General features: G+C 53.9%; 1 protein-coding gene across 2 annotated transcripts; it reads right to left on the bottom strand.

Moving 5' to 3' along the window:
- Positions 1-10,100: 10,100 nt before the first annotated feature.
- Positions 10,101-44,636, bottom strand: LOC140410145 (beta-1,3-galactosyltransferase 5-like). Of its 2 annotated transcripts, XM_072498105.1 has the most exons (3): positions 44,496-44,567; positions 24,895-24,913; positions 10,101-12,423 (listed from the first exon to the last, which is right to left on the bottom strand). In XM_072498105.1, the coding sequence occupies exon 3, from the start codon at positions 12,409-12,411 to the stop codon at positions 11,455-11,457; it is 957 nt and encodes a 318-aa protein (XP_072354206.1). In that variant the 5' UTR covers positions 12,412-12,423; positions 24,895-24,913; positions 44,496-44,567; the 3' UTR covers positions 10,101-11,454. The 2 variants fall into 2 exon arrangements, with proteins under 2 accessions (XP_072354206.1, XP_072354207.1); XM_072498106.1 differs by lacking the exon at positions 24,895-24,913 and having other exon boundaries at positions 44,496-44,636.
- Between the last annotated feature and the right edge of the window lie 25,356 nt (positions 44,637-69,992).

Here is a 69,992-nt window from a genome sequence, read left to right as displayed (position 1 = left end):
TCCTCCCGCGCTGTTTTCACTGTCCCGGCTCACTCTCCTCCCGCGCTGTTTTCAATGTCCCGGCTCTCTCTCCACTCGCGCTGTTTTCAATGTCCCGGCTCTCTCTCCTCTCGCGCTGTTTTCAATGTCCCGGCTCTCTCTCCTCCCGCACTGTTTTCACTGTCCCGGCTCACTCACCTCCCGCGCTGTTTTCACTGTCCCGGCTCACTCTCCTCCCGCGCTGTTTTCACTGTCCCGGCTCACTCACCTCCCGCGCTGTTTTCACTGTCCCGGCTCACTCTCCTCCCGCGCTGTTTTCACTGTCCCGGCTCACTCTCCTCCCGCGCTGTTTTCACTGTCCCGGCTCTCTCTCCTCCCGCGCTGTTTTCACTGTCCCGGCTCACTCTCCTCCCGCGCTGTTTTCACTGTCCCGGCTCTCTCTCCACTCGCGCTGTTTTCACTCTCCGGGCTCACTCTCCTCCCGCGCTGTTTTCACTGTCCCGGTTCGCTCACCTCCCGCGCTGTTTTCACTGTCCCGGTTCACTCTCCTCCCGCGCTGTTTTCACTGTCCCGGCTCACTCTCCTCCCGCGCTGTTTTCACTGTCCCGGCTCTCTCTCCTCCCGCGCTGTTTTCACTGTCCCGGCTCACTCTCCTCCCGCGCTGTTTTCAATGTCCCGGCTCTCTCTCCACTCGCGCTGTTTTCAATGTCCCGGCTCTCTCTCCTCTCGCGCTGTTTTCAATGTCCCGGCTCTCTCTCCTCTCGCGCTGTTTTCAGAGTCCCGGCTCACTCACCTCCCGCGCTGTTTTCAATGTCCCGGCTCACTCTCCTCCCGCGCTGTTTTCAATGTCCTGGCTCTCTCTCCTCCCGCGCTGTTTTCAATGTCCCGGCTCTCTCTCCTCTCGCGCTGTTTTCACTGTCCCGGCTCTCTCTCCACTCGCGCTGTTTTCAATGTCCCGGCTCTCTCTCCACTCGCGCTGTTTTCAATGTCCCGGCTCTCTCTCCTCTCGCGCTGTTTTCACTCTCCGGGCTCTCTCTCCTCCCGCGCTGTTTTCAATGTCCCGGCTCACTCAGCTCCCGCGCTGTTTTCAATGTCCCGGCTCACTCAGCTCCCGCGCTGTTTTCACTGTCCCGGCTCACTCACCTCCCGCGCTGTTTTCACTGTCCCGGCTCTCTCTCCTCCCGCGCTGTTTTCACTCTCCGGGCTCACTCTCCTCCCGCGCTGTTTTCACTGTCCCGGCTCTCTCTCCACTCGCGCTGTTTTCAATGTCCCGGCTCTCTCTCCTCCCGCGCTGTTTTCAATGTCCCGGCTCTCTCTCCACTCGCGCTGTTTTCAATGTCCCGGCTCTCTCTCCTCCCGCGCTGTTTTCACTGTCCCGGCTCTCTCTCGTCCCGCGCTGTTTTCACTCTCCGGGCTCTCTCTCCTCTCGCGCTGTTTTCAATGTCCCGGCTCTCTCTCCACTCGCGCTGTTTTCAATGTCCCGGCTCTCTCTCCTCCCGCGCTGTTTTCAATGTCCCGGCTCACTCACCTCCCGCGCTGTTTTCACTGTCCCGGCTCTCTCTCCTCCCGCGCTGTTTTCAATGTCCCGGCTCTCTCTCCTCCCGCGCTGTTTTCAATGTCCCGGTTCACTCACCTCCCGCGCTGTTTTCAATGTCCCGGCTCACTCTCCTCCCGCGCTGTTTTCAATGTCCCGGCTCTCTCTCCTCCCGCGTTGTTTTCACTGTCCCGGCTCACTCAGCTCCCGCGCTGTTTTCAATGTCCCGGCTCACTCTCCTCCCGCGCTGTTTTCACTGTCCCGGCTCACTCACCTCCCGCGCTGTTTTCACTGTCCCGGCTCTCTCTCCTCCCGCGCTGTTTTCAATGTCCCGGCTCTCCCTCCTCCCGCGCTGTTTTCACTGTCCCGGCTCTCTCTCCACTCGCGCTGTTTTCAATGTCCCGGCTCTCTCTCCTCTCGCGCTGTTTTCACTGTCCCGGCTCACTCACCTCCCGCGCTGTTTTCACTGTCCCGGCTCACTCACCTCCCGCGCTGTTTTCACTGTCCCGGCTCACTCACCTCCCGCGCTGTTTTCACTGTCCCGGCTCTCTCTCCACTCGCGCTGTTTTCACTGTCCCGGCTCTCTCTCCACTCGCGCTGTTTTCAAAGTCCCGCTCTCTCTCCTCCCGCGCTCTTTTCACTGTCCCGGCTCTCTCTCCTCCCGCGCTGTTTTCACTGTCCCGGCTCACTCTCCTCCCGCGCTGTTTTCAATGTCCCGGCTCACTCAGCTCTCGCGCTGTATTCACTGTCCCGGCTCTCTCTCCTCCCGCGCTGTTTTCACTGTCCCGGCTCTCTCTCCACTCGCGCTGTTTTCAATGTCCCGGCTCTCTCTCCACTCGCGCTGTTTTCAATGTCCCGGCTCTCTCTCCTCTCGCGCTGTTTTCACTGTCCCGGCTCTCTCTCCACTCGCGCTGTTTTCAAAGTCCCGGCTCTCTCTCCTCTCGCGCTGTTTTCACTGTCCCGGCTCACTCTCCTCCCGCGCTGTTTTCACTGTCCCGGCTCACTATCCTCCCGTGCTGTTTTCACTGTCCCGGCTCACTCTCCTCCCGCGCTGTTTTCACTGTCCCGGCACACTCTCCTCCCGCGCTGTTTTCACTGTCCCGGCTCACTCTCCTCCCGCGCTGTTTTCAGAGTCCCGGCTCACTCTCCTCCCGCGCTGTTTTCACTGTCCCGGCTCTCTCTCCTCCCGCGCTGTTTTCACTGTCGCGGCTCACTCACCTCCCGCGCTGTTTTCAATGTCCCGGCTCACTCAGCTCCCGCACTGTTTTCACTGTCCCGGCTCACTCAGCTCCCGCGCTGTTTTCAATGTCCCGGCTCTCTCTCCTCCCGCGCTGTTTTCACTGTCCCGGCTCACTCTCCTCCCGCGCTGTTTTCAATGTCCCGGCTCACTCAGCTCTCGCGCTGTATTCACTGTCCCGGCTCTCTCTCCTCCCGCGCTGTTTTCACTGACCCGGCTCTCTCTCCACTCGCGCTGTTTTCAATGTCCCGGCTCTCTCTCCACTCGCGCTGTTTTCACTGTCCCGGCTCACTATCCTCCCGCGCTAATTTCACTGTCCCGGCTCACTCTCCTCCCGCGCTGTTTTCACTGTCCCGGCACACTCTCCTCCCGCGCTGTTTTCAATGTCCCGGCTCACTATCCTCCCGCGCTGTTTTCACTGTCCCGGCTCACTCTCCTCCCGCGCTGTTTTCACTGTCCCGGCTCACTCTCCTCCCGCGCTGTTTTCAGAGTCCCGGCTCACTCTCCTCCCGCGCTGTTTTCACTGTCCCGGCTCTCTCTCCTCCCGCGCTGTTTTCACTGTCGCGGCTCACTCACCTCCCGCGCTGTTTTCACTGTCCCGGCTCACTCTCCTCCCGCGCTGTTTTCAGAGTCCCGGCTCACTCTCCTCCCGCCCTGTTTTCACTGTCCCGGCTCTCTCTCCTCCCGCGCTGTTTTCACTGTCGCGGCTCACTCACCTCCCGCGCTGTTTTCACTGTCCCGGCTCACTCTCCTCCCGCGCTGTTTTCAGAGTCCCGGCTCACTCTCCTCCCGCGCTATTTTCACTGTCCCGGCTCTCTCTCCTCCCGCGCTGTTTTCAATGTCCCGGCTCTCTCTCCTCCCGCGCTGTTTTCACTGTCCCGGCTCTCTCTCCTCTCGCGCTGTTTTCAATGTCCCGGCTCACTCACCTCCCGCTCTGTTTTCAGAGTCCCGGCTCACTCTCCTTCCGCGCTGTTTTCAATGTCCCGGCTCACTCTCCTCCCGCGCTGTTTTCAATGTCCCGGCTCTCTCTCCACTCGCCCTGTTTTCACTGTCCCGGCTCTCTCAGCTCCCGCGCTGTTTTCACTGTCCCGGCTCTCTCTCCTCTCGCGCTGTTTTCACTGTCCCGGCTCTCTCTCCTCCCGCGCTGTTTTCACTGTCCCGGCTCTCTCTCCTCCCGCGCTGTTTTCACTGTCCCGGCTCACTCACCTCCCGCGCTGTTTTCAATGTCCCGGCTCTCTCTCCTCCCGCGCTGTTTTCACTGTCCCGGCTCTCTCTCCTCTCGCGCTGTTTTCACTGTCCCGGCTCTCTCTCCTCCCGCGCTGTTTTCACTGTCCCGGCTCTCTCTCCTCCCGCGCTGTTTTCACTGTCCCGGCTCACTCACCTCCCGCGCTGTTTTCAATGTCCCGGCTCACTCTCCTCTCGCGCTGTTTTCACTGTCCCGGCTCTCTCTCCTCTCGCGCTGTTTTCAATGTCCCGGCTCACTCTCCTCCCGCGGTGTTTTCACTGTCCCGGCTCTCTCTCCTCCCGCGCTGTTTTCACTGTCCCGGCTCACTCACCTCCCGCGCTGTTTTCACTGTCCCGGCTCTCTCTCCTCCCGCGCTGTTTTCACTGTCCCGGCTCACTCAGCTCTCGCGCTGTTTTCAATGTCCCGGCTCACTCAGCTCCCGCGCTGTTTTCACTGTCCCGGCTCACTCTCCTCCCGCGCTGTTTTCACTGTCCCGGCTCACTCAGCTCCCGCGCTGTTTTCACTGTCCCGGCTCACTCAGCTCCCGCGCTGTTTTCACTGTCCCGGCTCTCTCTCCTCTCGCGCTGTTTTCACTGTCCCGGCTCTCTCAGCTCCCGCGCTGTTTTCACTGTCCCGGCTCTCTCTCCTCCCGCGCTGTTTTCACTGTCCCGTCTCTCTCTCCTCCCGCGCTGTTTTCACAGTCCCGGCTCTCTCTCCTCCCGCGCTGTTTTCAATGTCCCGGCTCTCTCTCCTCCCGCACTGTTTTCAATGTCCCGGCTCACTCACCTCCCGCTCTGTTTTCAGAGTCCCGGCTCACTCTCCTCCCGCGCTGTTTTCAATGTCCTGGCTCTCTCTCCTCCCGCGCTGTTTTCACTGTCCCAGCTCTCTCAGTTCCCGCGCTGTTTTCACTGTCCCGGCTCACTCTCCTTCCGCGCTGTTTTCAATGTCCCGGCTCACTCTCCTCCCGCGCTGTTTTCAATGTCCCGGCTCTCTCTCCACTCGCCCTGTTTTCACTGTCCCGGCTCTCTCAGCTCCCGCGCTGTTTTCACTGTCCCGGCTCTCTCTCCTCTCGCGCTGTTTTCACTGTCCCGGCTCTCTCTCCTCCCGCGCTGTTTTCACTGTCCCGGCTCTCTCTCCTCCCGCGCTGTTTTCAATGTCCCGGCTCACTCTCCTCCCGCGCTGTTTTCAATGTCCTGGCTCTCTCTCCTCCCGCGCTGTTTTCACTGTCCCGGCTCTCTCTCCTCTCGCGCTGTTTTCAATGTCCCGGCTCACTCAGCTCCCGCGCTGTTTTCAATGTCCCGGCTCTCTCTCCTCCCGCGCTGTTTTCACTGTCCCGGCTCACTCACCTCCCGCGCTGTTTTCACTGTCCCGGCTCACTCTCCTCCCGCTCTGTTTTCAATGACACTGCTCTCTCTCCTCCCGCGCTGTTTTCACTGTCCCGGCTCTCTCTCCTCCCGCTCTGTTTTCAATGACACTGCTCTCTCTCCTCCCGCGCTGTTTTCACTGTCCCGGCTCACTCACCTCCCGCGCTGTTTTCACTGTCCCGGCTCTCTCTCCTCCCGCGCTGTTTTCACTGTCCCGGCTCACTCTCCTCCCGCGCTGTTTTCAATGTCCCGGTTCGCTCACCTCCCGCGCTGTTTTCACTGTCCCGGCTCTCTCTCCTCCCGCGCTGTTTTCAATGTCCCGGCTCACTCAGCTCCCGCGCTGTTTTCACTGTCCCGGCTCTCTCTCCTCCCGCGCTGTTTTCACTGTCCCGGCTCACTCTCCTCCCGCGCTGTTTTCACTGTCCCGGCTCTCTCTCCTCCCGCGCTGTTTTCACTGTCCCGGCTCTCTCTCCTCCCGCGCTGTTTTCACTGTCCCGGCTCACTCACCTCCCGCGCTGTTTTCACTGTCCCGGCTCTCTCTCCTCCTGCGCTGTTTTCACTGTCCCGGCTCACTCTCCTCCCGCGCTGTTTTCAATGTCCCGGTTCGCTCACCTCCCGCGCTGTTTTCACTGTCCCGGCTCTCTCTCCTCTCGCGCTGTTTTCACTGTCCCGGCTCTCTCTCCTCTCGCGCTGTTTTCACTGTCCCGGCTCACTCACCTCCCGCGCTGTTTTCACTGTCCCGGCTCACTCACCTCTCGCGCTGTTTTCACTGTACCGGCTCACTCACCTCCCGCACTGTTTTCACTGTCCCGGTTCGCTCAACTCCCGCGCTGTTTTCACTGACCCGGCTCTCTCTCCTCCCGCGCTGTTTTCACTGTCCCGGCTCTCTCTCCTCTCGCGCTGTTTTCAATGTCCCGACTCTCTCTCCTCCCGCGCTGTTTTCACTGTCCCGGCTCTCTCTCCTCCCGCGCTGTTTTCACTGTCCCGGCTCACTCACCTCCCGCCCTGTTTTCAGAGTCCCGGCTCACTCTCCTCCCGCGCTGTTTTCAATGTCCCGGCTCACTCTCCTCCCGCGCTGTTTTCACTGTCCCGGCTCACTCACCTCCCGCCCTGTTTTCAGAGTCCCGGCTCTCCCTCCTCCCGCGCTGTTTTCACTGTCCCGGCTCTCTCTCCACTCGCGCTGTTTTCACTGTCCCGGCTCTCTCTCCTCTCGCGCTGTTTTCAATGTCCCGGCTCTCTCTCCTCCCGCGCTGTTTTCACTGTCCCGGCTCTCTCTCCTCCCGCGCTGTTTTCACTGTCCCGGCTCACTCACCTCCCGCCCTGTTTTCAGAGTCCCGGCTCACTCTCCTCCCGCGCTGTTTTCAGAGTCCCGGCTCACTCTCTTCCTGCGCTTCATTCACTTTGAAATTCCCCACTCAGTCCCCTATATCCCTCTGTCAGGATCTCTCTCATTCCCCACTCAGTCCCCTATAATCCCTCTGTCAGGATCGCTCTCATTCCCCACTCAGTCCCCTATATCCTTCTGCCAGGATCACTCTCATTCCCCACTCAGTCCCCTATATCCCTCTGTCAGGATCTCCCTCATTCCCCACTCTGTCCCCTATATCCCTCTGTCAGGATCTCCCCCATTTCCCACTCAGTCCCCTATATCCCTCTGTCAGAATCTCTCTCATTCCCCACACAGTCCCCTATATCCCTCTGTCAGGATCTCTCTCATTCCCCACTCAGTCCCCTATATCCCTCTGTCAGGATCACTCTCATTCCCCACTCAGTCCCCTATATCCCTCTGTCAGGATCGCCCTCATTCCCCACTCTGTCCCCTATATCCCTCTGTCAGGATCTCCCTCATTTCCCACTCAGTCCCCTATATCCCTCTGTCAGAATCTCTCTCATTCCCCACACAGTCCCCTATATCCCTCTGTCAGGATCGCTCTCATTCCCCACTCTGGCCCCTATATACCTCTGTCAGGATCTCTCTCGTTCCCCACTCAGTCCCCTATATCCCTCTGTAAGGTCTCTCTCATTCCCCACTCAGTCCCCTATATCCCTCTGTCAGGATCTCCCTCATCCCCACTCAGTCCCCTATATCCCTGTGTCAGGACCTCTCTCATTCCCCACTCAGTCCCCTATATCCCTCTGTCAAGATCTCTCTCATTCCCCACTCAGTCCCCTATATCCCTCTGTCAGGATCTCCCTCATTCCCTACTCAGTCCCCTATATCCCTCTGTCAGGATCTCCCTCATTCCCCACTCAGTCCCCTATACACCTCTGTCAGAATCTCTCTCATTCCCCACTCAGTCCCCTATATACCTCTGTCAGGATCTCTCTCATTCCCCACTCAGTCCCCTATATCCCTCTGTCAGGATCTCCCTCATTCCCCACTCAGTCCCCTATATCCCTCTGTCATGATCTCTCTCATTCGCCACTCAGTCCCCTATATCCCTCTGTCAGGATCTCTCTCATTCCCCACTCAGTCCCCTATATCCCTCTGTCAGGATCACTCTCATTCGCCACTCAGTCCCCTATATCCCTCTGTCAGGATCTCCCTCATTCCCCACTCAGTCCCCTATATCCCTCTGTCATGATCTCTCTCATTCGCCACTCAGTCCCCTATATCCCTCTGTCTGGATCTCCCTCATTCCCCACACAGTCCCCTATATCCCTCTGTCAGGATCTCTCTCATTCCCCACTCAGTCCCCTATATCCCTCTGTCAGGATCACTCTCATTCCCCACTCAGTCCCCTATATCCCTCTGTCAGGATCGCTCTCATTCCCCACTCAGTCCCCTATATCCCTCTGTCAGGATCACTCTCATTCCCCACTCAGTCCCCTATATCCCTCTGCCAGGATCTCTCTCATTCCCCACTCAGTCCCCTATATCCCTCTGTCAGGATCTCCCTCATCCCCACTCAGTCCCCTATATCCCTGTGTCAGGACCTCTCTCATTCCCCACTCAGTCCCCTATATCCCTCTGTCAAGATCTCTCTCATTCCCCACTCAGTCCCCTATATCCCTCTGTCAGGATCTCCCTCATTCCCTACTCAGTCCCCTATATCCCTCTGTCAGTATCTCTCTTATTCCCCACTCAGTCCCCTATATACCTCTGTCAGAATCTCTCTCATTCCCCACTCAGTCCCCTATATACCTCTGTCAGGATATCTCTCATTCCCCACTCAGCCCCCTATATCCCTCTGTCAGGATCTCCCTCATTCCCCACTCAGTCCCCTATATCCCTCTGTCATGATCTCTCTCATTCGCCACTCAGTCCCCTATATCCCTCTGTCAGGATCTCTCTCATTCCCCACTCAGTCCCCTATATCCCTCTGTCAGGATCACTCTCATTCGCCACTCAGTCCCCTATATCCCTCTGTCAGGATCTCCCTCATTCCCCACTCAGTCCCCTATATCCCTCTGTCATGATCTCTCTCATTCGCCACTCAGTCCCCTATATCCCTCTGTCTGGATCTCCCTCATTCCCCACTCAGTCCCCTATATCCCTCTGTCAGGATCTCTCTCATTCCCCACTCAGTCCCCTATATCCCTCTGTCAGGATCACTCTCATTCCCCACTCAGTCCCCTATATCCCTCTGTCAGGATCGCTCTCATTCCCCACTCAGTCCCCTATATCCCTCTGTCAGGATCTCCCTCATTCCCCACTCTGTCCCCTATATCCCTCTGTCAGGATCTCCCTCATTCCCCACTCAGTCCCCTATATCCCTCTGTCAGGATCTCTCTCATTACCCACTCAGTCCCCTATATCCCTCTGTCAGGATATCTCTCATTCCCCACTCTGTCCCCTATATCCCTCTGCCAGGATCTCTCTCATTCCCCACTCAGTCCCCTATATCCCTCTGTCTGGATCTCTCTCATTCCCCGCTCAGTCCCCTATATCCCTCTGCCAGGATCTCTCTCATTCCCCACTCAGTCCCCTATATCCCTCTGTCTGGATCTCCCTCATTCCCCACTCAGTCCCCTATATCCCTCTGTCAGGATTTGTCTCATTCCCCACTCAGTCCCCTATATCCCTCTGTCAGGATCTCTCTCATTCCCCACTCAGTCCCCTATATACCTCTGTCGGGATTGCCCTCATTCCCCACTCAGTCCCCTATATCCCTCTGTCAGGATCTCTCTCATTCCCCACTCAGTCCCCTATATCCCTCTGTCAGGATTGCCCTCATTCCCCACTCTTTCCCCTATATCCCTCTGCCAGGATCTCTCTCATTCCCCACTCAGTCCCCTATATACCTCTGTCAGAATCTCCCTCATTCCCCACTCAGTCCCCTATATCCCTCTGTCAGGATCTCTCTCATTCCCCACTCAGTCCCCTATATCCCTCTGTCAGGATCTCCCTCATTCCCCACTCAGTCCCCTATATCCCTCTGTCAGGATCTCCCTCATTCCCCACTCAGTCCCCTATATCCCTCTGTCAGGATCTCCCTCATTCCCCACACAGTTTTCTCTATTCGTCTGTCATGGGAGTTGTGAATTTGGTTTGCGAGAAGTGAGGGAGAGTCTTGGAGTTTGGTGGCTGTGGATATTTGAAAGGTGAATGATGGAGATCCAGAAATCCAAGGAACTGAGAATGTACAAATCTCATAGAAAAAAAACTTCAACCACACCGACTCTCAAGTGTATTAAGTGAAAACATATGTTTTCGAGACGTGCTGTAGGTTCGAAATAAAACTTTTTGAACAGCAATAATGAAAATAATAGCAGTGCTCTGATTAATCACGTTAATGTAAAATATTTTTATTTGGAAGAACATTTTATACATTGGAATTTTCAATTACTGAAAGAAATGGCTGACTTTTTCTTGAAAGCAAAAGCCACACATTCCTTCCACCTCCCCAACCCACCGCAGCTCTTTCCCCACAATCTCACTCTCTTCCCGTTCAAGGATTTATCGAGTTCCTTATTTGAAAATTCTTCTGGGATCTTTGTTACACCCCCACTTCCCTTTCAGGCAGCGCTTTCAGGGATGGGTTCTCCTGTCCCCCATGTGTGTGTTTCTCCGCACAGTTCACTGGTGACGGGATCATGATAATAATCTTTACTGTGACAAGTAGGCTTACATCAACACTGCAATCATAGAATCATAGAATTTACAGTTCAGAAGGAGGCCATTCGGCCCATCGAGTCTGCACCGGCTCTTGGAAAGAGCACCCTACCCAAGGTCAACATCTCCACCCTATCCCCATAACCCAGTAACCCCACCCAACACTAAGGGCAATTTTGGACACTAAGGGCAATTTAGCATGGCCAATCCACCCAACCTGCACATCTTTGGACTGTGGGAGGAAACCGGAGCACCCGGGGGAAACCCACGCACACACGGGGAGGACGCACAGACTCCGCACAGACAGTGACCCAAGCCGGGAATCGAACCTGGGACCCTGGAGCTGTGAAGCAATTGGGCTAACCACAATGCTACTGTGCCGCCCACAATGGAGTTACTGTGAAAAGCCCCTAGTCGCCACATTCCGGCGCCTGTTCGGGTACACTGAGGGCAAATGCAGAATGCCCAATTCACCTAACAAGTACGTCTTTCGGGACTTGTGGGAGGAAACCGGAGCACCCGGAGGAAACCCACGCAGACACAGGGAGGAGGTGCAATTACAGCAGCTCCCCTTAACCCAGGCTGTTTCCGCAATAAATGTGAAGAGAGGGGAGGCGATGGGTGCAGATGGTCAATTTCCTGCAGGGGTGAGAGCAATGGAACAGCTTGCCACCTCACCCAGGCTTAACAAATTGTAACAGGTTTGGAAGTGCAGTGAGCATCTCAACAACAGACTGTGCTGATATCGGACCTCGAACAAGGTGAAATGTCTCAAGGTGTACTGCAAATCCAAACTTCACACCAACGCACTTGAGTAATTGTTGGGGCAGTTACCTGGTCAGTAATTGGGGAGGGAATTTGCAAAGCACAGTTTGCAAAGTTGGGGATGCTGGAAGAATGAGGAACGCTTGAGGCCATGTAAGGACTCGAGAGATTGGAAAACTATTAACTCGGCAGTGAACTCATTGCAAGTTTGCAATGATGTTGAACAGCAGGGGAATTAGGGGAAGTGTATTTGATGGGGTCAGCCTGAAGCCTCTTCCAGGTGGCCTCCCTCCTTCACCCGTCTCCAGGGCAGTGCTCACCTGCTGCCTCTCCCAGTGCTTTCCAGTAGCTCAGCAGCTCGGAGGGATTCACCCCGTGAGAGGTGATGAGTTTCCGAAACTCGCAAACAGAAAACGTCACCTTCCAATTGTGGAACTTCTCCTCCGAGTGGATTTGCACTGGTTCAATCTTCAACTCCGCCAAGCACAGCCCGATGTAAACATCCTCCAGTTTAAAGTGGGGGATGATCCCGGAAATATTCCAGACTCGATTGGCAACATCGGCCGACAGCACGTACCCAGTGCCGGAGCAGAATGGTGGGTATTTTTCCTGAGGATATTCCTGTTGGCTGATGTACCATTTACTGGATATATCCCTGACAGGCCCGAAATTCCTCATGACGAAGCCGGTGAAGATGTTTGTGCGGTTCATTCCCAACAAGAGCTCGGCCAGATAATCCACGTTAACAAACATGTCGGAATCGGTTTTCATCACGAAGGATGTGGACGGACAGAATCGGTCCACCCATTCCAGGCCCATCAGCACCTTGAGGGTCAGGTTGTAATAACTGTCGGTGAAATCTTTCTGGATGATGTCCTTGTGCAGTGAACTCTCTTTCTGCAGCTGTTCCTGATGCTCTCGGCTGTACCCCAGCAGGAAGTAGGTCACCACCCTCTTGCCATGGGTGGTCCTCGCTCTCCCCCAGGTCTGGCGAACGGCCGAGCGAGCTTCCAACTGGTCCTGGGCACTGGTGACCAGAAGGACCAGGAATGGGGGCCGGGTCTCACAGCTGCTATTCGGCAACATGAGGAAGGAGTGGTCACTTAACTTTGCAACATGCAAATAGTCAACCCTGTACTGGCTGAGATATCCAAGTACAATAAATATCAGCAACGAGGGCACTAAAAACAAAATAGATTTCTTTATTTGAAGCAATTTGAAGCAGTAACTTGCACCAACAACTGTCGCCATTCTCCGAGTCACCTGTCAAATAAAACAAATAAAACAAGTTGATTTTAGTGGCGTCCAGAAAATTCAAAGGGACAAATTCAGTTTAAGATTCTTTGGTCAACTGGGAACACAGGAATACAAGGCTCAGCCCAGTTAACCTACTGTACAGGAACAACACAGGCCATTCAGCTCATTCAACCTCTTGGGCACAAGTATAGACCATTCAGCCCCTTGAACCTCTTCCACGGGGATAGGAATGGCCAATTGAACCTCTTCAACAGGAGCCAGGAGACGGCCATTCAGCCCGTTGAACCTCTTACACAGGAAAAGGAGGAGGCCCATTCAGACCCCGCCCCCTCATTGGGGCAGCTCATACTCGCTCAGGATTTCGAAGTGGGTGCAGCCACTCTCTCTGTCTCTGTTGCTGCTCCTGTTTCCAGTGTGGAGCTGCATGGAAGAAGGAGAGAGAGGAAGGAGGAGAGCTGGAGCGGAGATGTTGCTGGAAATGGCAATCCGGGGTCGGATTCGGGCCAGGGATGGAGGGCCTACTTGGCGCTGTTTTGTTAAAGATCCTGCACCGCAGCTCATATTATGGTCGCTCATCCCCAAAGTGCCTTGCACAACTAGATTGCCAATCATTCCTTTCTCATTACACATCACCCAGTCGAGGATGACCTGCTCCGTGGTTGGTTCCTCAGTCCAGAAAACCATCCCATATACATTCCAGGAGTTCCTCCTCTGCGATATTGCTACAATTTTGATTTGCCCAGTCAATATGCAGATTAAAATTCTCCATAATTGCATGCAGCAGAAGACATTTGATAAAGTGGCACACAACAGACTTGCATGCATCTCTAATTTCCTGTTTAATGGCATTCCCAGTATCATCCCACAGTTTGGACATCTTTATACAATCACCACTGATATTATTTCCCCTAAGTGTTTCCCAGCTCTCCCCGTAAGGATTTGTGTTAATATCCTCTTTAATCAGCAATGCAACACCCCCGCCTTTTCATTTTTTTCTGTCCTTCTTAATAAACTGAATACTCCTGGATGTTCAGTTCCCAGACCTGAGGCGGGATTCTCCGATATCGGCGCGATGTCCGCCGACCAGCACCAAAAACGGCGTGAATCAGTCCGGCATCACGCCGCCCCAAAGGTGCGGAAGTCTCCGCACCTTGAGCGGCCGAGCCCTCACCTTGAGGGGCTAGGCCCGAGCCGGACTGATTTCCGCCCCGCCAGCCGGCGGGAAGGGCCTTTGGTGCCCCGCCAGCTGTCGCGAAACTGACTTTGCCGGGCGGCGCATGCGCGGGAGCGCCAGCGGCCGCTCACGGCATCCCCGCGAATGCGCAGTGGAGGGGGTCTCTTCCGCCTCCGCCATGGCGGAGACCATGGTGAAGGCGGAAGGAAAAGAGTGCCCCTACGGCACAGATTATTGAAATGGGCCATTAGAATGCAAACGAGCGGGGGTTTCGATCACGTCTAGCTTCTCTGGGTTGGAAATACACACACAAGCTCTGAGTCTGTCTGAGTCCTGGGTTGGCCAATATTCCCATGGTCCTTTGAGGTGGCTATCTGAGATGGCTACATCCCGTCCTCTTGATCCTGAACACAAAGCGTGGTGGATCACACTGTTGATCCCTTATCCATCCCAGGTGTGCCGGTTACCCTTGGTCAAGGACAGGTTCGACACTACCCTGTCCTATGTTTTTGGAGCATTTACCTAACATTTTTATCAACACATCATACATTCACAATTTCTAACGGGTCATTATAAAACATTCCACTGTTCCGCCCAATTGAATATCTAACTAACACTATCTAAGCCATCTCATGCTGCTGGCAAATATCAAAAAGAACTTATGTACAATACAAGATTTCAAAACAGCAGCATCACATTTCGACTTAATCTATCAAAGTTACAGCGGTATATGGTCTTTATTTGTATCAGCGATTACAGTGCTTGTTGATTTGGGTGAATTCCAAAGAAGGGGTCTCGGAGGGTATATATCGGGGAGCGGGCGGCTCTTTTTCACCATATGCGGATGTCTAAGTCTCTGGATGACACTGCAGATTATTGAAATTACCAGAAGAGCCTCTACAGTGTCTGTGTTTTCACACCAAGTGGGGGGTTTCAGTGCCTATCTCTATGTGTGGTGTGGTGTCCGGGCTAGGGGTGTCATGTTGTGTGGTCATGTTCGGGGCTGGTGTGGTGTGGGGTACAGAGGCTTGTAACGCGTGCAGTTGTAGGAGTCCAGCGATGATCACAATGTAGGTCATCGGTCCTCTCTTCACCTTGTCTTCTGTCTCCCGTTTTCCTTATATTCCTGGGGGCGCGAGCATAATATTTGTTATTATCTTCGGTTAATATCTCGTTTATTTGTCTTTCTCTCCTTAACTTCAATTGCCCATTAGAATCGTCACCTCCCTCATTTTTTTTTTGAAATAACATTTTGAGAGACAAGACATTGCCAAAAACAATGTCATTGTAAGTGCAGAGATCCTCGCAGCTGGAGGTCGATGCGGGGAGTGGGGCGGACAATTTATCCGTCCAGTCTTTCCTTTACTGCAACCAGTGATGGCTGAGGCTCATCTTAACTAGCCGAGTTTTAGGTCGGCCAGTTTTATAGAGTTTCGTCGTCCCTCGGTCCAGAGGTAGTTCGCGTATTGCAGCATATATGTGGCAACCAAGTGTGTCAAATGTGTAAATAGCAGGTGGGGAACGACCGGAGGGGCGCGGAAGGTAAAGGGATGAGTGTACAGACTGTGGCAAAGGGCATTCTTTAAACCACAATGAAAGAGCAGAGATGGGAAAATTAAAACCTGCCAAAGACAGTGAAAAGTGTAAAGAACCATTGCAGAGTACTCAAAGTGACAGGAACATGAGGTGAGTGTGGGCTGCGGCAGGGCAAGAATGGGTGGAATCCAAGGGTAGGGCGGTGATCAGTGCCGTTGCTCCACTTCCCAAGCATAACTGACCGGATGCATTTGGGGTCCTCAGGCAGGGCGGGGATTAGTGCCGTTATTCCCTACCTGGGTGACCTAAACGAGCGGAAAGAATTTGTGACACACGTGAGATCCAACAATTGTTCCTTTAACGGCCATTGCTCAGTAAATGGCGTCGGAAGAGTAACTATGACTGTATCAAGAAATTGGGTGTCAGACCGACATTAATTAAAACCATGTAATGAGAAGAAAGAAAGAAGGAAAATAAAAAGGCGGGCAGGCTCCAAAGTAGGACACCGTAATTCTTATGCGGTGTCTTTTTCTCATCATCTGGACACCTCAGGGTTCTGTATCAAAAAGCGTTGCAAAAGGATTACCATAACCAGAGTCAGAATCCGAATTACCGCCATCTCCTGGTTGCCAGACCCGTGACTGCCGTTTTTGTGTCGTAGCCGCGTGGGGCGTCATGGAACCCGAATCGTCATGTCTAACCATTTACTGTTGTCGGGCGGTGGCGGTGGTTCTGGAAGGGGGTCTAGGGGACCAAACATGCCTTGGCCGTGGTACCGGGGCCGGGGAGGTTGATCGTGGTCAATTGGGGAGGCTGGTGCTGTCGTCGGAGTCAAGCTCAAGGTGGAAGGTCGTACCTGTGGGCGGAGAGAAGGTCGGGTCTGTGGGCGTGGACCTTCTGGCATGGCTGGGGGAGGGTTGGACTAGGTTGTCGATGGGCGGGGCGGGATCGTCTGCTATTGCTAGGGAGATGTGGTGGGAGTGGCTACATTGGGTTCCATAGACTTTGAGCTGGTTGATGTGGAACCAACCAGTTTTACCATTTGGGTACGTTATCTTGTACACAGAGGGGCTCACTTTGTCTGAAATGGAGTAGGGTCCTGCAAATTTGGGGGAGAGGAAAGAACTGGGGTTGTAAAGGGAAACCATTACTTGCTGACCGACTGTGTACTCTACGGGGTGGACGGTTTTGTCAAAGCAGGCTTTACTCTGTTTTCTTCTCGCGCCTAGTCGGTCGCCTGCAGCGGGCTGTGTTGCTTGAAGATTGTCTGTGACTTGTTGGCCCGCTTTTCCATGGGTGAGGGCGGTGACAGTGGGGCTTGCCAAATCGAGACCTAACAAATATTCAATTCCTTTCATGGGCCGTCCGGTCAGGAGAGCGTGGGGGGTGAAACCTGTGGAACTGGAAACGGTGTTCTAATAAACATGAAAGCTAATGGGAGAACTGTGTATTATTCTGTTGCACCATCTTTCTAATGGTCGCTTTCAAGGTGCGATTCATTCGTTCAACCATGCCGCTGGATTGGGGGTGATACGCTATGTGGAATTTTCTGCCTGATTCCAAAAACCGTCAGGCCATTTTGCCTGACTCTGCTGGTGAAGTGGGAACCTTGGTCGGACTCAATGCTGCGGGGGAATCCCCAGCGTGTGAATATCTGTTGGGTCAAAATCTTAGCTGTGGCCTTTGCCGTGCTTGTCCCTGAGGGAAATGCTTCTACCCATTTTGTAAAGGTATCGATTACCACTAATACGTATTTGAAACCATTTCTGCAAGGGGGGAGGGGGCCAATGTAGTCGAGTTGCAAATTTGTCCAAGGACCATTAACAGGTCGGGTGTGTCTCAATTGTCCCTTCTTGGAGTACCGTTCAGGATTGTTCTGTGCACAGATTAAACAATTCTCAACGTAATGTGTTGCATCGGATTTTAAATCTGGCCACCAGCACAAAGGTTTTAAATGGGCAATGGTATTGTCTATCCCCTGATGTCCGTGTCCGTCATGAAACTGGTAAATTATTTGGTTTCTGTCCTGGGTGGGGACCACATAAATTCTATTTTTCAAAACTATACCGTCCTGTACCGTCAGTGTGTCCTTGCATTTGTCGTAGGGGGCTGGGAAGTTACCGTCTAAAACCTGTTTTGAAAATGTCGTCTGCCTTTTGGGCCTGGGCTAAATCCTCGATACTGGCCTGTGAAACCTGGACTGCGTGTATCGGTTCACTTTCAGGGGGGGGTTGCGTGATCCTGACTTAGCTAAGACGTCTGCCTTTACGTTACCGGGTGGGGAGGAACGATGATGGCTTCTCACTTTAATAATACCGTACGTGCGGCCTTTAGCTGTCCTAAGAATGTGTTTCAACAATGGGGCTGAGGGTAGGGCTTTACCATCAGCGGATACGAATCCTCGAGGTTCCCACAGGGGCAGGAATTCTGTCAAGCTATTGCACACATATAAACTGTCCGAATGTATGTCTGCGGGGGTTGGAAAGGAATCGGGGTGCTGCACTACATATGCTGTGGCTGCTAGTTCCGCTGCTTGTGATCCTAGGTGGCCGGGCAATTTGAAAGATATTTCTTCTAATGCGCGTCCCTGTGCAACCAATTATTCTCTTTCCATTTTCTATCGTGGAGGCACCGTCTACATAAATCTTTAGTGCATTGTCTATGGTGTGTGGATTCTGCATTTTACTGCCTGCTCGTATGTGCAGTGACTTCGGAATAAAGGGTCCTGTCTGGTGTTGGGCTGCTATGATCTGGCACTCATGTGGGGTCCCTGCATACTGAAGGTTATCTGCTAGAAATGTGTGGGGCTTTGTCCCTTCCTTGTAACTGGCTGACTGAACTGTCCTTTAACCTACCATCTAACAACAGCTGCGTTGGGGCGTGCTCGGTTAAAATCGTGACTGGGTTAAGACCTGTGATGTGTGCAAAATACTGCACTGCCCAAAATACTGCAAGCAAGTGCCGTTCGCTGGCTGTAAATCCTTGCTCTACGAGATCCTGAAAATTTGGAAAGTCCGTTGGCCAATTGTCGGTGGAAAATGGAGGGGGAGTTGTGGAATCCTTGCGGGAGGCATGTCCACGTATACTGCTGCCCTTGAAATGTGGACGCAAACTTATATTGACAGGTCTTGTCTAGCGGGATGGACCAAAAGCCATTGCTGATGTCCAGCACTGTGAAGTACTTTGCCTGTACTCCCTGCTTGAGCATGGTCTCGGGACTCGTGGCAATGGTGGGGCTGCTAAAGCGGTGACCTTGCTAAGTTCTCGGTTGTCGATTGTCAGTCGCCAAGAACCATTGGTTTTTTTCACGGGCCAAATTGGGGCATTATTTGTTGAGGCTACCGGCCGAATTACTCCTTGATCGAATAAGTTATTGATGGCTTCTGAAATCTCGCCCGCGGCTTGCTGTGGGAAACCGTATTGCCTCTGCGGCTTAGGATCGGGACCTGAAATTGTGACCATTCCTGGGATCGTCCCACAATCGTGTTTGTGTTGGGCGAAGGAAGCTTTATGCTTTCTGAGGACCTCTCGAATTGTCTGGTCTGTACTAATTGTTTGCGGATCAAACCAATAGTCTGCTACTGAGCAAATCCTATGTTCATAGTCCCCTGCTGTGAGCGTGGCAGGGGCTCTCGCTGTTTTGGCAATTTTCCATACACATCTATCCACGGCATCAAAAGAAAGGTTGTGGGAGCTCATAAAATCGATTCCTAGAATGTGCTCGGCTTTTTGGGGCAAGTCAACTAAAATAACGGGGTGTCTGCTGCTTCTGGTTCCTGTCTGAATATCTACGGGGGCTGCAATGTATCCCTGCTGTACGTGTCCGGTAAATCCACTAAGGGTGATGGTGTCTGTGGTGGGCCATTTGTCATGCTAGAATAGTGTGGAGGAGTTTAAAGTGGTGCGGGACCCTCCTATGTCCCAACGAAATTCTACTGGATGTCCCCGGACTGTGACTACTGGTCTGCCTGATTTGTCCCAGAGTGTGTCACAGACCCATGTTGGGGAGTCCGAACACTGTCAATCTGTGGGGTTGATGGCTGAATTATCTGAACGGGCGCTAACACTATGTATGGGCCTAACATTGTTCCTAGGCGGGGGGGGGGGGGGGGGGGCGTGGTTGTTGGTGGCGTTGCTGGTTCGGGGGGTTTTGTCGGCATTCGTGGGCGTAATGTCCCATGAGTCCACAATTATAGCAACCTCGTGGTGCCTGTGCTCTGAGGTGCTGCCCTTCATACCTACCCTCATTTACCCATGCTGGGTCCTGGTTAGTTCTAACTGGGGGCATATTTACTTCTATCTGTTCCTGATCTGCATTCCTGTGTAGGGATTGTTCCCAAGCTCTGGTGAGTTGCTTTAATACCCACACTTCATTCTTTGTGTGGTCTGCGAGGTCGTAATTCACACAAGCCTTTTGACCTGCTTCTGTGGCGTGGGAGACTAAGGTGCGGGCCCATTTAGTTGTGTCATCGTTATCTAAGTGTGCGCGGTTCAAATCTCCAAATACGGCCTTAAAATGGATCCAAAGGCGACCTGCAAATGCGGTCGGATGCTCTCCCTTCTTTTGCCTACAGCGGTTTAAACCTTCTACGGGGTCTCCTTTGTTGTACGCGATCACATCTAAAATTGCCGTTTTCATTTCCTGTAGGATTCCTCCTCCTACATTCTGGAGTTTGTTTTGTTACCTGTGTGGTAGGTAACATGTGCTACTCAATCCTTGGCTAATGAAGAGGCCTTCTGAATCTCGATGAAGAAGACTCAAACTCATCCAGTCGTAATAAAAGGTTTATTGAGTAACTATAACAATAATTTCATGAGTTCTTTACTTTAACTTTGATACCAGTGCTAAGGTTAACAAGATCTAACTACAGTAACTATACGTAACTCCACGAGCCACCTGAACATTTATTGCCCGAGTCACAGTGCACCCCCGAGAGAGCCCGAGACCCAATGTGGTTGCCTTTTATACCCCTGTTGGTCCGGCCCTCTAGTGATCATGTGGTGCTACTGATTACACATTAACCCCTTGTGTACATGCACATATAGAGATCACTACATCCCCCTTTTTTTCGTGTTACAATGCATTACATAAAATCAATGAGTTAGTCCATCAAATGTGAATACATTTAGTCTCTCAGGTTTGTTCGCTTGCGTGAAATAGGTAGAGAAATGATGTTATGTACACGTTGTGATGATCTTGACGATTATACAAAGCCAATTAGTATTTATGAGGCCAATCTTAATAAAAAGATTTGTGAGTCCAAACTTTCTGAATTTGTTCGGTTGAGTTGCTTTCGCCTTCTGTTGTTGAAGTGGTGATGTTGATGTTGTTATATCTTTGTGAACGTCGTCAGTGTTCTTGTGTTTAAATGGCCATCAAGTGACCGTCGAATCACTTTGTTGTCTGATTTAGACTTTCTTTCTTTTTTCTCTATACTTGTGGTGGGACCCTGGAGCTGTGAAGCAATTGTGCTATCCACAATGCTACCGTGCTGCCCTGTTTTTGTTGTCATTCTTGTTGTTGCTCTTGTTGTTGTTGTTGTCGTGCTTGTTGTTTCTGGTTTTGTTGTTCTTGTTGTTTTCCTTGTCGTGCTTGTTGTTTCTGTTTCTGTTGTTTTCGTCGCTGTTCGTGTCGTTTTTCTTGTCGTGCTTGTTGTTTCTGTTAGGCTCCTTGTCGTCTTTCTTGTTCTTGTTGCGCTGCATGTTGTTTTTGTTGTTGCTGTTGTTGTTCTTGTTTCTGCCGTGCGTCTTGCGGTGCTTGTTGTTCTTGTTGCGCTCAATGAGTGTTCCGCGTGGGTGATTTGAGTCATTGTCACAGTTCTTGGTGTCAGTGTCCATTGTGGTGTCTGTCATATTGAGCGTTTCTTCTTGAGAATTGTGAGAATGGTCAGATGTTGCAATGCATTAAGAGTCATTTCTGGTTCACTTGAATCGTCATTGGTCTCTTGGTGCTCCTGAGTCAAAATCTTCACGATTTCGTTCTCTTGTGGGTCTTGGTGCTGCTCTTCTGGAGTCAAACTCTTCCCGATTTCAATTGACGTGGTCTCTCTGGACTCATGAGTGGCCCTCCTCTGATTGTTGAGTGCTTCTGTACAGATGAGCTGAGATCTGTCAGTCTCGCTGTGATCCTGCACATCCTGTATGGGAATTGTGATGTCTTCGTCACTTGTCTCACATACAGTGGGTAGACATTCAGTGTCTTCTTGTTGGTTAAATGAGCTGGGTTCTGGTGACTCAAATAAGCTGGGTAGACTGTCATATTCTTTTTGTTGTTCACATGAGCTTGGTAGACTTTCATAGACTGCTGCTGGTTGTGCAGACAAGGTGGATAGACCTTCATAGTCTTGTTCATTCATGGCGTTCGCTATGGAGTGTCTGCTTGCTTCCATTTTTGAGTCTGTCACCAAGCTGTCTGTGGGGGCTTGTGTTGCTCTCTTTGTGGAGGCTTGTGTCGCTCTCTCTGTGGAGTCTTTCATCCCTCTCTCTGTGGAGTCTTTCATCGCTCTCTCTGTGGAGTCTGTCATCGCTCTCTCTGTGGAGTCTTTCATCCCTCTCGCTGTGGAGTCTTTCATTGCTCTCTCTGTGGAGTCTTTCATCCCTCTCTCTGTGGAGTCTTTCATCGCTCTCTCTGTGGAGTCTGTCACCGCTCTCTCTGTGGAGTCAGTCACCGCTCTCTCTGTGGAGTCTGTCATCGCTCTCTCTGTGGAGTCTTTCATCGCTCTCTCTGTGGAGTCTTTCATCGCTCTCTCTGTGGAGTCTTTCATCGCTCTCTCTGTGGAGTCTTTCATCGCTCTCTCTGTGGAGTCAGTCACCGCTCTCTCTGTGCAGTCTTTCATCGCTCTCTCTGTGGAGTCTGTCACCACTCTCTCTGTGGAGTCTTTCATCGCTCTCTCTGTGGAGTCTGTCACCGCTCTCTCTGTGGAGTCTTTCATCGCTCTCTCTGTGGAGTCAGTCACCGCTCTCTCTGTGGAGTCTGTCACCGCTCTCTCTGTGGAGTCTTTCATCGCTCTCTCTGTGGAGTCTTTCATCGCTCTCTCTGTGGAGTCTTTCATCGCTCTCTCTGTGGAGTCAGTCACCGCTCTCTCTGTGGAGTCAGTCACCGCTCTCTCTGTGGAGTCTGTCACCGCTCTCTCTGTGGAGTCTGTCACCGCTCTCTCTGTGGAGTCTTTCATCGCTCTCTCTGTGGAGTCAGTCACCGCTCTCTCTGTGGAGTCTTTCATCGCTCTCTCTGTGGAGTCTTTCACCGCTCTCTCTGTGGAGTCTTTCATCGCTCTCTCTCTGGAGTTTTTCATCGCTCTCTCTGTGGAGTCTTTCATCGCTCTCTCTGTGGAGTCTTTCATCCCTCTCGCTGTGGAGTCTGTTATCGCTCTCTCTGTGGAGTATGTCACCGCTCTCTCTGTGGAGTCTTTCATCGCTCTCTCTGTGGAGTCTGTCACCGCTCTCTCTGTGGAGTCAGTCACCGCTCTCTCTGTGGAGTCTGTCACCGCTCTCTCTGTGGAGTCTTTCATTGCTCTCTCTGTGGAGTCTTTCATCGCTCTCTCTGTGGAGTCTTTCATCGCTCTCTCTGTGGAGTCTTTCATTGCTCTCTCTTTGGAGTCTTTCATTGCTCTCTCTGTGGAGTCTTTCATTGCTCTCTCTTTGGAGTCTTTCATTGCTCTCTCTGTGGAGTCTTTCATTGCTCTCTCTTTGGAGTCTTTCATTGCTCTCTCTGTGGAGTCTGTCATCGCTCTCTCTGTGGAGTCTGTCATCGCTCTCCCTGTGGAGTCTGTCATCGCTCTCTCTGTGGAGTCTTTCATCGCTCTCTGTGGAGTCGTGCAGTGTTCTCGCTGTGGAGTCGATCTGTGCTCTCTGTGTGGTGTGGTCTTCTTCTTGGGTATTGCTGTCATCCAATGTATCGACGATCTGCCATGGCATCGTGGTATTGGATTAATCTACCATGAGAAGAGTCGTGATGAGCGTTTCAACCATGTTGCTGATGCAATGATCATCAATTCCGAATTACTCAGCCATGTCTGAGCAGGATCCTCAATGAACAAATCATCTCTTTTTGTTTCGGATTTGTCATTGTTCTTTCTGTGTCCAATGAAGAAATCATCTTCTTAGTAGTATTCTTCAATGAACAAATCACTGCGCTCTCCTCTTTGGGTGGTGCAAACTGCTTGTGCCAGGGTGCTGCGGAGGTTATTTTTAACTGCTGGTGTAAGTTCGGGCATTGTTCTGTCTTTTGATGTAAGAAAATTTGGTTTTGCCGCTTTAAATGTCTTTTCGTTCATTTTCGTGCATTTCCCTTTTAAGTGGGCGTGGCCCGGGTCCTCTGATGTCGTGCCGCTCATGACGTCATGCGTAGGAATCGATTGCGAATGCGCAATTCGAGTTTCCTTTACTGCGCGCTCCTTTCGCAACTGCGCGTGCGCGGCGTCTCGAGTGTATTTTGCCGTTTTCCTTCTTTTTGAGAAGTGCGCATGTGCGTACTGGCCGGAACGCTCTCGCTCGAGGTGGCTGCCACTCAAAAAGTGCCGTTGCATCGAGTGAGATCCTGCCTCTGCCTCGCGCTGAGTGTTCGCGCCATTTTTTACCGATTTTGTTTTCGAGGTACTGATTCTGTGTTTGTAAAGACTCACAGTATTGATTTTGTTTTTGTTCATAATTGTATAGCAATTTCTGGAGTTAGATACTTATCGTGTGAAAGTTCTTCCTTCAAATTTTTATCAGGTAGTCCAGAAATTAATTGATCCTTTATCATAGTGTCGCTGAAATCAGCACAATCACAGCCTTGTGGTATTAACTTGAGATTTGTGATTAAATCAGTGATGGGCCTTCCGTTTCTCTGGCATTTATGACAAGAGTTAAATCTTTCCAGCATCTCTCCAGACTGACTCATACACTGTTCATCAAATTTTTTGAGTATTACTTCTATTTTGGTGTTGTCTTCACCTTCTAAGTAATTAAAGCAATTATAGATTTCTCTAGCTTCATGCCCTCCTATTGAGAGTAGTAGTGCTATTTTTGTTGCATCAGAGACCGTGCTTAAATCATTAGCTGCGATAAATACTTAGAATATCTGTTCAAATCTTTTCCAGTTATAATTTAAATTGCCGGTTGTTTCCAGCTGCCCCAGAGGTCCAATGAATCCCATAGTTAGTCGTCGAGGGTCCATTTGCTGCAAAGTCTTCCACAGTCGAATATCCGGTCTGAATTTTCTTCTCTTTTTGTCTAACCTAATCTAACTAGTTCTGTTAAAGCCAACACCCCTGGTGCCATGTTTTGTTACCTGTGTGGTAGTTAACATGTGCTACTCAATCCTTGGCTAATGAAGAGGCCTTCTGAATCTCGAAACATTAAGGCGGTGATTTGAACTGCGGGTATGGCCTTAGCTATTTTCCGGTTCACAGTTCCCTCGATAGTTTTGACACAATGCTAGCGAGCTTACCTTATATCCCTGTTAGTGTGCATGCAGGTTAGTACACATTTCAAAAATTCGGTGATTTGGTCGATACGGGCTTGCACTTGTGGTTCTTTCTCTTTCTCTCACAATTGGAATTCAACGTTTTGTGCGTTCTCTCGGAGTGACAAAATCACTTCTAATTTGAGTCCCGTCAGGTGTCGCCAATAATGTTGCCAATCGGCTCCAATAATGTTGACAATTAATAATGATGCTCTTTAGAGTCGCCAGGTATCAAATGATACCACCACAAGGCTTGACCGCATATCGATCAAAGGACCTCACAACTAGTTAGTCAGCTCAAGTTCAAAGATGGTTTACTTACACAGAAGGATTACTTTGACCTGCAACACAAAACACGACAAGTTAAACTACACCTAACAACTACAATAACATGTACTTAACTTCAGGGCAACCGGCTCTTTGCAGATGGACAAGACCTTAGTCCGGATCTTGCGTGGCTGGGTGGAGGAAGTGGCTCTGTTTCTGATGGGCTCATCCGCCTGGTAGCGATCGTTGGTCTTGAACTTGTCTGTCTGGTCGCTATGCTGTACTTGGGTTGACAGAGGCCGGATCTAAGAGAGACCGAGCACACGGCTGTGTCTCTTCTTATCCCTCTGGGATTTTGCGCTCTTTGGGGCGGTCCTTAACTTGGACCCAATAATTTGACAGGCTTCGATCACTGCCTTCGATTTTGGCCAATAAAGGGGCGGGTGCCTTGATGGCTGCGCGTCTCCTTAGCGATCACTGAGCTTGGCTGTTTGGGCTCCCTGAGTAAAGGGTGTGGCGCCTATTAGTTTGTACCTGTATCGGTATCCTGAATACGGTTCCTTTGTTCTGGGGAAATGGGCCAATAGAATGCAAACGAGCTGTGGTTTCGATCGTGTCTAGCTATCTGGGTGGCAAATATACACACAAGCTCTGGGTCTGTCTGAGTCCTGGGTTGGCCATAATTCCCATGGTCCTTTGCAGGTGGCCCTCTGAGATGGCTACAATTTGTATAAGCACACTGTTGTAGCTTTGTGTTTATACCAATATTCTGTAGCATTAAAGTGCTTGTGTGTTTGGCACAGTGCCTTTTACTTGTCAGGTAATGGATACGTGATAAGTCCAGCTGTTTGGTTGTGTTTATTTTGTAAGATATTGTTGACGGTTTAAGAAACAAACCATTCGCAGCTGGCGGCAGGACGTGTTTGCTGTGAGACCCTGTTTGTGGTTGCGAAATGCCTGAAGGCCGAGTGTTTGTTTGCCGCCGCCTCTTCTGTTTCTGCGGCCGGCCTGGAATGAGGCAAAGGGAGGGGGTAAACAGGCCCAATACCAGTCTAAAGGAGGGGAAGGGGTGCTCTTTCGCTCTTCTACTGTGCGCCGTGTCAGTGTAGCATTCTGGGAATGATTCCCCCTGCGTTTGAGAAGGTGCGGCTGGGAGCTGCCAGTGTGGGAGATGAAGGACTGCTCCTGCAGCTTGCATTGTACTGCTGACTGTGTCAATGTTTAATGTCTGGAAGTTCGTACGTTTTGCTTGCTGCCGCCTCTTTTGGTTCTATGTCCTGGAGCAAGGTGAGCGAGGAAGTCAGATGACGTGCTGCATGGACAGCTGCTATCAGACTGTGCGGACTGGACACTGCGCCTGAACCCTGGCGTCAACACAACAGGGGCAGCAGCCAACAATCAAACACCCAAGAGTTGGGCTTCAGCACGGGGCTATCCCCATGGCCAGAGGGCGAATGTGTGGATCAGGGAGGGAACCCAAGCCCGGTCCTAGTTGGGTTCCTGGCACGGATCTGGGGGTCCGGTGTCCGGGGCCTCGACTGTGGCAGTACGGAGACCGGGGACCGAGGTGGAGGTCGGATAGAATGAGGCCCGTGTGAGCAGGGCAGGGTCTCCCAGCCCAGCAGGCCCATCGGAGGACAACCCGAGAGGAGGTGGGGGAGGTAAGGTTGGGGTAGGCTTGGGAGACTCGATGATCCCGGGGTAGAAACGGGAAACATCTCCCAACCTACAGCCCGCTAGAGCGTCCGTGAAGTGACGTCAATGTTCTCGGCAGGGGGGTGATGGTAACCCGCTGGGAGGTGGGCCCGGAGCTCCTCAATCTGAGCCATAGTCTGACCCTGTCTGGACCACTGTGCCAGTGAGGCTGGGGCTGGGGTGGAGCAGAGGACACCAGGGGAGGAGGGGGGGTGCATGCCAGGCACTGCGGAGCGTGAAACAACGTGACAGAGGCTTCACATGTCCCGGGTGTAACGTGTTTCAATAGTGAGCAATGGAAACCCCACTGCCCATAGCCACCCAAGGGGACGTAACCACCCCCCCCGCCCCGCCCCTCCCCACCACCTCCGCCAGTTCCCTCGCAGTCATCCTCAACCTTTTTAGCCCTCCGTGTTCTGCTGCTGCGTCTAGCTTTGCCCCCAGAATGCAGAGGTGCAGCCAGCCTGCCGCCTGTGGCCTTTGTTGTCGCTTCAGCGGGTTCTCTGGGGGCCCTGGGGCCAGAGGCCTGACTTGCTGGTGGCACATGCCACCCTGTTTCGCCCACTGACCTCGAGACGCGATGTTTTCGAGGAGGGGGGGGGGGGGGGTGCATTTAGGAGGACTGGTGATCGCCGTCGTCTCCCTGTTGGAAGGCTCCGGGACGGCCTCCGTTGGGCCCTGGGAGGCACCTTGGGATACGGGGTCAGTTTGAGGGAGCTTCTGAGGTCCCTGCATCATCGGGGTTTGGCGGCTCCCCATTGTCTGCACCATGGAGTTGACGCCTTCAGCCAGTCACCTCTGTGAGCAGGCCACACTCTGGAGCACCTCAGCAATGCCCACCTGAGACTTCGACATGCTCCGCAGTCCCGGGCAATGCCCACCTGAGACTTCGACATGCTCCGCAGTGACCCTGTCATTCAACAGAACCGTTGCTGCTTGTTTTGTCCTCACTCAGGGAGTCGCTCTCCGGTGAGGCCACACTTAGCAGTAATTTCCAGCTGGCCAGCTGAACCCACCAGCAGGACAGGCCGTCTGCAGATCTGGCTGCCCCTTTGACCAGCTGCCCATCTTCCGAACCCATCCCCCCTTCAGGACCCCCCTCACTTTATTGATGCCCCCCTCACCCCCAGCCCCCAACCTTGGGAAGACCCCGCCCAACACACGCTCCCCATTAACCCTCCCTCCAAGTGGCAAGACCCCCGCTGGCCCGACTCCTGGCATTGCCAACCTTGCAATTTTGGAATATTGTCAATGCGTTGGAGGGGATGCAGTCAGGAAGAAACAGAATGGGCGAGATTCTCTGGTCCCGCAGCCCCGTGTGTCTCGGTGGCACGCCTTTCGCTTGTGGTGGGATTGTCTACTCCCGCAGCTTGCCAATGGGATTCCCATTGAAACCACTCCGCCGGGAAACACGCGGACAGGGATGTGCTGCGGGAAGAAACTGAGAATCCCAAAGGCTGGAGAATTCCAATCCAAATGTCTCTCATCATGGGGTGATTTCACACTCTGGTCAAACAGGCCATGTGAACCTTACTCTGCTGTGTTGCCCTTAAAGGGACAATCACCATATTACTTCCATTTTAAGTCCTTTATACAATCTTCAATATCTAATTCACTCTCCACTAAATATTCACGAAATGTTGTGTGTGCGAGTTGAAACGTTATGTGCGCTAGTTGAAACGTTATGTCTGCGAGTTGAAACGTTGTGTGTGCGAGTTGAAACGTTGTGTGTGCGAGTTGAAACGTTATGTGTGCGAGTTGAAACGTTATGTGTGCGAGTTGAAACGTTATGTGTGCGAGTTGAAACGTTATGTGTGCGAGTTGAAACGTTATGTGTGCGAGTTGAAACGTTATGTGTGCGAGTTGAAACGTTATGTGTGCGAGTTGAAACGTTATGTGTGCGAGTTGAAACGTTATGTCTGCGAGTTGAAACGTTATGTGTGCGAGTTGAAATGTTATGTGTGCGAGTTGAAACGTTATGTCTGCGAGTTGAAACGTTATGTGTGCGAGTTGAAACGTTATGTCTGCGAGTTGAAACGTTATGTGTGCGAGTTGAAACGTTATGTCTGCGAGTTGAAACGTTATGTGTGCGAGTTGAAACGTTATGTCTGCGAGTTGAAACGTTATGTCTGCGAGTTGAAACGTTATGTCTGCGAGTTGAAACGTTATATGTGCGAGTTGAAACGTTATGTGTGCGAGTTGAAACGTTACGTGTGCGAGTTGAAACGTTATGTCTGCGAGTTGAAACGTTATGTCTGCGAGTTGAAACGTTATGTGTGCGAGTTGAAACGCTATGTCTGCGAGTTGAAACGTTATGTGTGCGAGTTGAAACGTTATGTGTGCGAGTTGAAACGTTACGTGTGCGAGTTGAAACGTTATGTCTGCGAGTTGAAACGTTATGTCTGCGAGTTGAAACGTTATGTCTGCTAGTTGAAACGTTATGTCTGCGAGTTGAAACGTTATGTCTGTGAGTTGAAACGTTATGTGTGCGAGTTGAAATGTTCTGTCTGCGAGCTGAAACGTTATGTGTGCGAGTTGAAACGTTATGTGCGCTAGTTGAAACGTTATGTCTGCGAGTTGAAACGTTATGTGTGCGAGTTGAAACGTTATGTGTGCGAGTTGAAACGTTATGTGTGCGAGTTGAAACGTTACGTCTGCGAGTTGAAACGTTACGTCTGTGAGTTGAAACGTTATGTCTGCGAGTTGAAACGTTATGTGTGCGAGTTGAAACGTTATGTGTGCTAGTTGAAACGTTATGTGTGCGAGTTGAAACGTTATGTGTGCGAGTTGAAACGTTATGTGTGCGAGTTGAAACGTTATGTGTGCGAGTTGAAACGTTATGTCTGCGAGTTGAAACGTTATGTGTGCGAGTTGAAACGTTATGTGTGCGAGTTGAAACGTTATGTCTGCGAGTTGAAACGTTATGTGTGCGAGTTGAAACGTTATGTGTGGGAGTTGAAACGTTATGTGTGCGAGTTGAAACGTTATGTCTGCGAGTTGAAACGTTACGTGTGCGAGTTGAAACGTTATGTCTGCGAGTTGAAACGTTATGTGTGCGAGTTGAAACGTTATGTCTGCGAGTTGAAACGTTATGTCTGCGAGTTGAAACGTTACGTGTGCGAGTTGAAACGTTATGTCTGCGAGTTGAAACGTTATGTCTGCGAGTTGAAACGTTATTGTGCGAGTTGAAACGTTATGTGTGCGAGTTGAAACGTTATGTCTGTGAGTTGAAACGTTATGTGTGCGAGTTGAAACGTTAAGTGTGTGAGTTGAAACGTTATGTGTGCGAGTTGAAACGTTATGTCTGCGAGTTGAAACGTTATGTGTGGGAGTTGAAACGTTATGTGTGTGACTTGAAACGTCATGTGTGCGAGTTGAAACGTTATGTCTGTGAGTTGAAACGTTATGTGTGCGAGTTGAAACGTTATGTGTGCGAGTTGAAACGTTATGTGTGCGAGTTGAAACGCTATGTCTGCGAGTTGAAACGTTATGTGTGTGAGTTGAAACGTTATGTGTGCGAGTTGAAATGTTATGTGTGTGAGTTGAAACGTTATTGTGCGAGTTGAAACGCTATGTCTGCGAGTTGAAACGTTATGTGTGTGAGTTGAAACGTTATGTGTGCGAGTTGAAATGTTATGTGTGCGAGTTGAAACGTTATGTCTGCGAGTTGAAACGTTATGTGTGCGAGTTGAAACGTTATGTCTGCGAGTTGAAACGTTATGTCTGCGAGTTGAAACGTTATTGTGCGAGTTGAAACGCTATGTCTGCGAGTTGAAACGTTATGTGTGTGAGTTGAAACGTTATGTGTGCGAGTTGAAATGTTATGTGTGCGAGTTGAAACGTTATGTCTGCGAGTTGAAACGTTATGTCTGCGAGTTGAAACGTTATGTGTGCGAGTTGAAATGTTATGTGTGCGAGTTGAAACGTTATGTGTGCGAGTTGAAACGTTATGTGTGCGAGTTGAAACGTTATGTCTGCGAGTTGAAACGGTATATGTGCGAGTTGAAATGTTATGTGTGCGAGTTGAAACGTTATGTGTGCGAGTTGAAACGTTATGTGTGCGAGTTGAAACGTTATGTGCGCTAGTTGAAACGTTATGTGTGCGAGTTGAAACGTTATGTGTGCGAGTTGAAACGTTATGTCTGCGAGTTGAAACGTTATGTGTGCGAGTTGAAACGTTATGTCTGCGAGTTGAAATGTTATGTGTGCGAGTTGAAACGTTATGTGTGCGAGTTGAAACGTTATGTCTGCGAGTTGAAACGTTATGTGTGCGAGTTGAAACGTTATGTGTGCTAGTTGAAACGTTATGTGTGCGAGTTGAAACGTTATGTGTGCGAGTTGAAACGTTATGTGTGCGAGTTGAAACGTTATGTGTGCGAGTTGAAACGTTATGTGTGCGAGTTGAAACGTTATGTCTGCGAGTTGAAACGTTATGTGTGCGAGTTGAAACGTTATGTCTGCGAGTTGAAACGTTATGTCTGCGAGTTGAAACGTTACGTGTGCGAGTTGAAACGTTATGTCTGCGAGTTGAAACGTTATGTGTGCGAGTTGAAACGTTATGTCTGCGAGTTGAAACGTTATGTCTGCGAGTTGAAACGTTACGTGTGCGAGTTGAAACGTTATGTCTGCGAGTTGAAACGTTATGTCTGCGAGTTGAAACGTTATGTCTGCGAGTTGAAACGTTATTGTGCGAGTTGAAACGTTATGTGTGCGAGTTGAAACGTTATGTCTGCGAGTTGAAACGTTAAGTGTGTGAGTTGAAACGTTATGTGTGCGAGTTGAAACGTTATGTCTGCGAGTTGAAACGTTATGTGTGGGAGTTGAAACGTTATGTGTGTGACTTGAAACGTCATGTGTGCGAGTTGAAACGTTATGTCTGTGAGTTGAAACGTTATGTGTGCGAGTTGAAACGTTATGTGTGCGAGTTGAAACGTTATGTGTGCGAGTTGAAACGCTATGTCTGCGAGTTGAAACGTTATGTGTGTGAGTTGAAACGTTATGTGTGCGAGTTGAAATGTTATGTGTGCGAGTTGAAACGTTATGTCTGCGATTTGAAACGTTATGTCTGCGAGTTGAAACGGTATATGTGCGAGTTGAAATGTTATGTGTGCGAGTTGAAACGTTATGTGTGCGAGTTGAAACAAAGAACAAAGAACAAAGAAATGTACAGCACAGGAACAGGCCCTTCGGCCCTCCAAGCCCGTGCCGACCATACTGCCCGACTAAACTACAATCTTCTACACTTCCTGGGTCCGTATCCTTCTATTCCCATCCTATTCATATATTTGTCAAGATGCCCCTTAAATGTCCCTATCGTCCCTGCCTCCACTACCTCCTCCGGTAGTGAGTTCCAGGCACCCACTACCCTCTGCGTAAAAAACTTGCCTCGTACATCTACTCTAAACTTTGCCCCTCTCACCTTAAACCTATGCCCCCTAGTAATTGACCCCTCTACCCTGGGGAAAAGCCTCTGACTATCCACTCTGTCTATGCCCCTCATAATTTTGTATACCTCTATCAGGTCGCCCCTCAACCTCCTTCGTTCCAGTGAGAACAAACCGAGTTTATTCAATCGCTCCTCATAGCTTATGCCCTCCATACCAGGCAACATTCTGGTAAATCTCTTCTGCACCCTCTCTAAAGCCTCCACATCCTTCTGGTAGTGTGGCGACCAGAATTGAACACTATACTCCAAGTGTGGCCTAACTAAGGTTCTATACAGCTGCAACATGACTTGCCAATTCTTATACTCAATGCCCCGGCCAATGAAGGCAAGCATGCCGTATGCCTTCTTGACTACCTTCTCCACCTGTGTAGCCCCTTTCAGTGATCTGTGGACCTGTACTCCTAGATCTCTTTGACTTTCAATACTCTTGAGGGTTCTACCATTCACTGTATATTCCCTACCTGCATTAGCCCTTCCAAAATGCATTACCTCACATTTGTCCAGGTTAAACTCCATCTGCCATCTCTCCGCCCAAGTCTCCATACAATCTAAATCCTGCTGTATCCTCAGACAGTCCTCATCGCTATCCGCAATTCCACCAACCTTTGTGTCGTCTGCAAACTTACTAATCAGACCAGTTACATTTTCCTCCAAATCATTTATATATACTACAAAGAGCAAAGGTCCCAGCACTGATCCCTGTGGAACACCACTGGTCACAGCCCTCCAATTAGAAAAGCATCCCTCCATTGCTACCCTCTGCCTTCTATGGCCTAGCCAGTTCTGTATCCACCTTGCCAGTTCACCCCTGATCCCGTGTGACTTCACCTTTTGTACTAGTCTACCATGAGGGACCTTGTCAAAGGCCTTACTGAAGTCCATATAGACAACATCTACTGCCCTACCTGCATCAATCATCTTAGTGACCTCCTCGAAAAACTCTATCAAGTTAGTGAGACACGACCTCCCCTTCACAAAACCGTGCTGCCTCTCACTAATACGTCCATTTGCTTCCAAATGGGAGTAGATCCTGTCTCGAAGAATTCTCTCCAGTAATTTCCCTACCACTGAAGTAAGGCTCACCGGCCTGTAGTTCCCGGGATTATCCCTGCCACCCTTCTTAAACAGAGGAACAACATTGGCTATTCTCCAGTCCTCCGGGACATCCCCTGAAGACAGCGAGGATCCAAAGATTTCTGTCAAGGCCTCAGCAATTTCCTCTCCAGCCTCCTTCAGTATTCTGGGGTAGATCCCATCCGGCCCTGGGGACTTATCTACCTTAATATTTTTTAAGACACCCAACACCTCGTCTTTTTGGATCACAATGTGACCCAGGCTATCTACACCCCCTTCTCCAGACTCAACATCTACCAATTCCTTCTCTTTGGTGAATACTGATGCAAAGTATTCATTTAGTACCTCGCCCATTTCCTCTGGCTCCACACATAGATTCCCTTGCCTATCCTTCAGTGGGCCAACCCTTTCCCTGGCTACCCTCTTGCTTTTTATGTAAGTGTAAAAAGCCTTGGGATTTTCCTTAACCCTATTTGCCAATGACTTTTCATGACCCCTTCTAGCCCTCCTGACTCCCTGCTTAAGTTCCTTCCTACTTTCCTTATATGCCACACAGGCTTCGTCTGTTCCCAGCCTTTTAGCCCTGACAAATGCCTCCTTTTTCTTTTTGACGAGGCCTACAATATCATTCGTCATCCAAGGTGCCCGAAAATTGCCGTATTTGTCTTTCTTCCTCACAGGAACATGCCTGTCCTGTATTCCTATCAACTGACACTTGAAAGCCTCCCACATGTCAGATGTTGATTTGCCCTCAAACATCCGCCCCCAATCTATGCTCTTCAGTTCCCGCCTAATATTGTTATAATTAGCCTTCCCCCAATTTAGCACATTCATCCTCGGACCACTCTTATCCTTGTCCACCAGTACTTTAAAACTTACTGAATTGTGGTCACTGTTACCGAAATGCTCCCCTACTGAAACATCTACCACCTGGCCGGGCTCATTCCCCAATACCAGGTCCAGTACCGCCTCTTCCCTAGTTGGACTGTTTACATATTGTTTTAAGAAGCCCTCCTGGATGCTCCTTACAAACTCTGCCCCGTCTAAGCCCCTGGCACTAAGTGAGTCCCAGTCAATATTGGGGAAGTTGAAGTCTCCCATCACCACAACCCTGTTGTTTTTACTCTTTTCCAAAATCTGTCTACCTATCTGCTCCTCTATCTCCCGCTGGCTGTTGGGAGGCCTGTAGTATACCCCCAACATTGTGACTGCACCCTTCTTATTCCTGATCTCTACCCATATAGCCTCACTGCCCTCTGAGGTGTCCTCTCGCTGTATAGCTGTGATACTCTCCTGAACAAGTAGCGCAACTCCGCCTCCCCTTTTACATCCCCCTCTATCCCGCCTGAAACATCTAAATCCTGGAACGTTTAGCTGCCAATCCTGCCCTTCCCTCAACCAGGTCTCTGTAATGGCAACAACATCATAGTTCCAAGTAGTAATCCAAGCTCTAAGTTCATCTGCCTTACCCGTAATGCTCCTTGCATTAAAACATATGCACTTCAGGCCACCAGACCCGCTGTGTTCAGCAACTTCTCCCCGTCTGCTCTGCCTCAGAGCCACACTGTCCATATTCCCTAGTTCTCCCTCAACGCTCTCACCTTCTGACCTATTGCTCCCGTGCCCACCCCCCTGCCATACTAGTTTAAACCCTCCCGTGTGACACTAGCAAATCTCGCGGCCAGGATATTTATGCCTCTCCGGTTTAGATGCAACCCGTCCATCTTATACAGGTCACACCTGCCCCGGAAGAGCTCCCAGTGGTCCAGATAACAGAAACCCTCCCTCCTACACCAACTGTTCAGCCACGTGTTTGTCTGCTCTATCTTCCTATTTCTAGCCTCACTGGCACGTGGCACAGGGAGTAATCCCGAGATTACAACCCTCGAGGTTGTGTGTGCGAGTTGAAACGTTATGTCTGCGAGTTGAAACGGTATATGTGCGAGTTGAAATGTTATGTGTGCGAGTTGAAACGTTATGTGTGCGAGTTGAAACGTTATGTGTGCGAGTTGAAATGTTATGTGTGCGAGTTGAAATGTTATGTGTGCGAGTTGAAACGTTATGTGTGCGAGTTGAAACGTTATGTCTGCGAGTTGAAACGTTATGTGTGTGAGTTGAAACGTTATGTGTGCGAGTTGAAACGTTATGTGTGCGAGTTGAAACGTTATGTCTGCGAGTTGAAACGTTATGTCTGCGAGTTGAAACGTTATGTGTGCGAGTTGAAACGTTATGTGTGCGAGTTGAAACGTTATGTGTGCGAGTTGAAATGTTCTGTCTGTGAGTTGAAACGTTATGTGTGCGAGTTGAAACGTTATGTGTGCGAGTTGAAACGTTATGTGTGCGAGTTGAAACGTTCTGTCTGTGAGTTGAAACGTTATGTGTGCGAGTTGAAACGTTATGTCTGCGAGTTGAAACGTTACGTGTGCGAGTTGAAACGTTATGTGGAGCCATGGGCAGAGCCCGTACATGCCCCAACACACCCCCTGTGGGTGAAGCCACACAATGGCCCATGGGTGGAGCCCACAGGGTTAATAACATAACACAGTGCACTGGTGAATTATCAGGAATTATACATTCACCACAGTCATGTCGCTGGCGGATGAGAGGGAAACAGAGGTGGTTGTGGCATTGGAGCTGGAGAAAGTGTTTGACGGAGCAGAGTGGGGATATTTGATGGCGGTTATGGAACGGTTTGGGATTGGGCCACGATTTGTAGATTGGGGACAGGGAGCCGAGGGCAAGTGTCTGCGTGAATAACATGAATTTGGGTTATTTTGCTCTGCACCGTGGGACCAGGCAGGGATGTCCTATGTCGCCCCCTGTTGTTCACGCTTGCGATTGAGACGTTGGCCATCGCGTTAAGGAGTTTGGAGGTGTGGAAAGGGATAGTACGGGGGGAGGGGGGGGAAGTTGGTGCACAGGGTATCTTTGTATGTGGACGACTTGCTGTTGTATGTATCAGAACCGAATGTGCCGATGGGGGGCATATTGGAGCTGCATTTAGAGGCCCCCTCCGGCCGACATTATTTTTGGCGTTTTAGGAAGGGCACCAAACCCAATGGGTTTCTAACCAGTGAAGCAGGCTGCAGGAGTGTCGGGAATGTCGGGCAGCCGGAGCGGAGACGCCGGGCCTGGAGTGCGCGGCTGTCGGAGCAGCAGGGGAGGGGCCTAACACGAGGCGGTCGAGGCGGCAGCCCCGAATCCAGGAGGCGAGGCAGCCGAAGCGGCGGCGGAGGGCGAGGCAGCTGGGGCAGCAGCAGGGAGGATAAGAGTGTGGAACAGCAGGAGGAGTGAGGCTGAGGCCCGTGCTTGAAGCAGCCGGAGCAGCGGGACAGAGCCCAGAACCACAAGGCAGCCGGGGGCAGCCGCCGTCACACGTCCTGCTTGCGGCTTATATGTTGCCTTTCTGTTTTTTGGGGGGGGGGGGTTTAACGCCCGGGGGCAATTTGTGAAGGACTAAGAACTGGCAAGGAGTCGAAAGTTGTCCGAAAATCAGAGGACGACAGCAGCGAGGAAGGGATTGCTTCGAGTGTTTGGGCCTTTTTCAGGACATCAGCTACATTTAGATCAAAGTGGCTATTTTGCGGTGGCTGGGCCGGGGGTGGGGGTTGTTACCATTCCGTAGGGCGGGGACTCACTTTAGATGTCTGGGGGCTGCAGGTTGCTCGGTGTTGGGGGGACACCGTAGTTATAACATGACTAGTCTGGTGGGGAGGGGGAAAGCGGACCTGGCAAGATGGGATGGTCCCCCTCTGTCGCTGGCGGGTCGGGTGCGGGCAAATAAATTGAACGAGTTGCCGCGATTCTTGTTTATTTTTCGGTGCCTGCCGATCTTCCTGCCAAAGGCATTTTTCAAGGCGGTTCAAAAGATGATTGCCTTGTTCATTTGCGGGGGGGGGGAGGTGGCCAGGATTCGGGAGGAGCTGTTGCAGAGAGGGCGCAGTCAGTGGGGGGGAGGGGGGGTGGTGGGACTTCCGAATTTACTGTGTTATTACTGGGCGACGAATGCTGAGAAGGTGCGGGGCTGGGTGAGGTGGGGGGGGGGGTGGTGGTCGGACTCACAGTTGGTTAGATTGGAGGAGAGTCTTGCTGTGTTGGGTGTTCTGGATCACAAACTGGTCACCAACACTGGAAGTGGCGCAACTCTATTTTATTATAAGGTTAACTCTATTAACATACTTGAACTGTGGGTAAATGCAATACCAGCTTTAACTGTTGACCCTTGCCTAGTCCTAACCAGGTGATGCACTCAGCACATGGTGAATGTCTGTGTTGCAGGCTGTGAGCTCTGTGCTCCGAGCTGGCTGCTACTACAATGAGCGGGAACTCTCCTGTCCCCTGTCTTTATAGTGCGTGTGCTCTCACTGGTGATTGGCTGCGGTGTTGTGTGTGCTGATTGGTCCCACTGCGTGTCCATCAGTGTGTGTGTGTCTGCACCATGATATACTGGTGTGTATATTATAACGAGTCTGTGCTGCACCACTCCCGATGGCCCCGGGGAAATATTCAGTGAGTCCGGTAGGAGCAGCGACGCTGACGATCTGGAGGCAGTTGCGCCCGCACTTTAGGCTGGGTGGGGTGCGGGGGGGTGAAGGGGAATGCCGATTCGGGGGAATCCCGGATTTGAGCCAGGGAAGTGGGATGGGAGTTTTCAGAGGGAGTCAGGGCACGAAAGGGCTTGTTTCGAGGGGGCCCGTTTGCAGGATTGAAGGAGCTGAAGGCGAAATGTGGACTGGGGCAGGGGGGAAACGTTCTCGGTGTCTGCAGGTCCGAGGTTTCGCGAAGAAGGCGATACAGGGCTTCCCGGGGGCGCCGGCCATCCACACTGTTGGAGGGGGTGCCGACGACAGGGGGAATGGGAGAGGGGGTGGTGTCGGCGGTTTATGGGGCGGTTCTAGGAGAAGAGATGGCACCGCTGGAGGGGATTAAGGCAAAGTGGGGGGAAGAGTCGGGGGAGAGCATGGAGGAGGGGTTGTGGGGTGAGGTGCTCCGGAGGGGGTAAATGCCTCAATTTCGTACGCGAGGCCAGGATGAGCCGACGTTTTGAGGGGGTAGAGGATGTTTGTGAACGTTGCCGGGGAGGGGGGGGGAGGGGGGGGCCAGCAAACCACGCTCATATGTTTTGGTCCTGTCCAAAGCTGGAGGGGTGTTTGAGGGAGGCGTTCAGGGTAATTTCGAAGGGAGTACATGTGAGACCTGAGCCAGATCCTCCGGGGGCCATATACAGGGTGTCGGATCAGCCGGAGTTGGAAGCGGGCGCGGAGGCAGATTTTTTTCGCCTACGACTCTCTGGTCGCCCGATGGCGGGTCTGTTGGGGTGGAGGTCAGTTTCTCCGCCCTGGGCCCTGGCGTGGTGGGGGGGGGGGTGGATCTGTTGGAGTTTTTAACACTCGAGAAGGTGACGTTTGAGTTGAGGGGAAGGATGGAAGGGTCGTACAATTCATGGGCTTTGTTTATGATGCACTTTCAAGAATTGGATGACATCAAACATTAGCGGGGAGGTTGGGGTTGGGGGGGGGGGGTTGTTGGGCTGTGTGTGTTGGTGGTGGCTATGTCTGGATGGATGGTGGATTCCTGAATCCTTTTCTTTGACGTTTGTATTTAAAATGTTGAGCGTTGTTTGGGGGTTGGTGGGAGGGAGGAATCGTTGGCCAGGGGATTGACATTGTATTTGTTGCCGGTGATTGTTTGTTGGTGGGTGCAAATTTTTATGAAAACCGAGGAGAATAAAAAGATTTCTTTAAAAAAAAAATCAAAGGCTCCCTAAACTTCCCATACTTATCTGTCGTTCTCTCAGGAATGTGACTTTCCGGACTTCCGGGTGCGGCCCTGCAGAGCTAGGTCGCATATTCGGTAGCTCCCGCTGGGAACGGACTTTTGGGCTCTTTTACAGGGCCGCACAAATGTCAAACAGCATTTGTTTGACATTTCCCGGTGTGGGAAGAAGACTGCAACGTTCCCCCGACAGTCTCCCCAGGAGTGTTGTGTCTTTTGGCTACCAGACCCGGCAGAAACAGTAAAAGATTTGGCTTGAGCTGCAGGAATAGACAAAAGCCTCTTCCAGCATGCAGGCGGGGGAAGGGCAAGCTTAAAGCTGCAATCTGACTTGACTCTATCAAAGGTGAATTCTAGCAGCAGAGGGAACAACTGTGAAAAGATCTACCAAGGCCATTGAAGAAGCAGGGACGAGGCTTCCGGTGGCGGCCATGGAGGAATAGGTCGCGCATGTGGATGCAAAGTTGCTGGCAAAAGTGCTGGCCACGAGGATCGAGGACTGTGTCCCGGGGGTAATCCACGAGGACCAGACGGGATTTGTAAAGGGCAGGCAACTAAGCACCAATGTGCGACGGCTCTTAAACGTGATAATGATGCCATCGGAGGAGGGAGAGGCGGAGATAGTGGCAGCTATGGACACGGAGAAGGCCTTTGACCGAGTAGAGTGGGAGTACCTCTGGGAGGTGCTGCGTAGGTTTCGGTTCGGGGTAGGGTTTATCAATTGGGTTAAGCTCTTTTACAGAGCCCCGATGGCGAATGTAGTGACGAACCGGCGGAGGTCGGAGTACTTTCGACTGTACCGAAGGACGAGGCAGGGGTGCCCCCTGTCCCCCCTGTTGTTCGCATTGGCGATCGAACCATTGGCCATGTCATTGAGGGAGTCTAATAAATGGAGGGGGGTGGTCCGAGGGGGAGAAGAGCATCGGGTGTCGCTATATGCGGATGACCTGTTGCTGTACGTGGCGGTTCCAATGGAGGGGATGGTGGAGGTCATGCAGACTCTAAGGGAGTTTGGGGAGTTTTCGGGCTCTAACTCAATGTAGGGAAGAGTGAGCTCTTTGTATTACAGGCGGGGAACCAAGAAAGAGGGATAGGGGACCTACTGCTGAGGAGGGCGGAGGGGAGCTTTCGGTATCTGGGGATCCAGATAGCCAGGAGTTGGGGGACCCTACATAAACTGAATCTGACGAGGTTGGTGGAGCAAATGGAGGAGGATTTCAAAAGATCGGACATGTTACCGCTCTCGCTGGTGGGTAGGGTGCAGTCGGTCAAAATGGTGGTCCTTCTGAGGTTTCTGTTTGTGTTTCAGTGCCTTCCCATCGTGATCACTAAGGCCATTTTTAAGAGAGTAGGCAGGAGTATTATGGGGTTTGTGTGGCCGAATAAGACCCCGAGAGTAAGGAGAGGGTTCCTGGAGCGCAGTAGGGACCGAGGAGGGTTAGCGCTGCCAAACCTGGGTGGCTACTGCTGGGCAACAAATGTGGCGATGATCCGCAATGGGTTATGGAGGGAGAGGGGGTGGCATGGAAGAGGATGGAGATGGCGTCCTGGAAAGGAACGAGCCTGGGGGCATTGGTGACGGCATCGCTGCTGCTCTCGCTGGCAAAGTATACCATGTGCCCGGTGGTGGCGGCAACGCGAAGGATCTGGGGCCAGTGGAGACGGCACCGGGGTGCAATGGGAGCATCGGTGTGGTCCCTGATCAGGGGTAACCACCGGTTTGTCCCGGGGAAGATGGACGGGGGGGTTCCAGAGCTGGTATCGGGCGGGGATTGGAAGAATGGGGGACCTGTTCATCGACGGGACGTTTGCGAGCCTAGGGGCACTGGAGGAGAAGTTCGAGTTACCCCCGGGAAATGCCTTTAGATATATGGAGGTGAGGGCTTTTGTGAGGCGACAGGTAAGGGAATTCCCATTGCTCCCGGCACAAGAAGGTCAAGATAGGATGATCTCGGGTGCATGGGTCGGGGAGGGCAAGGTGTCGGAAATACACCAGGAGGTGACAGAAGAGGGGGAAGCGCTGGTAGAAGAGTTGAAGGGTAAATGGGAGGAGGAGCTGGGGGAGGAGATCGAGGAAGGTCTGTGGGCTGATGCCCTGGGTAGGGTTAATTCCTCCTCCTCGCGTGCCAGGCTCAGCCTGATACAATTTAAGGTGTTCCACAGAGCTCACCTGACGGAGGCGAGGTTGAGTAGGTTCTTTGGGGCAGAGGACAGATGAGGGAGGTGCTCAGGGAGCCCGGCGAACCATGTCCATATGTTCTGGTCATGCTCGGCACTGGAGGGGTTCTGGAGAGGAGTGGCGAGAGCAATATCTAAGGTGGTGAAAGTCCGGGTCAAGCCAAGCTGGGGGCTAGCAATATTTGGAGCAGTGGACGAACCGGGAGTGCAGGAGGCGAAAGAGGCCGGCATTCTGGCCTTTGCGTCCCGAGTAGCCCGGCGAAGGATCTTGCTATTGTGGAAGGAGGCGAAGCCCCCCAGCCTGGAGGCCTGGATAAGTGATATGGCTGGGTTCATAAAGTTGGAGAGGATTAAGTTCGCCTTGAGAGGGTCTGTGCAGGGGTTCTACAGGCGGTGGCAACCGTTCCTAGACTATCTCGCGGAGCGTTAGAGGAAGGTCGGTTAGCAGCAGCAGCAACCCGGGGGGGGGGGGTAAGGGGGTGGAGGGGACGTCCTGGGAGTGGGGGGGGGGGGGTGGAAAGGGGGGGGAAGGGGGGACGGCCTGGGAGGGTGGATGAGCAAGAGATAATATGAAGGGTTGGGGAAATGTAGAAGGAAATAAAGGAAACTATAATTTATGGGAATCTTAACCTGTCGAACCACGCCAAGTTTGGGGGAAGCTTAGTTGATGAATCAAGTCCTGGCGCAATACGACAAGTTGTAAGATTTGTAATATTTGTAGACCGTGCCAAGTTGTTCGATTCCTTGTATTATTCGACTGTGTATAGTTGAAGGAATTTATATCATCTCTGCTATTCGGTTATCAGTAGCACTTTGCGAATACTGGAACTCAGCAGAAATTTGCAGTATAAACTCCTCGGGTGCCAAAAGGAATTGTTTTATTTGTAGTCGCTTGATTACAATTTGAAAGTCATTTAAAAGGCAATTCGTAGACAATTCGAAGCTTTCAGAGAATTCCAGACATTATCTTTCTTTGCTTAGGCAGACAGCTCGAAAGTAACTTTTTAAAGGTCAAAGTCTGGCAATGAAACATGAAGAGAGAGAGAGAGAGCTAATCTTCAGCTAAACTCAAACTCAAAGTCAAAAGTGGACTAACATCACTGACACAGACTGGTAGACTGACAGAACCCCCAAAAGACATCTCTAAAATGGAGACTATAAAGGACAAAACTGACTAAACTAAACACTAAAACAAAACTTAACCTAAAATGGCCGGGAGAAACTTTTCAGTTATACACTTTCATATCTGTCTTAAGTCATCTAATTACACCCCAATATAATCCTAATTGGTTTGGGTTAGACTCAAACACATTTGATTTGATGGCAAGCCGTCCATCTTCAATGTGCAACATCAGCTTTTCTGACCTAGCTGTTATCTGCATTGTGAACAATGGTGCCTTCATGTTGCTGTGTATTCAGCCCTTGGCCTTGACAATTAGCACAAGCAGTGTCAAATTATCTTGCAACTGTGCTTTTTTTTTTAATGTCACACTGTCTTTGAAAATATGCATTTGCCAGAACAACGGACTTCAGTATAAGTGAATTATGCTGTATAAATGGGTATTAAAAGTGGGGCTCAACATTTATGCTTAAACAGCTATCTTTTACCTATACTAGTTGTATTTGAAATACTTGGCTTCTACAGGAAACTGGCACGTACGGGTGAGGGCCAGTGTACAAAGCTGTGTAAATATATCATTTTGCCATGTATATATCTTGCTCTGCGCGATTTCTCGTTTTTTTTTGTTACGAGGGGGGGGGGGGTGGTTATTGTTTGTAAGGGAGAAAAATTGTGTTAAAAAACTTTAATAAATATATATTTTTTTAAAAGGAACGTGACTTCCCTGAATCCGAATCAACAGTCACATGAAAGACTCCCACGTGTCCGATGTTGATTTACCCTCCAGCAGCTGCACCCAATCCAAATTCTTCAATTCATGTCTGATGTTTACCGCAACTGGTTTTTCCCCAGTTTAGGCCCTTAACCCAAGGGTTGCCCTCATTCCTATCCAAAAGCACCCTAAAACCGATGGAATTGTTGTCACGACTCCCAAAATGTTCCCCTACTGAATCCTCAACCACCTTTCCAGGCTCCTTCCCCAATACCAGGCCCAGTACTGCCCCTTCCCGAGTTGGTCTGCCCACATATTGCATCAAGAAGCTTCCCTGGATACACCTTACAAACTTTGCCCCATCCAAGCCTCCAGCACTAAGTGAGTCCCAGTCAATATAGGGGAAATTAATCTTCAGATCTGCCGAGTATTTCCATGATTAAATTATTACTATCCCTTCACTCACGGGAAACATTCTCCCCGCATTTATGCCATTTCCAATACCTCGATTAAATCTTCCCCACACCCTTTCTGCTCCAAGGAGAACAATCTCAGCCTCTCCTGTCTCTCCACATTAACTGAAGTTCCTCATCCCTGCCATCGTTCTGCTCAATCTCATGTCCACTCTCTCTCCAAAGCCTCTCTCCTCAAGCGTGGGGCCCAGAATGGGACACAGTGCTTCATCTGGGAGCTATCCAGTATTTTATAAAGGTTCGGCATAACGTGTTTATCTTTGCACAGTTATAACATTAATAAAACCACATTTAAAAAATGCAGAATCCCCGACTTGTCCTCCCACCTTCAAGAATGAGCGCACGTTCCCCTGGGTCTGTCCCAGCGCCACGTTTAAAATTGTACCAGTTAGTTCCTACTGAGTTTCCTCATTCTACTGAAATCAATCGCTTTACATTTCTCCGTATCAAAGTTAATCTGCCAGCTGCCTGCCCCTTTCACCAGCCTGTCCGTGTCCTTCTGAAGTCTGTTCCTATCCTCACTAATGTCTGAGTTCTGCGTAAATTACAAACTTTAAAATGTCTGTCCCGTAAATCCAAGCCAGTGAAATAAGTCAAACAGACCTTCCATCTAATACTCACACTGAGAGATTTTCACTGCACCATCAGTCAAAAACAGAGACACAAGTAAGAGTTGGGTGTGTCCCGTCTCTAAGTTGTATTGCACTCAGATTGCTTCATTTCCTGGTGTCATTACCAAGTCCCACTGAATTCTACCTCAGTCTCTTTTATTTTAACTGCCAGGTGAAGTCCTGCTGGATAAAACCTGACATTCCACCCAAGTTTATCGATGAGGAAAAGCCATGGAGACACCTGAGTATTAAGGAGGGGGAAACGGGGGTAGCTGGCTGATTAAACTATCTGACAAAAGCACATTACTGTGGGTGCTGAAAATCTGAGATAAGAATGAGAAATACTGAAAATATTCAGCAGATCTGGCGGCACCTGTGGAGAAAGAAACAGAACTGATGGATACGACCGACAATCCTTCTTCAGGACTGCCGTGTATTTCCATCACTAAAACAGGAAAGTCTTGCTCTACATCCTAAATTCAAACATGAAGAATTACATGTTGCTCCGGGGCAGGATTTCACCAACATTACCTTCCCTCTGTACCCAGCAAGCCTGAACAGATTTAACTCACCGGACTTTCCACAGCATTTATCCCTGACACACCTGACAAAGTCTTCAGCAGCCTGTCTCTGAATTACTTTGACGGAGGGTGAGACTGCGGAGGAAGCAACCCCTGCTCTATATTGGGCTGCTTCATCCTGATTGGTCACTGTGGAACGCACCTGTAACTACCTACAAGGCGCTGTTTACAACAAAGATGCTGATACCCCACCCACCCCATCAACTCCTTCACCACAAAGAAAGTCCCACTCACACAGGTTTGCTGCGCAGTATTTCAATGCTGGAACTGCCACCTCTTGAAAAACAAGGTGCTAATTGTCATCACAAATGCTACGCCCAACATTATGCAAATGCAGGCAGCTCACTCCCTGTTGCAAGATCAAATCATTGAGCCTGTGCAAACACTGTGAAAGATTAGAATCACTGACACCCCGCGCCCTCTGCGACGTATCTCCCTGCGAGTGTTTACGCAATTCCATTCGGAAAATTCCTATCGAATCTGCTTCGACCGCTCCTCTGTCCGGTTAATTCCGGATTGTGGCCGGGATTCCCCGTTGTGAGGTCACTCCGCTACCGCTGCCAGCGGAGGAGAGAGAATTTTGGTGCACTGTTCGCAGGAGGCGGGATTCTCTCCCCCCCCGCCTCTTGTCAGTGGGATTTCCCATTGAAGCCGCCCCCACATGCCAGGAAACCCATGGGCAGGGCTGGGGCATCCCACCGCCAGAACGGCCAGAGAATTCCCGCCCGTCTGTTCTTTGTGCATTTAATATTGTTTCTCATGTCTCCTCTGGCTCTTTGCCAATTGCTTCCCTCTGCTTCACTGATTAAGCCAGTTCTGGTACGTTAGAGCTGAATGTTGTGGAAAGTGTAGTGAGCTGAACCTGTTCAGATTTGCTGAGTACAGAGGGAAGGTAATGATGGTGTTAAATGAGCAACATGTATTTCTTCATGTTTGAATTCTGGATGTACAGCAAGACTTTGTTTTTTTAGTGACGGCAGTTCTGAAGAAAGATTGTTGATCGTGTTTTCGTACTGTAAATACCCGTCAGTTCTGGGAAACATTCTCCCTGTCTTGATGCCATTTCCAATACCTCGATTAAATCACCTTTCCAGCTCCAAGGAGAACAGTCTCAGCCTCTCCTGTCTCTCCACATTAACTGAAGTTCCTCATTCCTGCCATCGTTCTGCTCAATCTCATGTCCACTCTCTCTCCAATGGCTTGACCTCCCTCCCTCAAGCCTGGGGCCCAGAGTGGGACAGAGTGCTCCATCTGGGAGCTATCCAGTATTTTATAAAGGTTCAGCATAACATGGTTGTCTTTGCCACGCTGTTATAACGTGAATAAAACCACATTTTAGAAATATAGACTCCTCCACTTGTCCTCTCACCTTCAAGAATGAACGCATATTCCCCTGGGTCTCTCTGTTGCAGCGCCAAACATTGTACCAGTTAGTGCCTATTGATTCTCCTGGGTCCACTGGGCCTATCCAGACTGGAGCAATCAATTCATGCGGGCCATGCTATTAGCTTGGTCTGAATTTGTTCGATAATCAGTGTATTGCCCCCTATTTCATGGGGCCAGTTTTTTTGTGATCCAATGGAAACAATTTTGCCTACACCAGAGGAAAGCATGTTAACTCTGACCCTGTGTCAAAAAGGCAACCTACTTTACCGCACAGCCTCAATAATACGTACAATCGATCCCTCCTGTTGTCAATCAAGGTGTGAAGAGAGGAAGGGCAGGCAGACTGAGGGTGGGCTCTTCTAGCTTTTTGACACCTCCATCAGTGCAGCGTGACGCTGCGGTGACAATTTCCTGAATACATCCGCCATTCCCGGCTCCTCATCAGGCCTGTGTACGGACTGGTGGGTGGGGGAGAGGCTCATGCACCTCTCTATACGGCTCCCGGTAATACATTTCTCTGGGCGGTGATGTGGTCTGGACCGATACGCCTCCCTGTAAGGGGATACTGGGAGGGGCCCGTACATTTCTCTATGCGGCTCCCCGTATGTAGAGTCATGCCCCTAACAGCCTGGCATGACCTGGCCCAATGCCCGTCCTTTCCATGTGGCATTTTCCCTCTACTTGTTTCAGCTCCTGTGGAGCAATTGAATTAGGTAGAGCATTAGTTGTTGATTGAAATGGTAAATCTTTAGGCTGTAGCCTGGTCTGGAGAGCATAAATCTTAGATCCCATAGCCCGGTCAATTTGAATACATCGATGTGAGAGTACCTTTAAGAAATAGATGTTTATAAATGGGTGTGTATATAAATATCTGTAGTGAGTGTACCTTTAACACATGGGTATTTATTACTGCAGTGATGTCAGGGTGTGGGTGGAGCTGGGTTGTCTTTCAGCTTTTAGTTTCACTTTGAGAAAAGCTTGGGTGTGTCTGTTTTTTTGGTTTCGTCTCAGTGTTAGAGCTGAAGCCAGACAGAGCAGGTATACTGTTGTTTTCTCTGCCGTGAAAAGACTATCTCGTGATCATTTGGTGAATTCAGAATTATAAATGTTCTCAGTAGTGAATGTAAACCTGATGTGCTTCTGTTAAAAGGTGTTTCTTTTGTCTGCTGGATGTTATTTGGGAAGTTATTAAGGGTTACTTAGTGTTGTATTCTTTGGGGGTTGTATTTGAATTGATGGTTGCTAAGATGTTCACTGTATGTTTTAAAAAGGTTAACTTGAGTTCATAGAATAAACATTGTTTTGCTTTAAAAAATACTTTCCCATTTCTGCTGTCCCACCCCTGGAGAATGGGCCGTGTGCTCCCCATACCACAATCTATTCAAAGTTGTGGATCAGGTGAACTCCATGATACACTTTGGGGTTCTCTAAACCCTGGCCCATCAACTATTAATATCGTGTATATTGTTGATACTTGGTCCCACTCGGGAAACACCAATTTTAATGCATTAGGCAAATCCGTTCTCAAAGCAGCAACAAAGGCAGCCTTCAATGGTCCAAAGGTACTTGTGTCCCAAGTCGCCTGGCGCTCATCAACTCCATTCTTCATATTCTGATACTTCCTCTGTCTTCTTCTGAATGCAAGCGGTGACCTCTGTTCCATTAGTTTGTGGTGGGTTATATTTTAACAGCCATGTTGTTCTTCGTCCCCGAGTGCATCTCTAACATCTCTGGAAAGTGTCCGCTGTCCCATCGCTACGGTTTCCAAGGATTCCGAATCAGTTACAAAATCGGATTCTATGACCCCCTCACTTTGCTGGTTTCTTTTACGAATGCTCTTGTGTAGTTACCGCTGCTTTGGAATGAAATGGAACGGCTGTGGAAGGGTCCGCGGTTGGGGCTGGCTTCTTATTCATTGGGAGGGCACATCTTCCGTCAGGAGCGGCCTCGACAACCCCGCCGGCTGGCAGAGGCGGAGGCAGGGGTGGGGCTTCTGGGGTTCGATCTTTCATTTTGGGGACGGGCCTTAGTTGCAGGGACGTCGAGGGCCCGTTGAAGAGATGTTCCCCACGTGGGCGGGGATTTCTCCGGTAGCCTCTCTTTCAGAAGTCCTGTTACTTTCACTTTCCGTTGCTGACTCGCCTTTCACTAATCGTCACTCATTTATTTTATGAATTCAGCTCAAATACGTCACGTCTGAGTCTCGCGACTACTTCCCCGAAATTCTCTGGTTTACAAGTTTCGACTTGTCTCTGGTTAGCTCTTCACAGACTGTCCGTATTTGCTCTTTCTTTGTCTTTTTATTTCACAATCATAGTTGGCACTTGCTCCTTCAGAGCTCCTTCCGAGCTGGCTGGGGGCACAGTGGGGCCAACAAGAGGCGAGGCCACGTTGGATTTGGTTTTGGGTAATGAACCTGGCCAGGTGTTGGATTTGGAGGTAGGAGAGCACTTTGGGGACAGTGACCACAATTCGGTGACGTTTACGTTAGTGATGGAAAGGGATAAGAATACACCGCAGGGCAAGAGTTATAGCTGGGGGAAGGGCAATTATGATGCCATTAGACGTGACTTGGGGGGGATAGGTTGGAGAAGTAGGCTGCAAGTGTTGGACACACTGGATAAGTGGACCTTGTTCAAGGATCAGCTACTGCGTGTTCTTGATGAGTACGTACCGGTCAGGCAGGGAGGAAGGCGTCGAGCGAGGGAACCGTGGTTTACCATGGAAGTGGAATCTCTTGTTAAGAGGAAGAAGGAGGCCTATGTGAAGATGAGGTGTGAAGTTTCAGTTGGGGCGATGGATAGTTACAAGGTAGCGAGGAAGGATCTAAAGAGAGAGCTAAGACGAGCAAGGAGGGGACATGAGAAGTATTTGGCAGGTAGGATCAAGGAAAACCCAAAAGCTTTCTATAGGTATGTCAGGAATAAAAGAATGAATAGGGTAAGAGTAGGGCCAGTCAAGGACAGAGATGGGAAGTTGTGTGTGGAGTCTGAAGAGATAGGCGAGATACTAAATGAATATTTTTCGTCAGTATTCACTCAGGAAAAAGATAATGTTGTGGAGGAGAATGCTGACACCCAGGCTATTAGAATAGATGGCATTGAGGTACGGAGGGAAGAGGTGTTGGCAATTCTGGACAGGCTGAAAATAGATAAGTCCCCGGGGCCTGATGGGATTTATCCTAGGATTCTCTGGGAGGCCAGGGAAGAGATTGCTGGACCTTTGGCTTTGATTTTTATGTCATCATTGGCTACAGGAATAGTGCCAGAGGACTGGAGGATAGCAAATGTGGTCCCTTTGTTCAAAAAGGGGAGCAGAGACAACCCCGGCAACTATAGACCGGTGAGCCTCACGTCTGTAGTAGGTAAAGTCTTTGAGGGGATTATAAGAGACAAGATTTATAATCATCTAGATAGGAATAATATGATCAGGGATAGTCAGCATGGCTTTGTGAAGGGTAGGTCATGCCTCACAAACCTTATCGAGTTCTTTGAGAAGGTGACTGAACAGGTAGACGAGGGTAGAGCAGTTGATGTGGTGTATATGGATTTCAGCAAAGCGTTTGATAAGGTTCCCCACGGTAGGCTATTGCAGAAAATACGGAGGCTGGGGATTGAGGGTGATTTAGAGATGTGGATCAGAAATTGGCTAGCTGAAAGAAGACAGAGGGTGGTGGTTGATGGGAAATGTTCAGAATGGAGTACAGTCACAAGTGGAGTACCACAAGGATCTGTTCTGGGGCCGTTGCTGTTTTCATTTTTATCAATGACCTAGAGGAAGGCGCAGAAGGGTGGGTGAGTAAATTTGCAGATGACACTGTTGTCGTCAGTGGTGGTGTTGTCGACAGTGTGGAAGGATGTAGCAGGTTACAGAGGGACATAGATAAGCTGCAGAGCTGGGCTGAGAGGTGGCAAATGGAGTTTAATGTAGAGAAGTGTGAGGTGATTCACTTTGGAAGGAATAACAGGAATGCGGAATATTTGGCTAATGGTAAAGTTCTTGGAAGTGTGGATGAGCAGAGGAATCTAGGTGTCCATGTACATAGATCCCTGAAAGTTGCCACCCAGGTTGATAGGGTTGTGAAGAAGGCCTATGGAGTGTTGGCCTTTATTGGTAGAGGGATTGAGTTCCGGAGTCAGGAGGTCATGTTGCAGCTGTACAAAACTCTGGTACGGCAGCATTTGGAGTATTGTGTACAGTTCTGGTCACCGCATTATAGGAAGGACGTGGAGGCTTTGGAGCGGGTGCAGAGGAGATTTACCAGGATGTTGCCTGGTATAGAGGGAAAATCTTATGAGGAAAGGCTGATGGACTTGAGGTTGTTTTCGTTGGAGAGAAGAAGGTTAAGAGGAGACTTAATAGAGGCATACAAAATGATCAGGGGGTTAGATAGGGTGGACAGTGAGAGCCTTCTCCCGCGGATGGAAATGGCTGGCACGAGGGGACATAGCTTTAAACTGAGGGGTAATAAATATAGGACAGAGGTCAGAGGTAGGTTCTTTACGCAAAGAGTAGTGAGACCGTGGAATGCCCTACCTGCTACAGTAGTGAACTCGCCAACATTGAGGGCATTTAAAAGTTTATTGGATAAGCATATGGATGATAATGGCATAGTGTAGGTTAGATAGCTTTTGTTTCGGTGCAACATCGTGGGCCGAAGGGCCTGTACTGCGCTGTATTGTTCTATAGTTAGCACAAGTTCTTCACAGCTCCAGGGTCCCAGGTTCGATTCCCGGCTTGGGTCACTGTCTGTGCGGAGTCTGCACGTCCTCCCCGTGTGTGCGTGGGTTTCCTCCGGGTGCTCCGGTTTCCTCCCACAGTCCAAAGATGTGCAGGTTAGGTGGATTGGCCGTGATAAATTGCCCTTAGTGTCTAAAATTGCCCTTAGTGTTGGGTGGGGTTACTGGGTTGTGGGATTATGGGGATAGGGTGGAGGTGTGGGCTTGGGTAGGGTGCTCTTTCAAAGAGCCGGTGCAGACACGATGGGCCGAATGGTCTCCTTCTGCATTGTAAATACTATGATTACAATCAGGGACCATTTGCTCTGTTTTCTTTATCTCTCATACGGATAGCTGTTCCCCAAACTCTCCTTATATCATTAAGGGGCCATTGTCCTTTGGAAATATTGTACAGTAAAAATTTCTGTTCAATCTCTGTACCAGGTTTGGTCAATTCCAATCGCTGTTCTATGGAACTCTTTGTTATCTGACACATTTCTTCTGCAGAAATATCTGGTGTAGGGCAGCACGGTGGTGCAGTGGTGAACACTGCTGCCTCACTGCACCGAGGTCCCAGGTTCGATCCCTGCTCTGGGTCACTGTCCATGTGGAGTTTTCACATTCTCCCTGTGTTTCTATGGATTTCACCCCCACAACCCAAAGACCTGCAGGGTAGGTGGATTGGCCACGCTAAATTGCCCCTTAATTGGAAAAAATGAATTGGGTACTGTCAATTTATTTTTTTCAGAGGAAATATCTGGTGGAGCTCAGCCATCCCTCGAGGTCGTCGGCAGATTCTCAGCCACCATTTCAACTCTGAAACCATATTTTCTAACCCCGGGCCTCAAGTTGTCGACTATTCTTTATTCGGAAGGATCGCAATATTTTTAATATACTGCCATATAATACATATATACCATCGTCAGATGTCGGCCTGTTACTGAGACTTGGGCCAATTTCAAGCTGGACATGTTCGTAAGGAGTGCGGAGGAAGTCGCCCAACTCTAAGCGGTCACAGATGTGTGGGTCTCTTACCTTGGTTCTCCAGCTCCGCTGCCTGATGCCTCGGTCTTGTGTTCAGTCTCTTCCTCCTGGTACTCCTGGCTGGCTCGCCAAATTGTCGGGGCTCTTGTTTTACCTTCTTCTAATAAGACTCAATTGTCCGGTTGATTGGCGGTGTCAAAAATACAACTTTATTGCCAATTATCCAGCTAATAACACTTGCATATGAACTGCATCAAAACTCAGAAACAAAATATCAAACGATACATAAAGGGGTCGAATACATGGCAGAGAAAAGCATTAAACATTAAAGCATAAAGCAATCACTTCAAAATAAACGAATAGGGTGATTCAAGAATTCATGAAGGCAGAAATTCAGAAATGAGACCTCGACCACGAGGTCTTACTTTAAGGAAATCCTTATCTATGGTCTAATCCCTCATTTACTCTCATTGGTTTCTAATTATCGGCTGAGACCTCCTGGTTTGTTGAACTGGATGTCCGTTACTAAGGGTGATTTATTGATCAAACATGGGCCATTGCTGAAGATTGACTGGTGTCTGTCAAAGTTAGTTCATCATTTACATGCACAGTGTCATAAAAACAGGTTTCTCACGCCACAGCTGGCCATAGACCCTTGTTGTAATGAATTAGTTGATACATTTTTATTGATAAATGCACTGAAATACAATAGTCAATTCATTACATGAAACATTCACTGAAACAATGTCCAAATTTTCACAGTCAAGAAACGAGAGGTCAATAGTTGATTCATTATCTACAACAATGACTGAATTCACACAGTCAAGACATCTTTAATAATTTCGCTCTTTAGCTATGAATTCAATTTGCACCTAAAACCATGAATACATCAATAATCTATGAGTGCATTTATAAAAATTGCTAAGAATCAATGTGGATATGCCAAATTTCCTTAGTTTCCTGAGGAAGTATCGGCGCTGTTGTGCTTTCTTAGTGATAGCGGCGACGTGAGTGGACCAGGACAGATTGTTGATGATGTGCACACCATCTCCTTCTCGGCACCATTGGTGCAGACAGGGTCACAGGTTGAGTCACAGGTGCAGCTGTGTGCTAGCACCCTCCCGGCGTCTGATGAGAAGGTGGTTCGTATCCGCGAGGAGACAGCCAAAGACCCCCTGTTGCAGCGTGTCGTGCACCACCTCGCCAATGGCTGGCAGAACGGGCAGTGCCCTCAATTTTACAATGTCAAGGACGACCTGACGGTGATTGATGGAATCCTCCTCAAGCTGGACCGGATTGTCATTCCACTCAGTCTCCAGAGCTTGGTGCTCCGCCAAATCCATGAGGGACACCTGGGCGCCGAGAAGTGCAGACGCAGAGCCAGGCAGGCTGTCTACTGGCCCGGGATTAGCCAGGACATCTCGAACATGGTCCTCAACTGTGCGACCTGTCAACGCTTCCGGCCAGCGCAGAGCAAGGAGACGCTCCAGCAGCATGAAAGCTCCCTGTGGTCCAAGGTTGGTTCGTGCGAATGGTCGTGACTACATGTTGATTATTGACTATTTCTCCAATTACCCTGAAGTCGTGAAGCTCTCAGACCTCAGATCTCGGACCGTCATCAAGGCCTGTAAGGAGACGTTCTCCAGGCATGGTATCCCACTCACTGTCATGGTGACAATGGCCCGTGCTTCAACAGCCACGAGTGGTCTATGTTTGCCAAGTCATACCATTTCAGACATGTCACTTCCAGCCCACACTATCCGCAGTCCAATGGGAAGGTTGAAAAAGGGGGGCACATTGTGAAACAGCTCATCTGCAAGGCCGCGGATTCTGCTTCTGACATCTACCTCGCGCTGCTTGTGTACAGGGCGACCCCACTGTCCACTTGCATGACACCGGCTCAACTCCTGATGAACAGGGACCTGCGGACGACGCTTCCAGTCATATACCTGCCCGACCTGGATCACCTCCCGGTGCTGCAGAAGCTGCAGCAGCTCCGAGACCGGCACAAAAAGGGCTATGATGCTCATGCCACCGATTTGCCCGTGTTATGCGCGGCAGACACTGTCAGGATCAAGATACCGGATGGTGGCTGGTCTGCTCCAGCTGTCATTGTTCGACAGGCTGCGCCCCGCTCCTATGTTGTGCGTCTGGCTGATGGTTCTGTTGTGCGACGAAACAGACGGGCAATGCGCAAAGTTACCTGCCCGCAACCGCTTTCTTCTCCATTTCCGTGCGGTGTTTTGCCACCAACTGATAGCTTGACTCACGAGGCCACCAGTTAGGCTTCAGCGCGCTGTCCCAGTGCCGTCTCCTCCTGACGTCAGCGTGCTGTCCCAGTACCGTCTCCTCCTGACGTCAGCGCGCTGTCCCAGTACCGTCTCCTCCTGATGTCAGCGCGCTGTCCCAGTACCGTCTCCTCCTGACGTCAGTGCGTTGTCCCAGTACCGTCTCCTCCTGACGTCAGAGCGCAGTCCCAGTGCCGTCTCCTCCTGACGTCAGCGCGCTGTCCCAGTACCGTCTCCTCCTGACGTCAGCGCGCTGTCCCAGTACCGTCTCCTCCTGACGTCAGCGCGCTGTCCCAGTACCGTCTCCTCCTGACGTCAGCGCGCTGTCCCAGTACCGTCTCCTCCTGACGTCAGCGCGCTGTCCCAGTACCGTCTCCTCCTGACGTCAGCGCGCTGTCCCAGTACCGTCTCCTCCTGACGTCAGCGCGCTGTCCCAGTGCCGTCTCCTCCTGACGTCAGCGCGCTGTCCCAGTACCGTCTCCTCCTGACGTCAGCGCGCTGTCCCAGTGCCGTCTCCTCCTGACGTCAGCGCGCTGTCCCAGTACCGTCTCCTCCTGACGTCAGAGCGCAGTCCCAGTGCCGTCTCCTCCTGACGTCAGCGCGCTGTCCCAGTACCGTCTCCTCCTGACGTCAGCGCGCTGTCCCAGTACCGTCTCCTCCTGACGTCAGCGCGCTGTCCCAGTACCGTCTCCTCCTGACGTCAGCGCGCTGTCCCAGTACCGTCTCCTCCTGACGTCAGCGCGCTGTCCCAGTACCGTCTCCTCCTGACGTCAGCGCGCTGTCCCAGTACCGTCTCCTCCTGACGCCAGCGCGCTGTCCCAGTACCGTCTCCTCCTGACGTCAGCGCGCTGTCTCAGTACCGTCTCCTCCTGACGTCAGCGCGCTGTCCCAGTACCGTCTCCTCCTGACGTCAGCGCGCTGTCCCAGTACCGTCTCCTCCTGACGTCAGCGCGCTGTCCCAGTACCGTCTCCTCCTGACGTCAGCGCGCAGTCCCAGTACCGTCTCCTCCTGACGTCAGCGCGCTGTCCCAGTACCGTCTCCTCCTGACGTCAGCGCGCTGTCCCAGTACCGTCTCCTCCTGACGACAGCGCGCTGTCCCAGTACCGTCTCCTCCTGACGTCAGCGCGCTGTCCCAGTACCGTCTCCTCCTGACGTCAGCGCGCTGTCCCAGGACCGTCTCCTCCTCACGTCAGCGCGCTGTCCCAGTACCGTCTCCTCCTGACGTCAGCGCGCTGTCCCATTACCGTCTCCTCCTGACGTCAGCGCCCTGTCCCAGTACCGTCTCCTCCTGACGTCAGCGCGCTGTCCCAGTACCGTCTCCTCCTGACGTCAGCGCGCTGTCCCAGTGCCGTCTCCTCCTGACGTCAGCGCGCTGTCCCAGTACCGTCTCCTCCTGACGTCAGCGCGCTGTCCCAGTGCCGTCTCCTCCTGACGTCAGCGCGCTTTCCCAGTACCGTCTCCTCCTGACGTCAGCGCGCTGTCTCAGTGCCGTCTCCTCCTGACGTCAGCGCGCTGTCCCAGTCCCGTCTCCTCCTGACGTCAGCGCGCTGTCTCAGTGCCGTCTCCTCCTGACGTCAGCGCGCTGTCCCAGTGCCGTCTCCTCCTGACGTCAGCGCGCTGTCTCAGCGCCGTCTCCTCCTGACGTCAGCGCGCTGTCCCAGTGCCGTCTCCTCCTGACGTCAGCGCGCTGTCTCAGCGCCGTCTCCTCCTGACGTCAGCGCGCTGTCCCAGTGCCGTCTCCTCCTGACGTCAGCGCGCTGTCCCAGTACCGCCTCCTCCTGACGTCAGCGCGCTGTCCCAGTGCCGTCTCCTCCTGACGTCAGCGCGCTGTCCCAGTACCGTCTCCTTCTGACGTCATCGCGCTGTTCCAGTACCGTCTCCTCCAGACGTCAGCGCGCTGTCCCAGTACCGTCTCCTCCTGACGTCAGCGCGCTGTCCCAGTACCGTCTCCTCCTGACGTCAGCGCGCTGTCCCAGTACCGTCTCCTCCTGACGTCAGCGCGCTGTCCCAGTACCGTCTCCTCCAGACGTCAGCGCGCTGTCCCAGTACCGTCTCCTCCTGACGTCAGCGCGCTGTCCCAGTACCGTCTCCTCCAGACGTCAGCGCGCTGTCCCAGTACCGTCTCCTCCTGACGTCAGCGCGCTGTCCCAGTACCGTCTCCTCCTGACGTCAGAGCGCTGTCCCAGTACCGTCTCCTCCTGACGTCAGCGCGCTGTCCCAGTACCGTCTCCTCCTGACGTCAGCGCGCTGTCCCAGTACCGTCTCCTCCTGATGTCAGCGCGCTGTCCCAGTGCCGTCTCCTCCTGACGTCAGTGCGTTGTCCCAGTACCGTCTCCTCCTGACGTCAGAGCGCAGTCCCAGTGCCGTCTCCTCCTGACGTCAGCGCGCTGTCCCAGTACCGTCTCCTCCTGACGTCAGCGCGCTGTCCCAGTGCCGTCTCCTCTTGACGTCAGCGCGCTGTCCCAGTGCCGTCTCCTCCTGACGTCAGCGCGCTGTCCCAGTACCGTCTCCTCCTGACGTCAGCGCGCTGTCCCAGTGCCGTCTCCTCCTGACGTCAGCGCGCTGTCCCAGTACCGTCTCCTCCTGACGTCAGAGCGCAGTCCCAGTGCCGTCTCCTCCTGACGTCAGCGCGCTGTCCCAGTACCGTCTCCTCCTGACGTCAGCGCGCTGTCCCAGTACCGTCTCCTCCTGACGTCAGCGCGCTGTCCCAGTACCGTCTCCTCCTGACGTCAGCGCGCTGTCCCAGTACCGTCTCCTCCTGACGTCAGCGCGCTGTCCCAGTACCGTCTCCTCCTGACGTCAGCGCGCTGTCCCAGTACCGTCTCCTCCTGACGTCAGCGCGCTGTCCCAGTACCGTCTCCTCCTGACGCCAGCGCGCTGTCCCAGTACCGTCTCCTCCTGACGCCAGCGCGCTGTCCCAGTACCGTCTCCTCCTGACGTCAGCGCGCTGTCTCAGTACCGTCTCCTCCTGACGTCAGCGCGCTGTCCCAGTACCGTCTCCTCCTGACGTCAGCGCGCAGTCCCAGTACCGTCTCCTCCTGACGTCAGCGCGCTGTCCCAGTACCGTCTCCTCCTGACGTCAGAGCGCTGTCCCAGTACCGTCTCCTCCTGACGTCAGCGCGCTGTCCCAGTACCGTCTCCTCCTGACGTCAGAGCGCTGTCCCAGTACCGTCTCCTCCTGACGTCAGCGCGCTGTCCCTGTACCGTCCCCTCCTGACGTCAGCGTGCTGTCCCAGTACCGTCTCCTCCTGACGTCAGCGCGCTGTCCCTGTACCGTCCCCTCCTGACGTCAGCGCCCTGTCCCAGTACCGTCTCCTCCTGACGTCAGCGCGCTTTCCCAGTACCGTCTCCTCCTGACGTCAGCGCGCTGTCTCAGTACCGTCTCCTCCTGACGTCAGCGCGCTGTCACAGTACCGTCTCCTCCTGACGTCAGCGCGCTGCCCCAGTGCCGTCTCCTCCTGACGTCAGCGCGCTCTCCCAGTACCGTCTCCTCCTGACGTCAGCGCGCTGTCCCAGTACCGTCTCCTCCTGACGTCAGCGCGCTGTCCCAGTACCGTCTCCTCCTGACGTCAGCGCGCTGTCCCAGTACCATCTCCTCCTGACGTCAGCGCGCTGTCCCAGTACCGTCTCCTCCTGACGTCAGCGCGCTGTCCCAGTACCGTCTCCTCCTGACGTCAGAGCGCTGTCCCAGTACCGTCTCCTACTGACGTCAGCGCGCTGTCCCAGTACCGTCTCCTCCTGACGTCAGCGCGCTGTCCCAGTACCGTCTCCTCCTGACGTCAGCGCGCTGTCCCAGTGCCGTCTCCTCCTGACGTCAGCGCGCTGTCCCAGTACCGACTCCTCCTGACGTCAGCGCGCTGTCCCAGTACCGTCTCCTCCTGGTGTCAGCGCGCTGTCCCAGTACCGACTCCTCCTGACGTCAGCGCGCTGTCCCAGTACCGTCTCCTCCTGGTGTCAGCGCGCTGTCCCAGTACCGTCTCCTCCTGACGTCAGCGCCCTGTCCCAGTACCGTCTCCTCCTGACGTCAGCGCGCTGTCCCAGTACCGTCTCCTCCTGACGTCAGCGCGCTGTCCCAGTACCGTCTCCTCCTGACGTCAGCGCGCTGTCCCAGTACCGTCTCCTCCTGACGTCAGCGCGCTGTCTCAGTACCGTCTCCTCCTGACGTCAGCGCCCTGTCCCAGTACCGTCTCCTCCTGACGTCAGCGCGCTGTCCCAGTACCGTCTCCTCCTGACGTCAGCGCGCTGTCCCAGTGCCGTCTCCTCCTGACGTCAGCGCGCTGTCCCAGTACCGACTCCTCCTGACGTCAGCGCGCTGTCCCAGTACCGTCTCCTCCTGGTGTCAGCGCGCTGTCCCAGTACCGACTCCTCCTGACGTCAGCGCGCTGTCCCAGTACCGTCTCCTCCTGGTGTCAGCGCGCTGTCCCAGTACCGTCTCCTCCTGACGTCAGCGCCCTGTCCCAGTACCGTCTCCTCCTGACGTCAGCGCGCTGTCCCAGTACCGTCTCCTCCTGACGTCAGCGCGCTGTCCCAGTACCGTCTCCTCCTGACGTCAGCGCGCTGTCCCAGTACCGTCTCCTCCTGACGTCAGCGCGCTGTCTCAGTACCGTCTCCTCCTGACGTCAGCGCCCTGTCCCAGTACCGTCTCCTCCTGACGTCAGCGCGCTGTCCCAGTACCGTCTCCTCCTGACGTCAGCGCGCTTTCCCAGTACCGTCTCCTCCTGACGTCAGCGCGCTGCCCCAGTGCCGTCTCCTCCTGACGTCAGCGCGCTCTCCCAGTACCGTCTCCTCCTGACGTCAGCGCGCTGTCCCAGTACCGTCTCCTCCTGACGTCAGCGCGCTGTCCCAGTACCATCTCCTCCTGACGTCAGCGCGCTGTCCCAGTCCCGTCTCCTCCTGACGTCAGCGCGCTGTCTCAGTGCCGTCTCCTCCTGACGTCAGCGCGCTGTCCCAGTACCGTCTCCTCCTGACGTCAGCGCGCTGTCCCAGTACCGCCTCCTCCTGACGTCAGCGCGCTGTCCCAGTGCCGTCTCCTCCTGACGTCAGCGCGCTGTCCCAGTACCGTCTCCTTCTGACGTCAGCGCGCTGTTCCAGTACCGTCTCCTCCAGACGTCAGCGCGCTGTCCCAGTACCGTCTCCTCCTGACGTCAGAGCGCTGTCCCAGTACCGTCTCCTACTGACGTCAGCGCGCTGTCCCAGTACCGTCTCCTCCTGACGTCAGCGCGCTGTCCCAGTACCGTCTCCTCCTGACGTCAGCGCGCTGTCCCAGTACCGTCTCCTCCTGACGTCAGCGCCCTGTCCCAGTACCGACTCCTCCTGACGTCAGCGCGCTGTCCCAGTACCGTCTCCTCCTGGTGTCAGCGCGCTGTCCCAGTGCCGTCTCCTCCTGGTGTCAGCGGGCTGTCCCAGTGCCGTCTCCTCCTGACGTCAGCGCGCTGTCCCAGTACCGTCTCCTCCTGACGTCAGCGCGCTGTCTCAGTACCGTCTCCTCCTGACGTCAGCGCGCTGTCCCAGTACCGTCTCCTCCTGACGTCAGCGCCCTGCCCCAGTGCCGTCTCCTCCTGACGTCAGCGCGCTGTCCCAGTACCGTCTCCTCCTGACGTCAGCGCCCTGCCCCAGTGCCGTCTCCTCCTGACGTCAGCGCGCTGTCCCAGTGCCGTCTCCTCCTGACGTCAGCGCGCTGTCCCAGTACCGTCTCCTCCTGATGTCAGCGCGCTGTCCCAGTACCGTCTCCTCCTGACGTCAGCGCGCTGCCCCAGTGCCGTCTCCTCCTGACGTCAGCGCGCTGTCCCAGTACCGTCTCCTCCTGACTTCAGCGCGCTGTCCCAGTACCGTCCCCTCCTGACGTCAGCGCGCTGTCCCAGTACCGTCTCCTCCTGACGTCAGCGCGCTGTCCCAGTACCGTCTCCACCTGACGTCAGCGCGCTGCCCCAGTACCGTCTCCTCCTGACGTCAGCGCGCTGTCCCAGTACCGTCTCCTCCTGACGTCAGCGCGCTGTCCCAGTACCGTCTCCACCAGACGTCAGCGCGCTGCCCCAGTACCGTCTCCTCCTGACGTCAGCGCCCTGTCCCAGTACCGTCTCCGCCTGACGTCAGCGCGCTGTCCCAGTACCGTCTCCTCCTGACGTCAGCGCGCAGTCCCAGTACCGTCTCCTCCTGACGTCAGCGCGCTGCCCCAGTACCGTCTCCTCCTGACGTCAGCGCGCTGTCCCAGTGCCGTCTCCTCCTGACGTCAGCGCGCTGTCCCAGTGCCGTCTCCTCCTGACGTCAGCGCGCTGTACAAGTACCGTCTCCTCCTGACGTCAGCGCGCTGTCCCAGTACCGTCATCTCCTGACGTCAGCGCGCTGTCCCAGTACCGTCTCCTCCTGACATCAGCGCGCTGTCCCAGTACCGTCTCCTCCTGAATTCAGCACGCTGTCCCAGTACCGTCTCCTCCTGACGTCAGCGCGCTGTCCCAGTGCCGTCTCCTCCTGACGTCAGCGCGCTGTCCGAGTACCGTCTCCTCCTGACGTCAGCGCGCTGTCCGAGTACCGTCTCCTCCTGACGTCAGCGCGCTGTCCCAGTACCGTCTCCTCCTGACTTCAGCGCGCTGTCCCAGCGCCGTCTCCTCCTGACGTCAGCGCGCTGTCCCAGTACTGTCTCCTCCTGACGTCAGCGCGCTGTCCCAGTACTGTCTCCTCCTGACGTCAGCGCGCTGTCCCAGTACCGTCTCCACCTGACGTCAGCGCGCTGCCCCAGTACCGTCTCCTCCTGACGTCAGCGCGCTGTCCCAGTACCGTCTCCACCTGACGTCAGCGCGCTGCCCCAGTACCGTCTCCTCCTGACGTCAGCGCGCTGTCCCAGTACCGTCTCCTCCTGACGTCAGCGCGCTGCCCCAGTACCGTCTCCACCTGACGTCAGCGCGCTGTCCCAGTACCGTCTCCTCCTGACGTCAGCGCCCTGTCCCAGTGCCGTCTCCTCCTGACGTCAGCGCGCTGTCCCAGTACCGTCTCCTCCTGACGTCAGCACGCTGTCCCAGTGCCGTCTCCACCTCACGTCAGCGCGCTGTCCCAGTACCGTCTCCTCCTGACGCCTGCGCGCTGTCCCAGTACCGTCTCCTCCTGACGTCAGCGCGCTGTCCCAGTACCGTCTCCTCCTGACGTCAGCGCCCTGTCCCAGTACCGTATCCTCCTGACGTCAGCGCGCTGTCCCAGTGCCGTCTCCTCCTGACGTCAGCGCGCTGTCCCAGTACCGTCTCCTCCTGACGTCAGCGCGCTGTCCCAGTGCCGTCTCCTCCTGACGTCAGCGCGCTGTCCCAGTACCGTCTCCTCCTGACGTCAGCGCGCTGTCCCAGTGCCGTCTCCTCCTGACGTCAGCGCGCTGTCCCAGTACCGTCTCCTCCTGACGTCAGCGCGCTGTCCCAGTACCGTCTCCTCCTGACGACAGCGCGCTGTCCCAGTACCGTCTCCTCCTGACCTCAGCCCGCTGTCCCAGTACCGTCTCCACCTGACGTCAGCGCGCTGCCCCAGTACCGTCTCCTCCTGACGTCAGCGCGCTGTCCCAGTACCGTCTCCTCCTGACGTCAGCGCGCTGTCCCAGTACCGTCTCCTCCTGACGTCAGCGCGCTGTCCCAGTACCGTCTCCTCCTGACGTCAGCGCGCTGTCCCAGTACCGTCTCCACCTGACATCAGCGCGCTGTCCCAGTGCCGTCTCCTCCTGACGTCAGCGCGCTGTCCAAGTACCGTCTCCACCTGACATCAGCGCGCTGTCCCAGTGCCGTCTCCACCTGACATCAGCGCGCTGCCCCAGTACCGTCTCCTCCTGACGTCAGCGCGCTGTCCCAGTACCGTCTCCTCCTGACGTCAGCGCGACATCAGCGCGCTGCCCCAGTACCGTCTCCTCCTGACGTCAGCGCGCTGTCCCAGTACCGTCTCCTCCTGACGTCAGCGCGCTGTCCCAGTACCGTCTCCTCCTGACGTCAGCGCGCTGTCCCAGTACCGTCTCCTCCTGACGTCAGCGCGCTGTCCAAGTACCGTCTCCACCTGACATCAGCGCGCTGTCCCAGTACCGTCTCCTCCTGACGTCAGCGCGCTGTCCCAGTACCGTCTCCTCCTGACGTCAGCGCGCTGTCCCAGTACCGTCTCCTCCTGACGTCAGCGCGCTGTCCCAGTACCGTCTCCTCTTGACGTCAGCGCGCTGTCCCAGTACCGTCTCCTCCTGACGTCAGCGCGCTGTCCCAGTGCCGTCTCCTCCTGACGTCAGCGCGGTGTCCCAGTACCGTCTCCTCCTGACGTCAGCGCGCTGTCCCAGTGCCGTCTCCTCCTGACGTCAGCGCGCTGTCCCAGTACCGTCTCCTCCTGACGTCAGCGCGGTGTCCCAGTACCGTCTCCTCCTGACGTCAGCGCGCTGTCCCAGTACCGTCTCCTCCTGACGTCAGCGCGCTGTCGCAGTACCGTCTCCTCCTGACTTCTGCGCGCTGTCCCAGTGCCGTCTCCTCCTGACATCAGCGCGCTGTCCCAGTACCGTCGCCTCCTGACGTCAGCGCGCTGTCCCAGTACCGTCTCCTCCTGAATTCAGCACGCTGTCCCAGTACCGTCTCCTCCTGACGTCAGCGCGCTGTCCCAGTACCATCTCCTCCTGACGTCAGCGCGCTGTCCCAGTACCGTCTCCTCCTGACGTCAGCGCGCTGTCCCAGTGCCGTCTCCTCCTGACGTCAGCGCGCTGTCCCAGTACCGTCTCCTCCTGACGTCAGCGCGCTGTCCCAGTACCGTCTCCTCCTGACGTCAGCGCGCTGTCCCAGTGCCGTCTCCTCCTGACGTCAGCGTGCTGTCCCAGTGCCGTCTCCTCCTGACGTCAGCGCGCTGTCCAAGTACCGTCTCCTCCTGACGTCAGCGCGCTATCCCAGTACCGTCTCCTCCTGACGTCAGCGCGCTGTCCCAGTACCGTCTCCTCCTGACATCAGCGCGCTGTCCCAGTACCGTCTCCTCCTGAATTCAGCACGCTGTCCCAGTACCGTCTCCTCCTGACGTCAGCGCGCTGTCCCAGTGCCGTCTCCTCCTGACGTCAGCGCGCTGTCCGAGTACCGTCTCCTCCTGACGTCAGCGCGCTGTCCCAGTGCCGTCTCCTCCTGACGTCAGCGCGCTGTCCAAGTACCGTCTCCTCCTGACGTCAGCGCGCTGTCCCAGTACCGTCTCCTCCTGACGTCAGCGCGCTGTCCCAGTACCGTCTCCTCCTGACTTCAGCGCGCTGTCCCAGCACCGTCTCCTCCTGACGTCAGCGCGCTGTCCCAGTACCGTCTCCTCCTGACGTCAGCGCGCTGTCCCAGTGCCGTCTCCTCCTGACGTCAGCGCGCTGTCCCAGTACCGTCTCCTCCTGACGTCAGCGCGCTGTCCCAGTGCCGTCTCCTCCTGACGTCAGCGCGCTGTCCCAGTACCGTCTCCTCCTGACGTCAACGCGCTGTCCCAGTGCCGTCTCCTCCTGACGTCAGCGCGCTGTCCCAGTACCGTCTCCTCCTGACGTCAGTGCGCTGTCCCAGTGCCGTCTCCTCCTGACGTCAGCGCGCTGTCCCAGTACCGTCTCCTCCTGACTTCAGCGCGCTGTCCCAGTGCCGTCTCCTCCTGACGTCAGCGCGCTGTCCCAGTACCGTCTCCTCCTGACGTCAGCGCGCTGTCCCAGTACCGTCTCCTCCTGACGTCAGCGCGCTGTCCCAGTACCGTCTCCTCCTGACGTCAGCGCGCTGTCCCAGTACCGTCTCCTCCTGACTTCAGCGCGCTGTCCCAGTGCCGTCTCCTCCTGACGTCAGCGCGCTGTCCCAGTACCGTCGCCTCCTGACGTCAGCGCGCTGTCCCAGTACCGTCTCCTCCTGAATTTAGCACGCTGTCCCAGTACCGTCTCCTCCTGACGTCAGCGCGCTGTCCCAGTACCGTCTCCTCCTGACGTCAGCGCGCTGTCCCAGTACCGTCTCCTCCTGACGTCAGCGCGCTGTCCCAGTGCCGTCTCCTCCTGACGTCAGCGCGCTGTCCCAGTACCGTCTCCTCCTGACGTCAGCGCGCTGTCCCAGTACCGTCTCCTCCTGACGTCAGCGCGCTGTCCCAGTACCGTCTCCTCCTGACGTCAGTGCGCTGTCCAAGTACCGTCTCCTCCTGACGTCAGCGCGCTGTCCCAGTACCGTCTCCCCCTGACGTCAGCGCGCTTTCCCAGTACCGTCTCCTCCTGACGTCAGCGCGCTGTCCCAGTACCGTCTCCTCCTGAATTCAGCACGCTGTCCCAGTACCGTCTCCTCCTGACGTCAGCGCGCTGTCCCAGTGCCGTCTCCTCCTGACGTCAGCGCGCTGTCCGAGTACCGTCTCCTCCTGACGTCAGCGCGCTGTCCCAGTACCGTCTCCTCCTGACGTCAGCGCGCTGTCCGAGTACCATCTCCTCCTGACGTCAGCGCGCTGTCCCAGTACCGTCTCCTCCTGACGTCAGCGCGCTGTCCCAGTACCGTCTCCTCCTTACTTCAGCGCGCTGTCCCAGCACCGTCTCCTCCTGACGTCAGCGCGCTGTCCCAGTACCGTCTCCTCCTGACGTCAGCGCGCTGTCCCAGTGCCGTCTCCTCCTGACGTCAGCGCGCTGTCCCAGTACCGTCTCCTCCTGACGTCAGTGCGCTGTCCCAGTACCGTCTCCACCTGACGTCAGCGCGCTGCCCCAGTACCGTCTCCTCCTGACGTCAGCGCCCTGTCCCAGTACCGTCTCCACCTGACGTCAGCGCGCTGCCCCAGTACCGTCTCCTCCTGACGTCAGCGCCCTGTCCCAGTACCGTCTCCTCCTGACGTCAGCGCGCTGTCCCAGTACCGTCTCGTCCTGACGTCAGCGCGCTGTCCCAGTACCGTCTCGTCCTGACGTCAGCGCGCTGTCCCAGTACCGTCTCGTCCTGACGTCAGCGCGCTGTCCCAGTGCCGTCTCCTCCTGACGTCAGCGCGCTGTCCCAGTACCGTCTCCTCCTGACGTCAGCGCGCTGTCCCAGTGCCGTCTCCTCCTGACGTCAGCGCGCTGTCCCAGTACCGTCTCCTCCTGACGTCAGCGCGCTGTCCCAGTACCGTCTCCTCCTGACGTCAGCGCGCTGTCTCAGTGCCGTCTCCTCCTGACGTCAGCGCGCTGTCCCAGTACCGTCTCCTCCTGACGTCAGCGCGCTGCCCCAGTGCCGTCTCCTCCTGACGTCAGCGCGCTGTCCCAGTACCGTCTCCTCCTGACGTCAGCGCGCTGTCCCAGTGCCGTCTCCTCCTGACGTCAGCGCGCTGTCCCAGTGCCGTCTCCTCCTGACGTCAGCGCCCTGTCCGAGTACCGTCTCCACCTGACGTCAGCGCGCTGTCCCAGTGCCGTCTCCTCCTGACGTCAGCGCGCTGTCCCAGTACCGTCTCCTCCTGACGTCAGCGCGCTGTCCCAGTACCGTCTCCTCCTGACGTCAGCGCGCTGTCTCAGTACCGTCTCCTCCTGACGTCAGCGCGCTGTCCCAGTACCGTCTCCTCCTGACGTCAGCGCGCTGTCCCAGTACCGTCTCCTCCTGACGTCAGCGCGCTGTCCCAGTACCGTCTCCTCCTGACGTCAGCGCGCTGTCCCAGTACCGTCTCCTCCTGACGTCAGCGCGCTGTCCCAGTACCGTCTCCTCCTGACGTCAGCGCGCTGTCCCAGTACCGTCTCCTCCTGACGCCAGCGCGCTGTCCCAGTACCGTCTCCTCCTGACGTCAGCGCGCTGTCCCAGTACCGTCTCCTCCTGACTTCAGCGCGCTGTCCCAGTACCGTCTCCTCCTGACGTCAGCGTGCTGTCCCAGTACCGTATCCTCCTGACGCCAGCGCGCTGTCCCAGTACCGTCTCCTCCTGACGTCAGCGCGCTGTCCCAGTACCGTCTCCTCCTGACGTCAGCGTGCTGTCCCAGTACCGTATCCTCCTGACGCCAGCGCGCTGTCCCAGTACCGTCTCCTCCTGACGTCAGCGCGCTGTCCCAGTACCATCTCCTCCTGACTTCAGCGCGCTGTCCCAGTACCGTCTCCTCCTGACGTCAGCGCGCTGTCCCAGTACCGTCTCCTCCTGACGTCAGCGCGCTGTCCCAGTGCCGTCTCCTCCTGACGTCAGCGCGCTGTCCCAGTACCGTCTCCACCTGACGTCAGCGCGCTGCCCCAGTACCGTCTCCTCCTGACGTCAGCGTGCAGTCCCAGTGCCGTCTCCTCCTGACGTCAGCGCGCTGTCCCAGTACCGTCTCCTCCTGACGTCAGCGCGCTGTCCCAGTACCGTCTCCTCCTGACGTCAGCGCGCTGTCCCAGTACCGTCTCCTCCTGACGTCAGCGCGCTGTCCCAGTGCCGTCTCCTCCTGACGTCAGCGCGCTGTCCAAGTACCGTCTCCTCCTGACGTCAGCGCGCTGTCCCAGTACCGTCTCCTCCTGACGTCAGCGCGCTGTCCCAGTACCTTCTCCTTCTGACATCAGCGCCCTGTCCCAGTGCCGTCTCCTCCTGACGTCAGCGCGCTGTCCAAGTACCGTCTCCTCCTGACGTCAGCGCGCTGTCCCAGTACCGTCTCCTCCTGACGTCAGCGCCCTGTCCCAGTACCGTCTCCTCCTGACGTCAGCGCGCTGTCCCAGTACCGTCTCCTCCTGACGTCAGTGTGCTGTCCCAGTACCGTCTCCTCCTGACGTCAGCGCGCTGTACCAGTGCCGTCTCCTCCTGACGTCAGCGTGCTGTCCCAGTACCGTCTCCTCCTGACGTCAGCGCGCTGTCCCAGTACCTTCTCCTTCTGACATCAGCGCGCTGTCCCAGTACCGTCTCCTCCTGAATTCAGCACGCTGTCCCAGTACCGTCTCCTCCTGACGTCAGCGCGCTGTCCCAGTGCCGTCTCCTCCTGACGTCAGCGCGCTGTCCCAGTGCCGTCTCCTCCTGACGTCAGCGCGCTGTCCGAGTACCGTCTCCTCCTGACGTCAGCGCGCTGTCCCAGTACCGTCTCCTCCTGACTTCAGCGCGCTGTCCCAGCACCGTCTCCTCCTGACGTCAGCGCGCTGTCCCAGTACCGTCTCCTCCTGACGTCAGCGCGCTGTCCCAGCGCCGTCTCCTCCTGACGTCAGCGCGCTGTCCGAGTACCGTCTCCTCCTGACGTCAGCGCGCTGTCCCAGTGCCGTCTCCTCCTGACGTCAACGCGCTGTCCCAGTACCGTCTCCTCCTGACGTCAGCGCCCTGTCCGAGTACCGTCTCCACCTGACATCAGCGCGCTGTCCCAGTGCCGTCTCCTCCTGACGTCAGCGCGCTGTCCCAGTACCGTCTCCTCCTGACGTCAGCGCGCTGTCCCAGTACCGTCTCCTCCTGACATCAGCGCGCTGTCTCAGTACCGTCTCCTCCTGACGTCAGCGCGCTGTCCCAGTACCGTCTCCTCCTGACGTCAGCGCGCTGTCCCAGTACCGTCTCCTCCTGACGTCAGCGCGCTGTCCCAGTACCGTCTCCTCCTGACATCAGCGCGCTGTCCCAGTACCGTCTCCTCCTGACGTCAGCGCGCTGTCCCAGTACCGTCTCCTCCTGACGTCAGCGCGCTGTCCCAGTACCGTCTCCTCCTGACGCCAGCGCGCTGTCCCAGTACCGTCTCCTCCTGACGTCAGCGCGCTGTCCCAGTACCGTCTCCTCCTGACTTCAGCGCGCTGTCCCAGTACCGTCTCCTCCTGACGTCAGCGTGCTGTCCCAGTACCGTATCCTCCTGACGCCAGCGCGCTGTCCCAGTACCGTCTCCTCCTGACGTCAGCGCGCTGTCCCAGTACCGTCTCCTCCTGACGTCAGCGTGCTGTCCCAGTACCGTATCCTCCTGACGCCAGCGCGCTGTCCCAGTACCGTCTCCTCCTGACGTCAGCGCGCTGTCCCAGTACCATCTCCTCCTGACTTCAGCGTGCTGTCCCAGTACCGTCTCCTCCTGACGTCAGCGCGCTGTCCCAGTACCGTCTCCTCCTGACGTCAGCGCGCTGTCCCAGTGCCGTCTCCTCCTGACGTCAGCGCGCTGTCCCAGTACCGTCTCCACCTGACGTCAGCGCGCTGCCCCAGTACCGTCTCCTCCTGACGTCAGCGCGCAGTCCCAGTGCCGTCTCCTCCTGACGTCAGCGCGCTGTCCCAGTACCGTCTCCTCCTGACGTCAGCGCGCTGTCCCAGTACCGTCTCCTCCTGACGTCAGCGCGCTGTCCCAGTACCGTCTCCTCCTGACGTCAGCGCGCTGTCCCAGTACCGTCTCCTCCTGACGTCAGCGCGCTGTCCCAGTGCCGTCTCCTCCTGACGTCAGCGCGCTGTCCCAGTGCCGTCTCCTCCTGACGTCAGCGCGCTGTCCAAGTACCGTCTCCTCCTGACGTCAGCGCGCTGTCCCAGTACCGTCTCCTCCTGACGTCAGCGCGCTGTCCAAGTACCGTCTCCTCCTGACGTCAGCGCGCTGTCCCAGTACCGTCTCCTCCTGACGTCTGACATCAGCGCGCTGTCCCAGTACCGTCTCCTCCTGACGTCAGCGCGCTGTCCCAGTACCGTCTCCTCCTGACGTCAGCGTGCTGTCCCAGTACCGTCTCCTCCTGACGTCAGCGCGCTGTACCAGTGCCGTCTCCTCCTGACGTCAGCGTGCTGTCCCAGTACCGTCTCCTCCTGACGTCAGCGCGCTGTCCCAGTACCTTCTCCTTCTGACATCAGCGCGCTGTCCCAGTACCGTCTCCTCCTGAATTCAGCACGCTGTCCCAGTACCGTCTCCTCCTGACGTCAGCGCGCTGTCCCAGTGCCGTCTCCTCCTGACGTCAGCGCGCTGTCCCAGTGCCGTCTCCTCCTGACGTCAGCGCGCTGTCCGAGTACCGTCTCCTCCTGACGTCAGCGCGCTGTCCCAGTACCGTCTCCTCCTGACTTCAGCGCGCTGTCCCAGCACCGTCTCCTCCTGACGTCAGCGCGCTGTCCCAGTACCGTCTCCTCCTGACGTCAGCGCGCTGTCCCAGCGCCGTCTCCTCCTGACGTCAGCGCGCTGTCCGAGTACCGTCTCCTCCTGACGTCAGCGCGCTGTCCCAGTACCGTCTCCTCCTGACGTCAGCGCGCTGTCCCAGTACCGTCTCCTCCTGACTTCAGCGCGCTGTCCCAGCACCGTCTCCTCCTGACGTCAGCGCGCTGTCCCAGTACCGTCTCCTCCTGACGTCAGCGCGCTGTCCCAGTGCCGTCTCCTCCTGACGTCAGCGCGCTGTCCCAGTACCGTCTCCTCCTGACGTCAGCGCGCTGTCCCAGTGCCGTCTCCTCCTGACGTCAGCGCGCTGTCCCAGTACCGTCACCTCCTGACGTCAGTGCGCTGTCCCAGTACCGTCTCCACCTGACGTCAGCGCGCTGCCCCAGTACCGTCTCCTCCTGACGTCAGCGCGCTGTCCCAGTACCGTCTCCACCTGACGTCAGCGCGCTGCCCCAGTACCGTCTCCTCCTGACGTCAGCGCCCTGTCCCAGTACCGTCTCCTCCTGACGTCAGCGCGCTGTCCCAGTACCGTCTCCACCTGACGTCAGCGCGCTGTCCCAGTACCGTCTCCTCCTGACGTCAGCGCGCTGTCCCAGTACCGTCTCCTCCTGGCGTCAGCGCGCTGTCCCAGTACCGTCTCCTCCTGACGTCAGCGCGCTGTCTCAGTACCGTCTCCTCCTGACGTCAGCGCGCTGTCTCAGTACCGTCTCCTCCTGACGTCAGCGCGCTGTCCCAGTACCGTCTCCTCCTGACGTCAGCGCGCTGTCCCAGTACCGTCTCCTCCTGACGTCAGCGCGCTGTCACAGTACCGTCTCCTCCTGAGGTCAGCGCGCTGTCCCAGTACCGTCTCCTCCTGACAACAGCGCGCTGTCCCAGTACCGTCTCCTCCTGAGGTCAGCGCGCTGTCCCAGTACCGTCTCCTCCTGACAACAGCGCGCTGTCCCAGTACCGTCTCCTCCTGAGGTCAGCGCGCTGTCCCAGTACCGTCTCCTCCTGACAACAGCGCGCTGTCCCAGTACCGTCTCCTCCTGAGGTCAGCGCGCTGTCCCAGTACCGTTTCCTCCTGACGTCAGCGCGCTGTCCCAGTGCCGTCTCCTCCTGACATCAGCGCGCTGTCCCAGTGCCGTCTCCTCCTGACGTCAGCGTGCTGTCCCAGTACCGTCTCCTT

Source organism: Scyliorhinus torazame, chromosome 4, assembly GCF_047496885.1.
Source record: "Scyliorhinus torazame isolate Kashiwa2021f chromosome 4, sScyTor2.1, whole genome shotgun sequence".
Classification (NCBI taxonomy): domain Eukaryota; kingdom Metazoa; phylum Chordata; class Chondrichthyes; order Carcharhiniformes; family Scyliorhinidae; genus Scyliorhinus; species Scyliorhinus torazame.
Note: the sequence above shows the minus strand (reverse complement) of the source record. Positions and strands in the feature narration are given on the sequence as shown.

What these genes read in the sequence shown, in the direction of transcription:
- LOC140410145 (XM_072498106.1), bottom strand. Translation starts at nt 12,411, where the DNA reads ATGGCGACAGTTGTTGGTGCAAGTTACTGCTTCAAATTGCTTCAAATA.